At 45.5% G+C, this 67,883-nt stretch overlaps 3 protein-coding genes across 7 annotated transcripts; 1 reads left to right on the forward strand and 2 right to left on the reverse strand.

The window, feature by feature from the left end:
• Positions 1 to 8,583: 8,583 nt before the first annotated feature.
• Positions 8,584 to 21,684, reverse strand: CCDC25 (coiled-coil domain containing 25). 3 transcript variants are annotated; one of them, XM_074947341.1, is made up of 9 exons: positions 21,555 to 21,684; positions 20,309 to 20,356; positions 19,335 to 19,374; positions 16,407 to 16,458; positions 14,921 to 14,996; positions 14,190 to 14,293; positions 12,190 to 12,392; positions 10,853 to 10,898; positions 8,584 to 8,826 (listed from the first exon to the last, which is right to left on the reverse strand). In XM_074947341.1, exons 1-9 carry the CDS (start codon positions 21,577 to 21,579, stop codon positions 8,797 to 8,799), a joined length of 624 nt encoding a protein of 207 aa, XP_074803442.1. In that variant the 5' UTR covers positions 21,580 to 21,684; the 3' UTR covers positions 8,584 to 8,796. The 3 variants fall into 3 exon arrangements, with proteins under 3 accessions (XP_074803442.1, XP_074803445.1, XP_074803443.1); XM_074947342.1 differs by lacking the exon at positions 8,584 to 8,826 and adding an exon at positions 10,537 to 10,572; XM_074947344.1 differs by lacking the exons at positions 19,335 to 19,374; positions 20,309 to 20,356; positions 21,555 to 21,684 and adding an exon at positions 19,314 to 19,333 and having other exon boundaries at positions 8,586 to 8,826.
• A 2,186-nt stretch (positions 21,685 to 23,870) lies between these two features.
• Positions 23,871 to 47,207, forward strand: ESCO2 (establishment of sister chromatid cohesion N-acetyltransferase 2). Of its 2 annotated transcripts, none has more exons than XM_074947346.1 (11): positions 23,871 to 24,022; positions 26,904 to 26,969; positions 28,752 to 29,781; positions 35,474 to 35,564; positions 36,480 to 36,540; positions 40,300 to 40,432; positions 41,992 to 42,123; positions 42,441 to 42,530; positions 44,237 to 44,380; positions 44,805 to 44,986; positions 46,201 to 47,207. In XM_074947346.1, the coding sequence occupies exons 1-11, from the start codon at positions 23,892 to 23,894 to the stop codon at positions 46,331 to 46,333; spliced, it is 2,193 nt and encodes a 730-aa protein (XP_074803447.1). In that variant the 5' UTR covers positions 23,871 to 23,891; the 3' UTR covers positions 46,334 to 47,207. The 2 variants fall into 2 exon arrangements, with proteins under 2 accessions (XP_074803447.1, XP_074803446.1); XM_074947345.1 differs by having other exon boundaries at positions 23,971 to 24,104.
• A 3,348-nt stretch (positions 47,208 to 50,555) lies between these two features.
• Positions 50,556 to 66,532, reverse strand: PBK (PDZ binding kinase). Of its 2 annotated transcripts, XM_074946754.1 has the most exons (8): positions 66,434 to 66,532; positions 64,993 to 65,069; positions 64,316 to 64,418; positions 63,628 to 63,770; positions 60,999 to 61,168; positions 59,793 to 59,922; positions 54,855 to 55,037; positions 50,556 to 50,917 (listed from the first exon to the last, which is right to left on the reverse strand). In XM_074946754.1, exons 2-8 carry the CDS (start codon positions 65,048 to 65,050, stop codon positions 50,712 to 50,714), a joined length of 993 nt encoding a protein of 330 aa, XP_074802855.1. In that variant the 5' UTR covers positions 65,051 to 65,069; positions 66,434 to 66,532; the 3' UTR covers positions 50,556 to 50,711. The 2 variants fall into 2 exon arrangements, with proteins under 2 accessions (XP_074802855.1, XP_074802856.1); XM_074946755.1 differs by lacking the exon at positions 64,993 to 65,069 and having other exon boundaries at positions 50,558 to 50,917; positions 66,434 to 66,529.
• Between the last annotated feature and the right edge of the window lie 1,351 nt (positions 66,533 to 67,883).

Here is a 67,883-nt window from a genome sequence, read left to right on the forward strand (position 1 = left end):
ACGTTCAGTCCTGGGCTAGCTGTGGTTTGTGCAAAATTCAGTGACTGTGGAGTTTGGGATTCAGGAATAAAGGGACCGATTCTGACTGACTGATCAGCAGGTGGAATGGACAGCTACAACGGCACCAGCTGTCCATCAGTCGAATTATTTAGCTACCCACATGGCCCTCATCACGCTAGTATCTGAGCGTCTACTGGTGCCATGTATGTTTGTAATGGGTCTGAACCAAACACAGGGGCACCAGGTCTCCTGATCTATTGCAAGCCTCGTGCTAGCTGGTGCTTTTCCTGCAGGTCTCAGCTCCGGCCCCCCTCAGGCGACTATGGGAGGATTGCAGCTTTCATTTAAAAGTAAAAGTTTCTCGCCCTCGTGATTGCAGAGAAAAGCTTGAAAACACCACTCAAGGCTCAGGAAACAAGGCAAATAGAAAGATCCCAACATTTACGAGTCTTGCGATCTTGTGATTTTGGAGCCTTGACTCGTTCTTTGTGAACAAGTGAGGTTGGCCTTACCGCAAACTCCCTACATCCAAATGCAACCAACCACAGCTGCGGTAATACAGACACCCGGGTTGTCAAGATCCCAAGAACGGCTGCCCCAAAACCAGAGACTCTACCCCTAATCTGAGCGAATGTTAGGGCTCCTTTAACTGTGAGTACACAGCGGGCTGCAATAGTCAGTGGGGCCACTAGAGGGAGACAGGGTCCTGCCCACTCAGGGTGTGTCTACACTGCAATGGCCTTTGGTCTAGCTAGCTTAAAGCTAGCTCAGGTCCGTCTACACTAGCTCCAGTCACACGCCCCGATTGCAATGTAGACAGACACAAAGCAACTGTGTTGCACAAACACTTCCCAACAGAGGGAAGGTTCAGAGCCAGCTTTGAACATGCAGGTCAAGCCCTGCCTGTCTGGGCCAAGCCAAACCCTCGATCCAAGCACCTTTGATCTTTGGCTCCATCTCTGTTTTTAAACTTCCCCTCTCCGTTAAACATCAATAATGCTGGAATATTTCACCCCAGCTGGGTTACCAACGGTAACAGATATTTACCGTTTCAAATCAGATCCTTCCATGCCCGGGTGCAGCCCCCTCCTCAATCATCTTGTCATGTGACCTTTTATCCTGGTGGTGGAGCTCTGCTGGAAAGACCCAGGGGCATTAGGAGTTTGCGAGGCTCGTGGCTCGTCCGTAGACGAGGCTAAAAGGGGGCTATAGCTGCTTGCTAACAGATACGCTCTTTTAGTTCAAGCAGTAGCGAGTGGTTCATGCTGATGGTCCAGGCTTCAACTCCTGCTGCCAGCCCCAGGAGGGTCAGTTATACAGCCAGCCTACAATGTGTTTTTAAAGCCGGGGCAGAAGATCACACAGGTCTGGTGGGGAGCCGGAGGCCAAGAAGGATGCAGAACTCCCGCAAAGGGGATCCTGCTGGCCTGGGTAAGATATTCGGCACTAGGATGGAAGAACAGCCCTTCTTGTTCCAGGCAAGAGGTAGGTTCAGTCACCTTTTGGTCCCACCGCTGTGTGACCTTTGACCCCTCTCCACTACACGCTCTGTGGCTTGAGCCGTCTGATGTTTCAGGCTCACCTGGGCCGTCACGTGGGGTTTTCTTGAATCAAGAGGACTGGCCCCGCGCCAGTGCAATTCTCACCTTTCATGCTCAACCGGCAGAGGGACTCCGCGCCACAGGACTCCACCCGAAACACCCCGTGGAGGGGAGGGGACGGGGAGCTGTCCCAGGCACCAGGGACTTTCAGAGCCTGGGAGGCAGAAGTCTCTGCTGAGCAACCGTCGTTCTCTGCTTCCATCTAGCGGCCCCCACGTTAATCACACGTGGAGCGAGGGACAAAATCTAGGTGAGGGTGACCCGCATGTCCGACCTCAGACCCTCCATGGTCTGCAGCGCTGAGAGCGCCCCGTTACATGGGGACGTCATAAGGCAGGATGAAAACTAACTGCCCTGAACGTGATGGCAACAGATGAGCCGCGGGCACCTCCTGCCCCGCTGGCTCTGGGTTGTTTATTTCATCTCCTCCCCAAGCACAGGGTATGTCCACACTACAGCTGCCACAAAAGCACAGCTGTGGAGCGGCGCTGTTCCACGGTAGTGTAGTCGCTCCCCATCGCCGTAGTTAACCCCCCCCCCAGAGGTGGTAACTAGCTCAACAGAATTCTTCTGTGAACTTCGCCATGCGTACACAGGGGTTAGGTCATTCGAACGACAGCGCACAGGGGCTGAGCTACGTTAGCTAGGTTGATCGGATTGTTGCATGCAGAGCAGCCTACAGATTCATAGGCCAGAAGGGACCATGGTGATGTGGAGAAGGGACTATGCTACATTGAAATTGTACGGATCCAGCGGGCGTCACAGGGTAAGCGTTAAGCAAAACATGAGGGGCTACGTTGTGGGACGACGACCAAAAGAACACGGTGGGTGCACGCAGAGACGGAGGCTGGGATTTCGGGATGGAAGCTCGGCGGGAATGTTGGAGCGGGTGGGTTTGAATTGGAAGGAGCATCGGTTGGCGAAGGATCACAGAGAGGGTGGGGGGAACTAGACTGTGATGAGGAAAGGAAGAATCGCTGGGGTGATATAAGGTTTCCCGAGGGGAAGGGTTACTGAATGCTGTTGTCATGTTTCATCTGATTAAGTAAAAGTTCAGAAGTCAGGGACGTGTCGTCTGTCAGGGGTTGTTTAAGAGATCCGCAAGGCCCTCAAAAGAGAGTTAGGCTATTGACAAGCAAGGGCCTTGAGAGGAAGAATAATGGGGAACAAGGCTGCAGTAGTGCTCCAGAGAGAGTGGTGTCGAACAAGGCGTGTGGCATGGGGACGGTCAAGTCAGTGATCTAGTCTGATGTCCTGTATCTCACAGGCCATAGAATTCCACCCTCTTACACCACTTCGACATCATCTGCACATCTGATCGCATATAAAGCGGATCCCTGCCATGCCCCATCTCCAGAGGAGCAGCTGACAGAGGGAAGCAGGAAGATACCACAGGGTTAGGCTCCAGAGGTGCTGGGGCTTGATGAAGATGTGGGCTCTTTGTTTCTGCCCTGCATCAGGCATACACCCACCCCAGTTTGTTTCCTCTTGTTCCTTCACATTCCCTAGCCCCAGAGGTGGCAGCAGGGAGCTGAGAAAAGTTTACAGCTTAAATACGCTTGGTTTTAGCCATATTTAAAAAAAAAAAATCAAATCATCCCCTCTACCGGATGGAATCAGAACTGCCCCACTGAGTGTCAGCAGCCCTACACTGCTAACAGCTAATAGAGAGTCTCCTTGAGCTCCAGCAGTTCTGTGCAGTTGTGAGTGGTTGTGATCTGCAGTATAGTAACACCTGTGAATTCTTAGAAGGCTAAAGCTTGGACACAATGGTGTGTTGTAAATCCTATCCCCATTTTAAAACAAATACTATCATGTTTGGCCACAAACTAATCAGCAGCTTAAGGCCATTTCTTGCCCTTAGGCAGCTAATTGAAATGTGCTGTTTTTACTCAGAGTCTATTCAGGCTATAAAAGTGAGGCAAAACACCATGAGATTTCAGACCTTAAGTGCTTCCAGCATTGTGTTAGCTGGATTCAGGGCATCCCAGCACAGAGAGAGGGCAGCTCAGACAGGAAATCGTCTTAAACAGGAAAAGGACCCAGAGTTTAAAGGCTATAATATTTTTATTTCCCATTCCCTTTCGTTTTCTCTGCCATTTGTAATTTATAACCCTGTCTCTGAAGCCATCTGTCTGCAGGGGAGCCTTCCAAACACATCGCGCAGAGCTGCCTCATAATTCGCTGGATTCCTCTGCTTTGACAGCTTCAATTAATCCTATATTTCCCCTTCACAAGAGCACGTGAACTTTGGCTTCCCAGAGCTGTTAGAACTCAGAGGTGGAACCCAAAGTCCTGGGAGAGATGCCAGTTACTAGTCCTAGCCAAGGGTAGGCATATCTAATTTCCCAGATTCAGAGTTTACGGTTAATAGGGGCCATGATGATCACCTGCCGCTGACGTGCTGCAGAACACCGGCCATAGATTTCACCGTGTGATTCCTGCATCAAGGCCAGAACTTTTGGTTGGGCTATAGCACCTCTTCCAGAGCCACATCCAGCCTCGATCTAAAGCAAGGGCAGCGAACTCATGTCCTGCGATGGGCCTGACCTGATGCCCTCCCGCTTGAGCAGGCCACAGTCAGCAAGAGCTATTAAACCAGAACAGGCTGAAGAGAAACTCTGCTGGTCATTAATTACATTCATTCTGTTTGACGTTTCCTTGTCTTTGATTCGCCAGGTTGGAGTCTCTGTGTTCCCGCTGGTAGCTCAGCGCTCTTCAGTGCCATTCCCCCTCCCATGGACACATATTGCTTCTGCCAGACTCACGCCTCCCCAGCACCTCTTAAACACAACCAAGTGGGTCCACGCCGGTCCGTGAGGTTTGCTGACTTGCTGTGCTGGTGTCTGGACTACAGGGCATGTGATTTATAGAGCAAAGCCGCATGCTGTGCTCCAAGCGCCCCGTGTGGGCCCTGCTGGCGAGCACTCAGTGTTCCCTGGTGTCCAGAGATCTTGTCCTATCTGAAACAAGATGGACACTAGCAGGTTCCACACAGGGGGGTTAGAGCACCACGCAAGTGTGCTCTACAAATCACTGCCCCACAGTGCAGACTCCAGGGCTGGGCAGCCAAGCCCAAAGATTCATGGGAAATCTGCAAGCTAAGTGAAACTGTTCTGTATGATACACCTGATTTAAAGACTTCAGGTAATGGAGAATCCACCATATCCCCTGGGAAGCTGTTCCAATGGCTAGTTCCCTAAAATTGGGCAGGTCCAATGGCTAACTAATAAAAAATTGCATCTTTTCAGTTTCAATTTGTCCCGCTTCAACTCCCAGCCATTGGCTCATGTTGGGCCTTCGCCTGCTTAAGACGAGAGTCCTCTACCATCAGATAGCGGTTTCCCAACCCCATTTGAGGTGCACATGGTCCCCCCAGCAGTTGGGGGTCAAGTGAGGGAGCAGGGGTTGTGATGGGGCTTAATGAGAATTCTCTGAGATGCACCCCAACCCTGACACCTTTGAGAAGGACAGGGATCGTTTCCCCTCCCCTGCAGCAGAGGGGGAGCCCGGCTTGTGTAGAAATTGGTTCACGCCACAGCATGCTGGGGGCTTCCTTTTAGATGGAAGACAAGATTCTTCTCCAGGGAGCTCCCCCCGGCAGCCCCCGCTCACTGCGGGGGTTGGTAGAGCTCTTTTAGCTTGCCTCTGAAACACTAGATATTAGCCATGACTAGGGGCAGGTACACTAGGCTTTGGGCACTAGCTGTCTGTGGCAAACCCAATAATCTGAGCACAGCAGCGGGGTTGGATTAATAGACCCAGCTAGTCATTAGTAAGACAGTCATTATTGCTATTAGGACCAGCTCTATCTTAGCTTAGATCTTACATGGCCCCCATCACAGCCAAGCACTTACTAACCTCTTTATTGTGTTTGTAGGGCAGAACTACTATCCCCATTATACAGATGGGGAAACTGAGGAAGGGAGACTATGTGACTTGCCCAAGGTCACATCTGCAGTCTGCAGCAGAGCAGTGAACTGAACCTGGTTCACTTACATTCCTGGCTAGTGCCCTAGCCACCAGACCACCCTTCCAAGTGGGCCCCTAACGCTCGCTGTAGCCGCGAAAGCAAAGAGCGCGTACTCCCTATTTCATTGCAGCAGGCCCTCAGAGCAGCGAGGGCTTGCCCATAGCCCGAGCTGCAGTACCCGGGCACAGCTGAAGATGGGTGGCAGCCATAAGCCTGGATCTGACCCCCATCCCACATCAGAAGCCCCAGGGTTCTCTCATTCTTTCATTTCCTTCACGCTAGTTTTACAGTAATATTATTAAAGCCAGGCACTCAGGCAGTGGCAGGAACGTTCCTTATGGCCACAAGAGGTCAGATGGGCATGGCTATAAGATTCCAAATACCTCGTTTAAATGGATAGAGGGATACATCTACGCAGCAACTAGACACCAGCGGACTGAATGTCTACGCCGCAACGAAACAGCTCCGTGTCCCCAGCCGGGAGGTTTAGTTGCACATACCCGTAGCTTCATGTCCGCTGCTTGAATGGAGCCTGGCCTGGCAGTGACCAGAAGGCCGAGAGAGCCACTCCCTCTAACGGGTCAGTTAGTCTCAATCCATCCCCTAAGTAGGAGAAATTTGACATCGCTAAGCTATCATCCTAGTGGGAATTAGCCTCCCCTGCAGACAGCTCAGGGATTGGGGTAAGCAGTGAAGACCCACTTCTCATTCCTAGAATAGACCCCTCTGGCGCAGGGCTGAAGCGCATCAGCAGGGCTGCAAAGGAAGCCTGCTGCACTGCCCAAGCCGTGCCTGGTCTGTGGTTAGAGGGTTTCCGCAGGGCTGCTAGACCTAGCCCCTTTCCAGGAGCAATTCAAGCCCCCACACTGGAAATTCCTAGCTAAATCCACACCAGGAGCCAGAAAGCAGCGTTCCCGGCCCCAAGTCCAATAATGGCTAACCGCGTTTTCAGTAAAGGGAAGCGGAAGCTGTGCTTTACAGCAAGCATGTGACAGCTGCTAGCCCAAGCAGCAACCGAGTAAAATTCCCTCTGAATAACTGGCCTGCAGCTGGCTAGCAATCCTGCAATACACTCAGACACTAGCTCAGCCGCACTTGCGTGCTTCAGAGATTTTAAGGCCAAAAGGGACCATCAGGTTTGACCCCGGGAAGAAGACTGGCCAGCCTGAGGGGGGGCGGCCAGCCTGAGGGGGGGCGGCCAGCCAATACCGCTACCGAACCCAACCAACTCCATTTGGACAGACAGCTTGAAACCATCACGTGAGTTCCGGGACAGATGCTGGAGAGAAACAGAGACTAGCCTGGCTGATGCTGTGCAAACTGCTCCCACCCAGCCCCATCAGCATACCTGACCCCTGATCAGACAGGGTCACCTCGCAGGAGGAGAATGTAGTCCCGGGACCTACTCAACCACTGGCCCCTCTGCACAGGTGAAAAGCACCAAACACAACAGGGCCCAGCCTGATTGTGGGGTTCACAGTCACATCATCAACCCCTGGAGACAACACTGCAGGATTAATAGAATTGCTATCCTGGGGTCTCCAGGGAGAGCTCACTTTCTACTCCTCTAGATCACCTGCTTCCCTGGCAGAGGTGAAGGCTGCACTGGGGCATGACTAAGGGGGATAAAACAGCAGCAGTGGGGGCCAGGAGAGGATTCGGATCTTCAGAGGGGGGCAGACACTGGATCTCTTTGTGCGTTTAAACTGCTCTTCCCCCACTGTGGCAAGAAAAGATACTCACAGCACTTTTTCGGACCTGTACAACATTCAGCTGAGACACATAGATCCTGGTTAACATTGTTTCGTTGCTGATCAATCAGGGAACATGCTCGTTTAAAGTTGTGCAATGCTCCCTTATAACACTGTTTGGAAGCCGCCTGCTTTGTCCACTGCTTTCAGGAGGAGCAGCCGGTTGGCGCAAGCCCGGGGGGGGGGCTTAGAACCAGGGTGGAGCAGCAGCGCCCCCCCCCCCCCATCAGCTCCCCGCTCCCCTAAGTTCCCTGTGCAGCAGCCGCCCAGCAGGATATCAATTGCATGCAGTTCAGCTCTCCCTCCCACCCTGCCATGTGACGCTCCTTCCCTCTGCCTTGGAGCTGCTCCCAGGAGCCTCCTGCTTGCTGTGCTTGGCGGGGGGGGGGGGCTAATATCAGAGTGCCCCCCTCCCCCCGCTTACCCTATCTCCACAACACTCATACGCAAGCCCTCCCTCATGTTCCTCCCCCAGCTATAATCCCATGTTTTGAGTCCACACAACACTGTGAACAGAGGACCCCCAACAGCAACATGCTTTAACAGCTGTTATGATTTTAATTCTAACATATATATACACATGTTGCGATAGTTACCACCATCATTTTGAATGTACTATTATCCACATCACATCACGAGTTACTTAGTCAAGTGTTCCGAGTCGGCTTACGGGCTTTTCAAACGCCAACACTCTTTATTTGCAAAGTTAATCCTTTAGAAGAGCGGAGCCACGCGTGTAGCCCAGTCCAATTTAGGACTATCCTCATCTACAGGTGTGCAGCCTCTGACACCACACCCCCAGCATGCATTGCTCCACCTCACTCAGAATGGTCAGGCTGCTATGCAGGCCAGGACTCTTCTCCAGAGGCAGCAGCTCCATATTAAAACGAGGGCAACTACGCTTTGCTACATTTACAAGATAGGTGGAGCTCTCTGGATCCAGGCAGATTTTCAATCTGCCCATCAGCTGGGCCAAATACAGGCTCCCCTGGTTTATAGGGATCCCCTGGTTTTGATGAACACACACATCCCATCAACAAGAATCACTCAGCAAGAGGGGAGCAGAGTCCTCAGGCCAGCAATTCTGATTTCAGGTTTGAATTTATACCAGGGAGACATTACAGTAATGGAAACATTTTTTAAATAAGTCTATTGCCAATTCACTAAGGCAGCACAACACTCCTGTAGCTCACATTAAGAGCCCCTCCCTCAAAATAAATATATCAAGATCCTTGTAGAACCAGAATGTATGCTCCCCCTCCCCCCCTTCTCTCTCTCTCTCTCTCACACACACAGTGTTAAGATACTGTCTTTAGGAGATACATGGCACAGATCTGGTCAGATATTGCCAGTGAAGGTTCAAACAGGGTCTGAAACTGAAGTCAGAATTTGGTTTTTTGGCATCTTATTGAGGGTGAAAAATTAAGACATGGAGTCCATCTCATGATTCAGAAAGGAGAGAGTGCCCAATTCACATGAAGTCATCTGAATCATTGCCATCCTGTGGAGAAAGAAAGAAGGGAATTATTGAGATACCTTTTTAAAATGGAAGTTTAACACTGGCGAGATAAGTTGAAAGCCACTGGACTACACTTTCTTCATTTGCTGACCCCTAAAAAATTTCAAATGGAGGTGCAGACACCTTTAGAAATCTTAGGCAGTCTGCAGACACTCAGACAAAGCTGCTGGTGTAGTCAGCCGTCTCTCCCATTGTTTAAGGAAGTGGCGGAGTTTTTTCTGGTTTCCATACATAGGCCACAAAATCAGCCTCAGCTTACTCAACAGGCTCATGGTCAGAGTTCTGAAACTAACAAATCCCAAAGCTAGGTCCTTTGGATGTTGTTGCTAACATTTCACATGTTGAATACTAGTATTCTCCTATTCATTCAAGAAGTATGCCCCACTGAGATTTTCCCCTCTAACTCAAAGCCTGGGACCCAACCAGCCAACTGTACAACTACAGATGAAATATAAAATCTGCAGTGCTTGCTAGCCATCCAGTAAATGAGCCCCACACATTCCTAGTACAGCGGGTCATCCATCCACGTGTAACCCTGGGAGGCAGGGGCTGGTGATTAAGCTCGGATAACCCTTGACCTGCTTACTTCAGTAACCTTTACCTATATCATGCGACTCGGGCCATGAAGTGGAGCTCAGTCTCTTGCCAGCACTCCTGTGTATCAGCCCTTTGTGACCTTAACTTGATCTGACCCCAGCATAAAGGCACCAGTCTGATAACACACGTAGCTTAGACACAGAGGGCGGATGACCCCATACATGGGCATTTCCTTTACATTTCCTCATATGGCATGTCACTAACCAGACACAGCTTGCACACGCATAGCAGGAGGAGCCGCTGCTTAAACCGCATAGTTCTTTTTACTCTATCACGGTCATCTGTGATCTGGAAACCAGCGAGAAGAGTCACCCCTCCCCCCCAAAAAAAACAAACAAACAAAAAACCACCCCAGGAAAACCATAAACCTATCTCAAGCAGCTGCTGAGCCTCTGGGGATGTGATGGGTGAACAGATTTTAAATTAAAATTTGTGAGAGGCACTCTGAGCTCCTCGTTTGCCTGGAGATATCACCAATGCAACAGAACGCGAGGGTACTTGCTTTCAGAGGAAGGATACCAGGCACAAAGCAAAGGGATGCAAGAGCCCTAGTATGCACAAGGGAAACGATGCCTTCCTCACCCAGCTTAGCCCCTTATGTAACCCAGCTCCCATTCATCTCTCAGCACTCATTTTCCTTATGTTTGCCCATGGTCATCTCAGTCCTTGTCTTAATGCTCCGACGCCCAGCTCTGCGTCTCATAGCATGCGGCTCCTAACACAAGATGCTCCCTTCTCTCCTCCTTCAAATCCACCTCTTCAAGTAATCTCAGCTGCCTCTCTATAGTCTCCTGGCCCTTCCTCTCCTGGTCTGTTGTCCCATGTCTTGGCTTCAGTTGGCCTTTAGATTGCCTACTCCTCAGGACAAGTGAGACACCCTTGGTTTAAGGGCTATGTGCACCTTTAGTCACAGAGTAATACAAAGATAGGTGATTCCACCAGCCCCAAGACAAACCAGACACTGGACTAAACAGGCAAAAGGACAAACAGAATTTCACTTAAAATTCTTACTCTCCTTTTGGTGGCTGTCCCACCACAGCATAGTCATCCTTCCCACACAAAACGTCTCATCCCTACTGACAAGAGGCTCTGCACACAACCAAAGGGAATTCAGAGCAGCAGAGTGGGAGACTGGAGAGAAAAGAAAGGAGTGGATGCATCCTTGGCCCGTTTAACATCTCTGGAGGACGTTGCAGGAAGGAGACTCCCTTTCCCTGTAATCATGCACTTCCCCTCTCCTTGGATTTTGTTCTGTAACTCCAACAGTAAGAGGGGGATAACGCGTCGAACAATTCACCACATGCAGCTACTGGGCTGAAACTTGCTTTCGCATCTGTATCCTCATACCCTACTCTGATTCTTATTCAGGCCTCTGGAAGCAAGGTCTTCACAGGTGCCAGCCTGAACATACCTGGTTGGAAGACATGTTCTCAGACTTCATTAGTGAAGAGTAGCTCCTGTAAGGGAAGAGAAATTATGTAGCAAGATGCATTTTTAAATGTACATTATGAAACAGGGCAGAGTGCCGACAAGATTAGCCCTCCCATTCTTCAGAGGGAATTCAAACACATCAGATCTCAACATTAGCTTGTCTTCTGAAGAACATACTCCATCCCTAACTGAAGAATCAGTGTACTGCGGGGAGCAAAGACACCTTGGCACAAAAAACACTTAAGTCAGAGATAGAAGAGATCACCATAGTCCATCGACTAGGAGCCAATGCATGGGTTTTCTACAACATTCATTCTTCACAGCTTTGTCCAGATACACTACCAGCGAGATAACTAATAAGGGGTTATAAAACCCTCTTTGCTTGAGGATTACTATAAAAGTGGCTTGTGGATGGCCAAAGCAGCTCATAGGCGAGAGAGATGGTGTGAGCTGTAATCCAATGTCCCTACCAGCACTCCCTCTTGCCTTCAGAAATTGAACTGGGACTAAGATGCCTCTGTGTTGGGGCTGTAAGTTATTGCTCCTTTGAATTACTGAGTGCACCAACAGGAGCTGTGGGATCTAGGCTCCCTGAATTCCAGCCTCATGACCATCTAAATTACTTACTATTTATTGTAACATTTTATATGTACAAAGCAGTCATAGGGTCAGACACACTCATGTGCGTCCAGGTTTGTTTGGTAGTCAAGGGGTTAACAGATCTACCTTATCTACTCTTCTCTCAAGGACCAACATGGTCACAAATGTTTTCTGCCTGTCTGCTGTCAGATTGGAAGATCAACACGTGCAGCTGTTCATCACAGTGCATTTACAGGCGTACATAATGCCTTTCATGTACACTAGGATTAATTTGTGTTTTTAAAATCACTATTTGTGAAGTGCTTTGAAGCTTGACAAGCACTACACAGACTTTGATTTTCACTAGAGCAATTCAGTGCTTTACAGATATAGCAGGCAATTCTACCCATTTCACAGAGTTCAGTGACTTGTCCAAGTTCATACAGCAAGTTGGTGGCACAGGTGGGAAAAGAACCCAGGAGTCCTGACTCCCAGCTCTGCGAACTATTCCTCATTCCAGTTTCTAGTAAGTGAATTGGGTGAATACATCTAATTCTCAAGACAAAGGCAAAGAAAGGGTTGCCAGGTACAGCAAATACTATTTCTTAAGACTGTACCAGTCTAAGACAGAACAGAGTACGACATTAACCAGGAACCACGACATGCCCTGATCAAAGTCTCGCTCTCACCACTGATAGGAAATACTCACAGTTACAGTTAGTCACAGCCATTACTCACCTGAGATCTTCCATTTCTTTCTTTTTCTTCATTTCCTCCTTCTCTTTCCGTTTCATCTCTTGGATCTGGGCTTTTTTCTCATTCCTCTCCTCTCTGTCCCGGGCTTCCTTCTCAGCAGCTAGGTCAGGGAACCGCTCCACTTTGGTCTTCTCTAGCCTGTTCAGTATCTCATTCACCTTCTTCTCCACTGTCACTGTTCTCACCTTTGGGATGGAAAGAACTATAATCCTTACGAAAAAATGCTTCCACCTTGCATTTCACTGAGAAAGACTTTCCACACAGTGAGGTAAATACAAGAAAAGGAGCATTTTCTCCTCTATATTTGGCTCCTGAATCTCATTTAAACAGATGGAAAGTCATGGCCATCTGGTGCTGTTCAGTGGCCTGTGTGAAAAGAGCTGGGAACACAGTACAATCGCCGACGGGCACAAGAACACAAACCACCATCACAACTATCACTAATGGGTTTTCTTGGCTGCAGTCTCAGCAGAGGGGCCCAGGATTGACTGAATCATGCAGAATGGTCATCCACCCAATCCTGAAGTGAGTTTCAGTGGACATGGGCTGAGCATGCTGGCAAGGGAAGCTCATGCTGCTGAGTGTGTTGTGCCCATTCTGTGGACCACTGTCTTCAACCCAGGGTTCCCCAGTACTGATGTGTGTTTTAACAAGCACTTTGCACTTCTACAGAACCTGCCACCCAAGGATCTCAAACTAGTTTACAGTCAAAAGTCTTAACACACCCAGAAAGGTACAATCCCAATTCTCAAGACTGGAAAATCAAGCACCAACAGCCTGAGTCAAAATCTGTTGAAGTCCATGCGAGTCCATTGACTTCAAAGGGCTTTGGATCAGGGCCCCAAGAGATTAAATGGCTTCCCCAAAGTCACAGAGGAAATCTGTGGAAGGGTGAGAGGCGGACTCAGATCCAAGACCTGGGCCTTTACCGCAGGACGATCTTTCCTTCTCTCCCCTGACAACCTAGCTCTTTTGCACACATCGTTCTTATGCTCTGGAAGTCAGTCTTCACGATTTCCTGGCAGGATGCTCACCTGGGTGCTAAGAGAGAACTCTTCTCTGAACGCAAGTCTGACTGTTAGCAATTTTGAAAGTGACAACTAGATTCATGCTTTAAGTCTGGAAGTTCCTTCAACATTGAAAATTATGAAAATACCCAGATTTTACAGGGAAGAGGATCTGATGAAGCCTGATTTTCAAGACTTCCCACTTCCAGAAGACAGGGGTCACCTATTACAAATGTTACCAGTCAGAAGCAAACCAGCTGCGATTATCGTGTTACCAGGCCAGAGGGGCTTCAATCTTACTGAAGACGATAATCCAAGCGTAGGTGGAAATTCAAGCAGAAAGTGTATCTGACACTTGGATGCTGTCTATTGGCAACGTTTTATACTGACCATAACGAGTTACTCAGCTCTGTATCCCTGTTGTAACTTGTGCCTTCCATTTGTTGTAGTGGTTTTACTTTACTACAGGGTTTCTCAAACTTCATTACACCACGACTCCTTTCGGACAACAAAAATTACTACATGACCCCAGGATGGGGGACCGAAGCCTGAGCCCATCCTAGCCCCAGATGGCTAAAGTCAAAGCCCAATGGCTTCAGCTCCAAGCAGGGGGCCTCTAACCTGAGCCCTGCTGCCCAGGACTGAAGCCCTCGAACTTCGGGTGGTGGGCTCAGGCTTTGGCGCCGGGCCCCAGCAAGTCAAAGCCAGCCCTGACAACCCCATTAAAATGGGGTCCCGACCCACAGTTTGAGAACCGCTGCTTTACTATATTCCGATACCCAAGTGGAAACTTAGTTTAGCTCATCAAAAAACAGCTGGGATTTTTCCCATGCCCCTGGACCACAGTAGTTTCCCCTGATTTAGAGCCCCTGCGTGAGACTCAGTATGCTCACTCTCAGTATGGCAGCATGACGGAGAAGGAAGGTACTGCAGTTAGCTGGTGCGTTTCTTTGCAGCTGCATAGCAACCACTTACATCCTTTTGTCTGTGAAACCCTATCTGTCCCACATCCATGTCAGCTGTTTTCTTCAGGTTGGTCCACGGCGTATACACCACGTTGATGTTGTTCATTTTGCAGCCTACAGAGCAGTAAGGGGGGAAAGAAGAGTTCTTGTATCAACGGCTCAGAAGTGGGAAATATTTCTATTCTCCGTCCCCACCCCAAACCTTCCGACGAGCAGTCTCCACAATCAGCCAGAGTCATGCTGTGTTACATAGCTTCTAGTCAGTAACATTTGTAAGGATCTGTCCTCTCCCTCCTATCTGAAGGAGCAGCATTGCAATGGAACAGAAGGACTTTGCTATATCGCGTTCTGTGGCAGCAAGGGCCAAAAAAGTGTTAAACTCCAGATGGAGTCTGGCTTTGCCAGAAGGCTGCCTGCTACAAAGAGGGCCTCAAGTGGGTATTAGAGGGAAAATGGCAAGACCCCTTTTGGCTTAGAGGCACCATCAGGAACCAGGAGATTAAAGTTTCAGTATGAAAATAGCAGCAGCAGCACCAGCTGCTGCAAGTGACATCTGTTTCCCATGAAAACAGCAATCTATGAAGTGTACTTAAACTTAACATTATTCTGATGTCAAAAACAAGAAATTTCAGGAATTTGGGATGGAATAGACACCCCCACACACACACACTCCCCCCTGCACCCCGTACACAGTCCCTTAACCTCCATAGGAGACTTGCCAATTTCAATACTAAATGTTACCTTGAATGCTATTGGCCTTCACTAGATGGGCGCAGTCTATCAAAACTTCTTTGGGAATATCATCCACTGTTTGCCCCTAAAACAGACCAATGAAACATGAGTGGTTTACTGTGCCATTTGAGGGAGCAATATGGGACTTATGAACACAGAATAAACACCACATCAACAGTGCACTTGGACCATGCTATGCAAACAGAGGTATGAGCCCCTGCATTACACACACAGCTTATAATACTTTACACTTCTATAGCACCTCCCAGCCAAGGATTTCAAACCACTTTACAGTTTTGCCTCTATACCCCTCAGAGTTATTAGCCCCATTTTACTGAAAGGGGAATGAGGTAGAGATAGGACTAATCATTCTAGGTCTCACAAATCCATGGCAGAGCCAGGAGCTGTGTTCCCTCAAAGCTGCACGGTCACCCAGGAGTGAATCAGGTACCGTGCACATCTGGGGGTGTGTGTTCAGGCGCCCTCCCCCTGCTGCTCTGCAGTCACATTGCTCCTGCCCTCTGCCTTGGAGCACCTGGCGAGCTGCTCCTGGGACCCTCCTGCTTGCTGTGCAGAGCACGGCAAGGGCGGGAGAGAGAAGGGGGTACTGATGCACACGCACGCACACACACACCCACCTCCCAACACATACTTGTGTTATTGTTGTTACTTCTTGGTACTTCCTGCAATGCACATATATTCTTGGTAATTTTATTCTTTCAAAGTGCTGTTATTTGTAGTTTTATTTCTCTTTTATGCTTAAATTTAATTCTTTGAGTAGTGAGTTCTAAAATGCTTAACCTGTCCTGACTGGAGTAATTATCCCTATGGTAACTTTTTAAAAATATATATTATAACGAGGTTTTTTGTTTCTACTGGTGGCGCACATCACCTCGATATTAGTGCACATAACAAAATTCATTCTGCACATGGATGGAAAAAATTAGAGGGAACATTGATCAGGCACTGTACTCAGATGAGGAGACTTCCAGCTTTGTCCTAGATTTTGGTTGCACCGTTTCCCCTGCCCTTCCTAGGTTGCATACTAACAGATGCCCAAGTTCTGCTACACACCTGCGCCCTTGCAGACCGCCATTAACATCAGAGGCGCCATGTGTGAGCAGGTGGGTCTATGCATTCAGAGCTCATAGTGGAATGGGAGCCTCAGATTGTAAGATCTTCAGGGCAGGTATCGTGACTTCCTATGTGTGTGAATAATGCCTAGCATATTATGCGCATCATCAGAACACAAATTCCCCCACATTTAGGTGTATAATCTCAATAAATATTGGAGGCAACAAACCCTCCTTAACCAGGGAGAACGAGACTTAACATTTCTGAAAGTTCTAGGGTTCAAAATAAGCAGAGAAAGCCAACTCCTGAAAAAATATTTTCTGGAAATGAGAGGATACAAACCCAATTTTTAAGCAATCCTTTGCAGGTCACTGTTATATCAGTACATATTTGTTTATCACAGCATCCCGGTGCAGTTTACCTTGTGTAATCGGAGGTACACGTGTGCAGAGGAGAGCTTATCCACATGAAACCTACAGAATAAAAAGGCACATTTAGCAGAGGGTCGCTTGCCCTGAAATAAATGCTACAATACAGCTTGCCATAACAGACTAGGAGTCCCATGGATAAAAGCATTAAAATAAATTCTGAACATGCATATTTGACAGCATGCAATGGATTTGTTACACCTTATCAGGTGTTTCAATCTTTGAGCAAATATTCACCCACCTGTAAGAGGAGGAAATTGAAAAGCTAAATATTTTCTCTGAAACATAATATACTTAGACATTAACAGAAAGATCTTATGAATAAGATATTGCTATTTGCTCCCTCTAGTGATTCCTATGGAAATGACAGACGTCTACCTTTTCTAAAAAAAAGAAAAGGAGTACTTGTGGCACCTTAGAGACTAACAAATTTATTAGAGCATAAGCTTTCGTGAGCTACAGCTCACTTCATCGGATGCATAGAATGGCTTTCTAACTAACTAATGATGTGAGAGAAACAAATTAGTATATCACTATAGCAAAGCATGTTATTAAAAGCGACGGTTACTCTAACAAGACCCAAGGATCTTCCATAATAGGGTATGTATATATTGCAATAAAACACTCACAGCTGGCCCATGTCAGCTGACTTGGGCTCATGGAACTTGGGTGCCCGGGTTATAAAATTTCAGTGTAGATGTCCAGGCTCGGGCGGGAGCCTAGGCTCTGGAGCCCAGCGATATCTACACTGCAATTTTATAACCCTGCAGTCCAAGCCCCGCAAGCCCAAGACAGCTGACACAGGCCATCCGCAGGTGTTTTACGGCAGGGTATACATACTCCCAGAGTCTTACATCCTCAATTTGCAGAGCTGGTGCAAGAAAAGCAGAGGCAAGGCACACTTCTTACACACTAGCTCCACCAATATGCCTCAGTCCACCCCCAAAAAGACCATCTCTAGGAATGAGAAGGGAGGACAGTCTATATGGCCCACTCAGTCGTTAGCCTCTCAGCTGAAATGGCTAACAAGGAAGCAAGTATCAATTAAGATGATGGGGTTTGTATGTGGAAGCCTGTCTACTGAAACAACTGGCCCATTCCATTTATTATCTAACAGCTTTACAAGGCCCCAAGCAAATTTGGCCACTGCCAACATAGAAAATCTGGCAAGGATTAACACAAACAGCAATCGATAGCATATCTGCAGCTAACAGTGAGTTGTCCTAACTGCCCTCTCTGATTATTTCCTTTTCCATGTAGGGGGACCAAACCTACGTCAACATGTGTGGTAGAGAGCAGTACCCACAGCCAGCCCTGTGCATGCGACCAGTTAGGTCTGTTTAGGTCAAGCACAGCTTTTGCCTCTCATGATTCTGAGAGTCGTTCAAGCTCAACTCATGGAGCCAGAACAAAGGCAAGAGCTGAGACAAGAAGACAGGGAATACTTCACTCTGCCTGGCAGCATGTGAATACAGTAGACATGATGGTGACATTGTGTATATACATGAACAAGAAGAAATCAGACAAAGGGATTGGGTTGGAGACCCAGCATGCTCCTGCAGAGAGGATACTGATCTGGGGGTCAGGAGACCTCAGTTCTATTCCCATCACTGTTGCTGATCTGCCATGTGACTTGGGACATGTTATTTCACCTCTGTGCCCGTCTCCCCTATCACTAAGGCCCTACCAAAGTCTTGGCCATGAAAAACACATCACGAACCATGAAATCTGGTCTCCGCCCACGAAATCTGGTATTTTATGTGCTTGTATCCTACATTATATAGATTTCATGGGGGAAACCAGTGTTTCTCAAATTGGGGGTCCTAACCCAAAAGGGAGTTTAGGGGGCTCGCAAGGTTATTTTAGGCAGGTCATGGTATTGCCACCCTTACTTCTGTGCTGACTTCAGAGCTGGGCAGCCGGAGAGCAGCAGCTGTTGGCCGGGCCCCCAGCTTTGAAGGCAACGCCCCTCCAGCAGCAGCAGCGCTGAAGTAAGGGTGGTAATACCATACCATGCCACCCTTCCCTGCTGCTGCCTTCAGAGCTGGGCGGCCGGAGAGTGGCGGCTGCTGACGGAGGGCCCAGCTCTGCAGCAGCAGCGCAGAAGTAAGGGTAGCAAGACCACACCAGGCCATCCTTACTTCTGCGCTGCTGTTGGCAGAGGTTCTGCCTTCAGAGCTCAGATCCCGGCCAGGAGCTGCCGCTCTCTGGCTGCCCAGCTCGGAAGGCAGCGCCGCTGCCAGCAGCGCAGAAGTAAGAATAGCAGAACTGCAACCTCCCCGACAATAACCTTGTGACCCCCCCCACACACACACACACAATTCCTTTTTGAGTCAGGACCTCTACAATTACAACACTGTGAAATTTCAGATTTAAATAGCTGAAATCATGAAATTTACAATTTTTTAAATCCTATGACTGTGAAATTGACCAAAATGGACCTATTCCCGAATAACTCCATGTGTGGGCACACCTATTCCATGTGCACACAAGCCATGTGGATAGCTCAGTGGTTTGAGCTTTGGCCTGCTAAACCCAGGGTTGTGAGTTCAATCCTTGAGGGGGCCATTTAGGGATATGGGGCAAAAATTGGGGATTGGTCCTGCTTTGAGCAGGGGGTGGACTAGATGACCTCCTGAGGTCCCTTCCAACCCTGATATTCTATGATTCTATGACAAACACTTGGGGGGGCAGGGACCAGCTCTTACTATGTGTGTGAGAAAGTACCTAACAGTGTGTCCCCAGCCTCGGTTGGGACCTCTAGGTGCTACTCTATAACAGCCCTCCGTGATTGTGTTTAAACTAGTTAATATTCTGAATAGCACCTATAGTAGCTAGAAGAGCCTCCCACTGAAGTTCACTATGAAGGGCATTTCATTTCACAAGCATAAAGGACTTACATGGCTCTTTTCAGTACCTACCAAATATCTTCAGGCCAGCCATATTTTATCAGGTCTTCATCTGCAGGCATTAAAAAAAGAATACTGAGCAAAGACGGATACCTCCCCCAGCAGCCAGCCAAACGGCCCATTGAGAGACCGGCAATGAGGGGAAATGATTGCTTGAGTTAGGGTCCTGAACTCATTTTGACACACCACTAGTTACTTTTTAAAAGCTAAAGGGCCTTAATATCAAGAGTGGTTGCACTACAATATGGCACCTGGAGAGTGAGTGTGATGGATCCCCAAATAAGGCCTGAAACACACAGTGCTCTCGGGCACAAAGGTGCGAAGGCCAAAACTCTAAACAGTTCTAAGTTCTCCCCCTTTTCCTCCACTCCACTCTCAGGGTTTTTTTTATTGGGAGACACTGATCTTTGCATAACTATCCTATGTAGGAGATTTTCAAGACAGCAATTCCCAAGATAAAAGCACCAACTCTCTTCAATTGAAGTGCTAATTTTGGTTTTGCCTTAAGTACTGAATGGCAAGCAGTGACATGAAATAAAGCAGGACTGTACCCTGGTTTGTTGGAAGAGGACACAGCAACAGAAAACATAATTTGAAGAACACTAACTCAAGATGGGAAAAAACTGACCATTTATGCAGGGAACAATTAAACTAAACAAATAAAGTGCTGTCAAACCATGCTAGGCTTCTACCATTGTTTCCTTGACCATGTTATAGCCTGACAAAAAGTCCAGAGTGCCCACTGACTTCAGATCAAGCCCACAGACAGCTTCCCCTCTCACCAGTCCCAGACAATGGTATAAAGTAATGCTATAGACTGCATAAGAAGTTACTGTATAGCATGATTTGCAAAGCAGCTATCATGAAAAATCTGCCTTCTAACAACGCAGTAAAATCAAACAGAAAAATTAAAAAACAAGGTTAAAAAGGCAAAAAAAAGCAAACCCCAACCTATCAAGCCTTGCCAAGTATTTTCATGTACTTACTTTCATATTTATCTTTTCCCATGTAAATTGTGTAAATGGAGGGAACAACTGAGGGATAGAAAGAGGACACATCAAAAGGCGTTTCAGACAAAACTGTGCACAGAGGTACTGACAAATACACCATCTATGTCAGTGGCTCTCAAACTTTTTTTTACACTGGTGACCCCTTTCACACAGCAAGACTCTGAGCGCGACCCCCCCTTATAAATTAAAAACACTTTTTATATATTTAACACCATTATAAATGCTAGAGGCAAAGCAGAGTTTGGGGTGGAGGTTGACAGCTCATGACCCCCCCATGTAATAACCTCGTGACCCCCTGAAGGGTCCTGGCCCCTGGTTTGAGAACCCCTGATCTATGTCTCTGAACATCTAATCCATCCCATTCCCTTCCCAGGGGCCAGAGCAAGACTGAGTCACTTTAAAAAGTCATAGAGAACAAACAACTAAGTTTCCACCAATTCCCTTGGAAGGCTAGTGAGCAGTATGACAGTCCTCGGGGCAAGACACTTCATGAGGTTTGGGCTCACTTTAGCTTTATATAAAAAAAGTAGGGTGCAATCCTATCATCTCAGCATAGGACTGGGAGTCAGAAATTCACAGCTCTGATGCTGACTCCCTTTGTGGCCTTGGACAAGTCACCTAAGTTCTTGAAAAAAGAAAAGGAGTACTAGTGGCACCTTAGAGACTAACCAATTTATTTATCTCTAAGGTGCCACTAGTACTCCTTTTCTTTTTGCGAATACAGACTAACACGGCTGCTACTCTGAAACCTAAGTTCTCGAAGCACCCTACCTAATTCCTCTCTCTCCTTGGGTGTCCACACCCACCACTCTGCCTAGACATCTGTATCATGCCATTCTGGGAAAAACTGGGCAGCTCTCCCATAACTCCCTCAGCAAGGGACAGCGCACTTGAAGACAGGCAGGGGAACAAGAGGGGCAGGGGGGTTGGGGGGCCCCGAGGCGGGGGGATGGGGGCCGGAGGGACACAAGAGAAGGGGTTCGGGGGGGCCCAGCGTGGGGATTGGGGGGGCCGGAGGGACACAGGAGAAGGAGTTCGGGGGGGCCCGAGGCGGGGGGTTCGGGGGGGCCCGAGGGAAACAGGAGAAGGGATTCGGGGGGGCCCGAGGCGGGGGGATGTGGGCCCGGCGGGGGGACACAGGAGAAGGGGTTCGGGGGGTGGGGCCCGAGGCGGGGGGATGGGGGGGCCGGAGGGGGAGGGGCTGGCGGCGCCGCGGACTCACCGCTGGAGGTGAAGTAGAACACCATGGCGGCGGCGGCTGAGTCCCGACTCCTCGGCCGGCCCGCCCGGGCTGCTCCCGGCGCAAGGACACTCGTCACGCCCCGACTTCCGGCAGGATTCCGGGACCGCGCACCGGAACCGGAAAAGCTCGCGCAACCCGCCGGCCGTACGCATGCGCCGGCGTCAGAACGGCGGCTTGAGCGCAATTAGAGGTCGGGGAGAGTGGGCAAGCCGCGCGCATGCGCAGATTTGGACTCTGGGCAGGTTGCTGCAGTAGGTTGTGCGCATGTGCATTGCAGCCTTCTGTTGCAAGCATGGCTATTGGTTGGTGGGTTCCCGAGCTACCTAGTGTAGTGCCCAGTGTCCCCAACATGGTGCTGTGGTTAGCACGCAGACCTGGTGGGTCTGCAGCTCTGGTCCTGTGTCACCTTGGCCACTTTTGGGGGGCGTGTAATGTTGCATTGGTGCAAATTTCTCTAATGTAGACGGGGGCTTAGTGCCTCTCTCTGGAGCACTTAGTCCCTGATGATGTGGGCCAATAGAAATGGTGATAGACATTTTGGATTATAACTTCCTTTCGGCAGGGACTGTTGTTTTTGGTATGTGCATGTACAGTGACCAGAACAGTGAGGCCATAACCCGTTAGAGAGAGGCTTGTAGGCACTAATATTGGTTATGGTAATCATAGAATCATAGGACTGGAAGGGACCTTGACAGGTCAGCTAGTCTAGTCCCCTGCACTCGTGGCAGGACTAAGTATTGTCTAGACCATTTCTGACAGGTGTTTGTCTAACCTGCTCTTAAAAATCTCCAATGATGGAGATTCCACAACCGTCTTAAGCAGTTTATTCCAGTGCTTAACCACCCTGACAGTTGCACCCTTGCTGCAATTTAAGCTCATTGCTTCTTGTGCTATCGTCAGCCCCACACAAATTTCAGTCTGACACAATCTATGCCTCAGATTCAAGGTAACTGAGGTAATATCTTTTATTGGATCATTGTCTTTTGCTGAAAGAGACAAGCTTTTTGGCTAGACAGAGCTCTTCAGGTCTGGGAAATGGTGTTACAGATAAATACATGATGGAACAAATTGATTAGTATAAGTAATTAATACATACTCTAAGGGACAAGGTCGGTGGGGTAACATCTTTTATTGGAGCAACTTCTGTTGGTGAGACAGACAAGCTTTCAAGCTTTCTGTTGGTCCAATAAGAGATATTATCTCACCTACCTTGGCTCTCTCATATCCTGGGCTACAAAAACACTACAAACAACAATCTTTTCCTGTCTCTTCTTCTCGACAATGCAGCAACATTCTTGCCCCATGTAGCAACATTATTTTCCAATTTTGTTTTGGATTGATGGATTTTGTTTTTTATTTTGGAAATTACCACCATTCACCTCCCATTTTTTAAATTTCTGAGCAAGAGTGGGACCACTTAAATGCTCAAACACTAATAAGCACAGCAATCAAATGAACAAAAGCTTAGTAATAGTTAAGGACATCTTTTAAAGGCAAAAAGAAAAGGAGGACTTGTGGCACCTTAGAGACCAACCAATTTATTTGAGCATAAGCTTTCGTGAGCTACAGCCCACTTGTGAGCTCACAAAAGCTTATGCTCAAATAAATTTGTTAGTCTCTAAGGGGCCACAAGTCCTCCTTTTCTTTTTGCGGATACAGACTAACAGAAACCTTTTAAAGGCAACAGTCTGCAAAGTTTTTGAAGAAAGAAATTTGTAAATGCTAACAGATTTTGGAGCTCCTGGGGCTGGATGGCTCAGGACACTGGAATTTCATCTGTAGATTGATAGTCTGAATTACAGCACCAAAGCCACAATCGATAGGAAGTCAATAAGCATTCAGTAAGACTGAGGCCTGATCTGCAGTGGATTAAAGAGGTTGTCTGCCACAGAACAATTAACATGTGGGAGGGATCATGTTATAACACACCATGGCTTTCCATGGGACTGGACTGTGGTTACTAGGGCCGCACCGGTCCCAGCATGCAATACTCTATTCTGCTCACAATGCCACTCCCAGCGTGCAATGCTCCGCTTCGCTCCGGCTGTGACGCAAGAGGACTACAGCTTCCGGCAAGCATTGCGACAGGACTTCATCGTAGAAGGCCGCCTTTTTTTCCCTGCAGTGCATGGTGGGAATTGCAGTCTCCGAGACTGAGTGAGGGGTGGGGGCCAATGTTGACAATGGAAGCTGAGCGCGCCGCGTGCGTTCCAGAGCTCTGATTGGCTGGCGGGCGGTAGTGGGGGTGGTGCTCCTCACGCCGCCGGGGCGTGCCTGCAAGCAAAGAGCTTGGCCAATGGACGTGAGGGACGGCGAATGACGACAGGTGCGTCCAATGGGAGCCGGGCTGGCCGGCGAGGGGCGCGTGGCAGAGGGGCGGGACTGGGGTGCGCGCGCGCCGGAGCCCGCGCGGATTCGAAGGAGAGGCGGTTGGCAGCGGCGCTGAGGTGATTTTTGCCTGGACCTCTCGGCTGGAGCTGCAGACCCCGGCCCTCTCTCGCATCAAGAGCGGCGGTCTCGGGGATTGAGGTCAGCGGCTCCCGCCTGAGGCGGGGGGCTGCGTGCGCCCTACGGGTCCCAGATAAATAGCGTCCCGGGGGGGATGGGGCCTTACCCGTGTGGCTCCTTAGGGCACGGGAAACGACCCACCCATACAGCCACACTCCACAGCAGCGTCGGGCGAGGCTCCCAATGCTCCGTGGGGGAGGGGCAGCCCCCACCGCAGGGCTCCTGGCCCCTGATGTCAGAGCTCGGCTTAGGCCCTGGAGCCCCGCCCAGTGGCCCCCCAGGACTGTGCAGGGGCGACCCTTCCTCTCTGAGCTGACGGGGGGCCGGCTGGCACCTGCTCCCCCCTTCCCCCCCCCACGCGGGGGCCTTGAGAAAACGCTGCAGGAGGAGCCAGCCAGAGACTCCCCTAGAAGCAGCCAGAACAGGGAGCCTCCGGGAGTGTTGTGTCATTTGGAGGGGCCTTTGGTCTCTGCTGATTGGCTGTCTGTTCCAGCCCCCTCCCCCCGTCTCTTCCCCTCCGCTTAGTTCCACCCCTGCCTCCCTCATCCTCTTCTCTCCTGCTTTGATCCCATTGCCCTCCCCACCTGCCCATTTTCTTTCTACTGATCCCCCTCTTTCTTACTAATTCTCCCCCCCCTCCAAACCCCCCCACCCAATCCTGGCACTGAAGTGCTGTTTGCTGCCATCACATTAGTGATGCCTACACAGCCTGCAAGGTATAGGCACTTCATGCTCAGCTAGCCTGGCAAAAAATAGCAGTGTAGATGGGGAGAGGTGGCTTAGTAGAATAGCATGTGCTACATGCCTGATGCTCCAGGTTGTATAACCTACGTGGGATTTCTATATGTCCAAAAAATGCCCCCCCATCTATGCTGCTATTTTCAGCAGTGTAGTGTCCTACTGCCTCTCTTCACGCCCCCCCTCCCCCCAGAGCCTTTCCCTATGGTGGGTAGCTACCACGTGTCGTGCCAGTAGTCTACCCCTGCTATCAGTGTAGATGTAGCCATTGTTCATTCTGCTGGTGTGTTCTAATCTACCCCCCCCATGTATATGTCTGGTCTATTTAGACTGTAAATTCTTCAAGTCAGGGACTGTCTGCCACTGTGTTAATACAATGCCTAGCACATTGGGGCTCTGTTCTTGGTTGATCCTTAGCTGCTACTGTGATTAATAATAACAACAAATCACTCATGCATACCTTTCCTCTCTCATGTTTTGCTATCGCCATTATGGACCTGACCTGGGTTACCATGTAAAGAAGGAAAAAAAGGTATTTTCTTCTGTTTGTGCCCAAAGAAAGTGGAAGGTTGTGGTCATCTTTAGCTATTTTGCACATAATTTTCTGGCCCTTATGTGTGTTCAGGAAGGAAAGTTTCAAAAAATGAAAAAAATAGACTTGTAAGCAGTGGTCTTGGTGGCTCTGTAGCATTGTAAAGCACTGATTGCTTGCAAAGTAACTCACAACTTCAGATCAAATAGTGGAGCAGGGAAGAGCAAGTGATAAATGCAGAATGCTGCCATCCCTCTCTGGGGTAAGAATCTCATCTGGTAGTTTTTCACTCTCTAGATGCCTGGCCAGCTTTCATAGGGAAATAGTAAGGCTTTTTTAGTTTAGAGAGAAGACAAACTGGGATATGCAAAATTAATGGTGTAGAAAAAGTAAATTGGACACTTTTATTTACCTTACCCATAAGGCAAGAGCAAATCGACATAAATTAAATTGAAAAGCAATAAATTTCAAACTGATAAAAGGAAATTCTTATTTACCCAATGCATAACTAACCTTTGGCCACAAGATATGTTTGAAGCCAATATCTTAATAGGATTCAAAAAAAGGATTGGATATTTATATGAATAGTGAGCATATCCAGAGTCCTATTAGTTAGGATAGCAATTTTTTTATTACATAGATTATAAACCCTCATGCGTCCAGGCAGAAGTGAACTGCTAACTGACATGGGTCAGGAGGAAACTCCTCTTATTGGCAGATTAGTCAACAATTATACCTTATCCAGGTTTCTTGCACCTTCCTCTGAAGCATCTGGTACAGCACTGAAGATAGGATGCTTGACTACAGGGACCACTGTCTGAGCTGGGATTTCAGTTCTTTTGTTCCATGAGGGTCAGCTAATGTAAAGAGACTTCTCCACCTTCATTGTAACTCCATCTACATTATGGCTTAAACCAAATTTGGGAACTGCCGTTTAAACATTGCCGTAAAATGGTTTGGCCCTATTTATGTTGTCTCCCCAAATTCCTATTATAGCCATGTAATACCAAAATCAATGAACTATGTAAAAGACTTTTAGGCACACTGGCATTATGCAATAAACATATATTGCGGTACACTAATGTATTTGTAGATGGCACATGAGAAATGGCCTTTAATACTTTAATTTAGCTTCAGTACTGTTGGGGCCTTTTGTTTTCCTTGTCTCCTCAAAAGGGTTTCTTCATAAATCCTTTCTGCCTAAAGTTTCTCATGTGTGGTCCCCTGCCAAGAGAAGGCTTTTTTCGGGAAAGTTTGAGATTAATGGGCCATGATATTTCGGAGATGGAAGATCTTTGGAAATTAGGTTTAGGAATAGTCATTTTCCTTTAAATGTTCTTTCTTTAAAAATATGAAAATGTTTGCTCTAGAAACCAATGGAAAGTGGCCCTTTTAGGTTGGTATGCGTGTGCTTGTTAACTTTTTTACTTAGTATTACAGATATTTTAAGGCTATTTTAAAGAGTGAATGTTATATCATTTATAATACGGTTATATTTCTGTGTAATATAACTTCATAAATTATATCTTGAAATGTCTTCTAACTTTCAGGCACTTTATTGAGATGGCAGCTGTTACTCCAAGAAAAAGGAATCGTAGTTCTACTAGCTCTGATAGGTGTGTTTATCTGTTCATAATCTTGTCTTTGCAATTTATTACACTGAAAACAAATTATTTAATGGTTCACTTCATGTACTGAGAACAGAAGAAATGTTTTAATTCCCTCAATGCTTTTACTATAAAATGGGGGGGAAAGTTATGAGATGCAATAACTTAAGTGGCTTTTTCATTCTTCAGTAATGCATAATACTTTATAAATGTATTGTACTGAGCAGCTTGACAGCTTTATTTAAGGTAGAAAGAAACCCTAAGCTGTAAAAGATTCTACATCTAATAGAATATATAGACTTAAAAATTATCATAAAAAGATTAAACTGTCTGCTGTAAGTCTGGGTTAATGGGGCAACAACACACTGGTTTGTACTGGGGTGGTTTTATCTTACTTGGAAATCACTTGTATCTAGTACTGTACATTTACATAACTTTTACAAACTGCAAAACTCACTCCCAGCCCTAATGAGGTCACAAGATGGTTCCATTATTTAATTTTGAAATGTAAATGTATAAGATACTTTAAAAGGAGAGAGATTAGTGAATTAGTAGTTTTACATTGGATCAAGTGACTTGGAAACTGTTTTACAGTTCTCCTAAAGGAATATAAATGGTGTAGTTTTTGTTTGTTTTTAAATTTTGACACTTAAGCTCCCAGTCCTGCACTGTGTTCTGCAGGGCTAGGCTTTTGTGCCTGCATGAAGCCAGACTGACTTCATGTTTAAAGGGACATTAGCTACTGGAATTTTAGTGACATTAAAAAAACAAGTTTAAAAGTAGTTTCAGGTAGTAAACTTGCTCTGACATATTCATGTTTTTCTCATTGCTGTGTGAAAGACTTGCAAAAACAGGGAAAATTGTACACAGTATGATCTGCCAAATGCATAAAGGATACAAAAATAAAAGAAAATGTAACTTTTCCTCTGTTCTTTTAGTTGTAGTAATCATAGGTGTTACTCAAAACAAGTTGAAGAAAAAACATTTTTGGAAGTGTGATTTAAGTTGAGTGTTGCTCTAAAATGAGCCAAGTGGGGAAGATTTACAATATTTTTTTCTCTGCTTAAGGGAATATAAGACGTCAAATATTATTCTTGGAGCTCTAGTGGCAGAATTGATGCTGCTTATGATTAATAAAGAAGTAAAATGGCAGTTGTGCTCTCAGGGCTTGTCTGCACTACAGATGCTACAGCAGCATAGCTACGCCACTAGCAATGCTGGCATAGTCCTGTACCATAGAGGTAGCTGACCGAAGGGGTTTTTCCTTAGGTCTAGCAATACCCCCTTCCCAAATGACGGTAGCTACATTGACAGAAGCATCCTTCAATCAACACAGCGGCATCTACGCTGCGGGTTAGGTCAGCATATCTGTCGCTCAGGGATGTGATTTATTTTACTCACACTCCTGACCGAGGTGGCTGTCAGCCTAACTTTTAAGTGTAGACCAAGCCTTTAATACAGGCAGGAAAAGAGATCTATTTGTCACTACTGTTATGGGAAAAATCGTAGACCCTGTGCTGCCCTCTGTCCATATTTTCAGGTCCCAGTGACATTTATAGAAACTGTAGATGGAAGGTAGTATACAGCTCTTTATTAAGGTGCTTGAATACTACAGTTAGTGTGGTTTAAAAAAACAGAACACCCTAGATAGGTTCTGTGATTATTTACCAATAGAGGAAACTGTTTTAAGAAAAACTTTAGTGTGACTTAAACAGAGCCTTGACTATGCCTGAAGGATTCTCCAATCTGTAGAAGAGGGAAAATATTTGTTTTATTTTTTTATTTTTGTAGCATGTTCTTAGCACTTGGGACTCCAGCAAAAAAATTGATGATGGACATCACCGTGGATCTGTCTGCAGTCAAGACATCTACAAGTCGGACCTTTGCTTCTCGAACAAAATGGCCACCTAGATTTAGTGATGAGGATAAAGAAAACCAGGCTTCCCCTCTGAAATCCTCCATGTCAAGGAAGCTTGATAATTCCCCACTTCAGATAGCCAGCATCCCAATGACAGCATGTAGGGAGTTCCTGAGTAAAGTGTCTCCAAAATCTGGTTCCCCATACAAGCCCATTGTGCCTGCTGCATCCTTCTACAGCAAAGAAAAGCAGTACCTTACCCCACTGGAGAGGAAACTGGTAAATGAAAGCCGCCCTCTTAGTTGGAGGGACAACGATGGAGACCTCCCCACTGCCAATAGGACGGAGGAAGTACAGGGAAATATGAACCTCATCAGGAATGCAAGCTCAAAAACATCCAAACGTCAGACTGATTCTAGGCACACCAAGATTTTACCAAGAAACTCTAAGAAAGCCAAGGTAGATATAGCCCCTGTCAAACCTGTTGTGGAAAAGGAGAACATTATTCGCCCAATTGAAAAGAAAATGGAGGGTCCTTTCCGAGTCCTAAGCATGAAAATGAAACCCCTGCTGAAGCTCCAGATGGGAGCAGCATTCTTTTCCACTGGGAAGAAATCCCATTCTGGTCCTAAAAAGCTGCCTTCAGGCCTTAAATCCTCCCAGCTTCTCTCTAGTTCTGCAGCAGAGGGTGACCAGCTGAGACTATCAGGAGATACAGAGTTTCACTCAGATGATAAAAACGAAGTTGCCAAGGCCAGTGAGGTATCAAAATGTGCAAGTGTGCCCCAGAAGAAAGGGAATGAAGATAGAGAGGAGGATAGGGAGAAATTGGCCAATAACATAAGTCAAAAGAAGGTCATTCACAAATTGAAGGTCTCAATGCAGAAAGTTGAATTGATCCCATTCAGCCGCTCTGATTCCTCAAAGCCTTTGACTCCAGAGGAGACTGATACAAGGAACCTGGTAAGTAGCATGGAGAGTGTCACTTAAGATTTGTGTGTATATTAAAAGTGTGTACTTGCTTTGTTCAGCAAGGATGAAGTTGCATTGCTAGTTCTAATCATTCTGAGGCACAGGGAAAGTGTATGGTACTTTAAGTAAGGCATGTTTGAGAGCTGTATCAAAGAAAGATATTCCTTAAAGATTTTCTTCTGATTCATGTGACCTCAGGCAGTAATTAGAAAGCTCTTTGTCAGTGCGGGTTTGAATTCCTGAGCATGTGGATGCAGGATGCTGTGGAGTAGGGCAGCACTGAAACTAATAACTTAAATCCATACCTCAGGTGACATATGTAAATGTACACAGAAGTCTTGAGAATTGAACTCTCATCTCTTCACTGCTGCTTTGTTCCATCTACTGGTCACTATTGCTATTTAGGTTTAGGTTAGCTGAGAGGAAAGCTTACCCAAAAGGAGTTTTTGTAAAATTGGATTCATACCCTTTTTTGCTTTCTTTAATGCAGCATAAAAGTCAATTAAAAATCTGCTTTTTTAAAAACCTTATAAATATCAGGAATATGAAGTGTGGAACTTCCTTCTTTGGCTGGAGGACTCGTTGAGGCTCAGATTTATAGTCCGAGCATTCTCCTTGTCTGTGTCATACTTTAACAGAAGGGCCAGTGTTGAATCTTCAACAAAGCCAACCTTTCTCCCAAGTGTACTTGGTGCAAGAGTTGCATAGTTATTAGTAAAAATGCAGGCTTAAACTGTTAGATTAAAAATCTCTTACCCTTTTAATTGTTCAGCTTTGTCGCTTAAGTCTTGTGTTGTCATTTAACTTGACCATTGGTTGCCATAGAGCCTTCAGGGTAGACAAGACCTGAAATTGTAATGCCTTTAAAAAAAAAAAAGGGGGGGGGGGAGAGGAATATGACTTGGTAGTTGGGGAACTTTCAGGTTGCCTTCATAAATCTTAACCATAAGGGCAAAACACAATATATTTGTTCTTTGTACTCTACCTTTAATGCACTCTGTCTATACTTATATCCCCTTTATGTCCTAATTAGGCTGGTAATTAAGTCTACCAGTAAGTATTGCATTTCCAAAATATTGACTTCACTTTTAAAAAAGCACTCTGTTGAGAGGCATAATATAAAATGGAAGGGACATCGAATAATCACAACTGTTTGTTTTTACTATACCAAGAGGTGTGCGAAGCCATGGGTTCCCTGCAGTTCCAAGGAATTGATAAGTAGCAAACCCTACCTGATCCTAAAAGATCAGGCTCAAGTCTCCAGAGGAAGCCAGAATTCCCAAGGTCCCTGCCAAGGTACTCTCTTTGAGATGTTTCCTTGTTAGCCTCAGTGTCAAAGTGAAACAAACAATTGAGCAAAGAAACAAATCTGTTTCCAGATTTGTTTTGAGACTTCTTCTGGGTCCTGAGGATTCTGTTTGTACCCTTGCTGGTAGCCAGTGAGGCCTGAGTGGTGACTTGGGAATGCTACAAATGAACTCCAATCTTGAATGCAAAGATTGCCCTAGCGTAATTCCTTTCCTTGTAGAGTCTGTGTGCTGGTTCTACAGATTCCCCAGCCCAGGGGGTGAGATTAAACCCAATCTTATTATGCTTAAGTGAAGCAGTAACAATAGATTTACTGAGCTGGTCTCTATCCAAAATATTTTAACCTTTTAGCTTCTGAGGATGGTGGCTCTTCAGTATAAGATAAAGGGGCGGGGGGGATTTTGCACCATTGTTCCCCACAAATTTCTTCTCTGCAGAAAATACATTCTGCTGGAGAGGTGCTGCAGTTGCACCTCTGGCCCACCAGAGGCTGTTGTGGCACCAGAACAGAGAGCAGGTGGTCTCACTGGCAGTAGTAGCCGGCTGCGTTCCTCACAGCAGCCTACTCATGGAGCCTGGTTAGGAGGCACAGGATATGGAGAGGGAGAGATGGAGCGGAGCACACGGGGCTGCTGCGGGGGGTCACATATACTGGGGTTCAGAAGGGCTAGTGGGAGGGACAGACTGGGGCAGGGGCTGAATGGGAATAGGGGTGTGGGGGGATGGAGGAAGGGGCTGAGGGGGTTGCTGGGACATATGGGGATGGGGGAAGTGGGGTGCAGGGCCACATGGGGATGGGGCAGATGTGCCTGACTGGGAGCTAGGGGTCAGCCAGTGTCTGCATAGGGAAGGCTCCCCAACTCCCTAACAATCACTCCCCTGGCCCCCCCCCCCCCCCGTAAAAAAACAAACCTGTTCTGTACTTCTCCCACCCATACCCAACAACCCTCCAGGCTCACTCCCAGGCTCCTTCCCAGCAATTACTTCCCTCTCCCTCAGCTCCTCCATTACCCCTAACTTCCCCAAGCCGTTGCAACACTTCTGAGGGATCCGGGAAATACAGTTTTGGATTGTAGTTTAAATGAATTATCACTCAAAGTTCTGTATTAATATGCCTAGTAAGGAATCTAGTTGTCAAAAAACATTTTTTGAATTTTTTTTGCTGTCTGTATTGTTACAAACATACTTGCTGACAGATATTTTGAAAAAAATTACCAAAATAATTTGAAATTGTATGATTATATTGTGTTTATTTTGACAAATATGTAGAATTTTTCAGAATTTTAAAATATTGCATGCAGAATTTTTAATTTTTGGCACAGAATTCCCCCAGGAATAACTTATTAGGCACTGGCACTCTGTTCAGTGCTATACAAGAAAGGAGATGTTCTGAGAGGATCTAAGTCCAAACAGATGGAAAAGTGAATGCACAATGAGATTTGGCGGAAACTATTAGCTTAGAGCATCTTTCTTTTGGTAATAGATGGCTTGGTGTATGTAGACTTGGAGACAGGGTGGGAATTCGGACATAGGAGGTAGTATCAGAGAAGATGTGAAGCTGAGAGTGGGAAGGATAGAAAGTGCAGTACAATTCAGAACCAAGTTGAAGAAGGGTGGTGTAGGCTTGGGTTCAAAGAGATGTGGTGACATGTTTATCAAGTAGAGTGCCCCAAGGGTCAGTCCTGGGGCCAGTTTTGTTCAATATCTTCATTAATGATCTGGAGGATGGCGTGGATTGTACCCTCAGCAAGTTTGCAGATGACACTAAACTGGGAGGAGTGGTAGATATGGTGGAGGGTAGGGATAGGGTACAGAGGGACCTAGACAAATTAGAGGATTGGGCCAAAAGAAATCTGATGAGGTTCAACAAGGACAAGTGCAGAGTCCTGCACTTAGGAGGGAAGAATCCCATGCACTTTTACAGACTAGGGACCGAGTGGCTAGGAAGCAGTTCTGCAGAAAAGGACCTAGGGGTTACAGTGGACGAGAAACTGGATATGAGTCAACAGTGTGCCCTTGTTGCCAAGAAGGCTAATGGCATTTTGGGCTGTATATGTAGGAGCATTGCCAGCAGATCGAGGGGACGTGATAATTCCCGTCTATTTGGCATTGCTGAGGCCTCAGCTGGAGTACTGTGTCCAGTTTTGGGCCCCACACTACAAGAAGGATGTGAAAAAATTGGAAAGAGTCCAGCGGAAGACAACAAATGACCAGGGGGCTGGAGCTCATGACTTATGAGGAAAGGCTGAGGGAACTCGGATTGTTTAATCTGCAGAAGAGAAGAATGAGGGGGGATTTGATAGCTGCTTTCAACTACCTGAAAGGGGGTTCCAAGAGGATGGCTCTAGACTGTTCTCAGTGGTAGAAGAGGACAGGACAAGGAGTAATGGTCTCAAGTTGCCGTGGGGGAGGTTTAGGTTGGATATTAGGAAAAGCTTTTTCACTAGGAGGGTGGTGAAACACTGGAATGGGTTACCTAGGGAGGTGGTGGAATCTCCTTCCTTAGAAGTTTTTAAGGCCCAGCTTGACAAAGCCCTGGCTGGGATGATTTAGTTGGGGATTAGGTCCTGCTTTGAGCAGGGGGTTGGACTTGATGACTTCCTGAGGTCCCTTCCAACCCTGATATTCTATGATTCTATGTTCTGTGGCGGGCAAAGAAAAGGATTTTAGGTGCTGTCTGCAGAATAGACTAGTGGAGTAAGGTGGGTATTAGGGAGACCAGCGAGGAGGTGGTTGCATAATAAAGAAGGGTGAAATTCAAAATGGCCAAATGTTTTGACCCAAACTTTCAAAAGTGCCTAGTGATTTTGGGTGTATCAGTGTTATGGTGTACAATCTGAGACAATTTATAGGGGCCTAATTTTTAGATAGGTCTGAGCACTTCCAGCCAGGCTTCTTTAGGATGTCTCAGACAATGAGGCACCTAAAATCACTAGGCCTTTGAAAAGTGGGGCCTCTAGTTCTAGGGACAGAGTAAGGGTATGACTCTTAAAAACATACCTTGTATGACAATCAAATGCATGTTCAGCACTCAAATGGTTTAAATTTAAAAATGGCTCTCAAAAATCAACACTGACGAATTAGCTCCCGCTAAGTCTTACTTTTGTGGGTTGCTAGAGAATTGTTTCGTTTTGGAGATAGGTTCTGGTTTCTAACTCAGGGTATAGATGCAACAGGTAAGATTGACAGTGGAAGAGTGGAGCAATAAAATACCTAATGCAAACCAGGTTTGGGGCCTATTTCATTATACTTAATCTCACATTTTACTTCTATTTTCTGGCACCTAAAAGGTGTTTGGAGGAGAGGATAAGTGGTATTGGAATGCTTTTTCATAGCTGTACTCGTCCTTGAAGGGAAACAATAGACAAGGTGAGTATTAGCTTTTATTGGACTAATGTGTTTTATGCTCCTGTGTTGGTTTAATAAAGAGCTATTTATTGCCTTCTGTGTTCATTTGTACTGTATTAATGTATCCATCACATTCCTTACTTGATTGCCAGCGTGTATTTACAATACAACATTAATAAAATACAAATGTTGGGTAGGTCAACAATCTTGCATATAAAATAAAAAATATAACTTCAAAGCAGCTGGGCCTGCTGTGGTTGCAGGCTCTTAAGATAATAAACTGCATTTTCAGAAGCCTTGGGTGTATGGAAATGAATTTGTATCACTGGATTTGCTATCACAAAATTATAGGCCAACTTTGTGCCTTGATCTAGTCTCAAACAGGTCCTGTTTGACTTGATGGTTTTAATTGGTGGCTGTCCATGGGATTATGGTTTTCGTAACGGGGAGGGGAGGATTAATATGTTCTAATTGTCATAGAAACTAGAAGTTGGGCAGAAGTTTAAGGTAAAAATCAATCTAACATGGTCATTCGTTGAATCTTTGCAGGAAGTTCCCAAAGGCTTTGCAGTTTCAGAATTATAGACACCTGTGTAGGACCAGGATACCAAAAATATTGAAATGAAGAAATAATCCTACAGAACTGCAGCTAGAAGCAGTAGAAAGCCACGTGAGGGACATTGACAACTTGCCGTAAACCTGACCATAAATAACTTGCCCCCCCAAAAAAGCAGCTTCTTCAATACCGAGGTGCGGCCCATGAGACTGCAGATTTCAGCATACAGTATTATCCAGTAATGTTCAGCTCAAGGTGGAGCATTACATGGTGGAACCTCTAGCCTCTGCCAACCACGTCTCTGTATTGAAGAGGATAAAGGCTGTTAGTTGCATTTCAGAATATCCTTGGCCACATTTGGCCTATGCCCTGAGCACTTGAGCTACGTGAGATTGTGTAACTAGCAAACTGGAAACTAAGTCAAGCTGACAGTTTTTCTTTGGTCTTTGAGAATGTTTATCTGTATTACAGAACTCGGATGAAGCTGGATCTTCCATAAACCGTGAGTTCGACGATCAAGAGAATATTCCTTTCAGTCAGTCTCCAACAGAGAATAATAAAGGTAAATAATGCTGCAGCTGTATTGGTCTAGGCACCTGTCATGATGTTTATGTCCCAAGTTCACTAAGTAAGGAATCATGTAGTTCAACTTCATAGAGAGTATTTTTCTTAAAGGGATTGATTATAAAATTACTGTTTAGGCCTCTCTTCTGGCTTGCCTCTGTATTGCTATCTGTTTTCTGTGTCTGATGTGGAATCTGATGGGAGGGAAAAATGCTGCTCTTTGGCTATTGGCAAATATAGTCAAAATGCTATGGAAATTAAAGGCAGTCCAACAACTGAACTATGAAGAAGGTCTTCCACCCTTGTGGGACAATATTTACCTTTTTTTACTTTGTTTTCCTCATCAATTTTGCTAAAAAGGGACTGAAATTTCTTCTGTTGCAGTGAAGTCTAGTGCTGAATTTGTGACATCACACTTTCTCTAAGATTGTGAAACCATGAATACAGAGTATGCTTTAGCTATGAGATCACAAGTTGGGAAAGTCTGGGTTACGAGAAATGGTGTTAGACATAATTTTATTAATAGCAGAAGACTATTAAGCTACTGATGCAACAATTTGCTCTAATAAGAATTTTCACATGTTCCCTGGTGAAGGTTCTACTGGAGATTTGGTTTGCCCTGACCCTTGGCTTGCAACAGTTTTTTTCAAAGCATAAAGCACAGGATATTCTGTCAATAGTTAATTGGATCAAAAATAGCAAGTTCCATATAAAAATATTGAGTGGGTTTTATTTGTTGCAGTACCAAAAATTTTCTAATGCTAATGTAAACTCTTGAGTATTGGGAGTTCAGAGTTTTTCATGCTTGTGTATCAGTTGAAACTACTGGTTCACCTAGGCCCCTTTTCTAGATACCCACATGTTTTGTATCGTCATTGTGTCTAATACTAACAAATTGTGTGACTCTTTCCAGTGTCCCCTTCAGCAGATGTTGTCTATCCCATATTCAGTACACCCTCAGTCAACAAAGCAAGGTATGTCTGTTTTACTTGAACACTCTCCAAGAATGAGACAGAAGTTTGAGCAATACCTCCAAAAATCAGATTTTAAAAAATAAGAGATCATAAATTCCAAAAATAACAAACAATTTCTCTTTACCAGTGAGATGTGGTGAGGGCTGAGAAATAGCCATCATTAAGATATGAAAGTGTTGGATTTTATTTTTGAGAGGGAAGATGAAACACTATTCTTTCTTTGGGCTAAGCTGCAGACTTGGAATTTAGAGATGTGGGTTCAGTTCCTGGCTCTACCACACTTTACTTGTGTGATGTTGGGCAAATTACTTAATCTCTGTCTGCCTTATTTTCCCCATCTGTAAAGTGAGGATAATATTACTTTTCCCATCTTTTGTCTGACTTGTCATTTTAGTTCATAAATTCTTCTGAGCAGGAATTGTCTCCTATGTGAATCTGTCTAGCCTAGCACAGTGGAGCCTTGATCTCAGTTGGGTCCTGTATGTACTGCTGGAATATAAATAATAAAAATTGTCTAGTGAAATGGAGGAAGACAATATCAGGCCTTAGCAGAGGGACTTGATAACCTAGTAATATTTTCCATCTCTGACTATTATTATCTTATATTAAGTTTCAAACTAGTGAAATAGTTCCTGTTTCTGAAGTAAAGTCATGTTTACTGAGATGATTTGAACTACAGTTCCCAGAATGCTTGTGTAACTTGCCCATGTGAATGTTCTAAAATACTACTAGGAGTCCTTGTGGCACCTTGGAGACTAACAAATTTATTTGGGCATAAGCTTTTGTGGGCTAGAACCCACTTCATCAGATGCATGGAGTGGAAAATACAGGATCAGGTATAAATACATGAAAAGATGGGAGTTGCCTTACCAAGTGTGAGGAGAACACTTCAGTCTCCCTGGTCAGTCAATAACAGACCTAAAAGTGGCAATTCTTCAACAAAAAAAACTTCAAAAACAGACTCCAACGTGAAACTGCAGAACTGGAATTAATTTGCAAACTGGACACCAACACATTAGGCCTGAGTGAAAACTGGGAGTGGTTGGGTCGTTATAAAACCTAAACCTAATTTCCCCCTACTGTTACTCACACCTTCTTGTCAACTGTTTGAAATGGGCCACTCTCATTACGACTACAAAAGTTAGTTTTCCTCCCTTGGTATCCTACTGTTAATTGAATTGTCTCGTTAGACTGACTTCTCACTTGGTAAGGCAACTCCCATCTTTTTATGTGCTGTGTATTTATGCCTGCTCCTGTGTTTTCCACTCCATGCATCTGATGAAGTGGGTTCTAGCCCATGAAAGCTTATGCCCAAGTAAATTTGTTAGTCTCTAAGGTGCCACAAGGATTCCTCATTGTTTTTGCTGATACAGACTAACAAGGCTACCATTCTAAAATACTGTCACTTCTTAAACTTCATGTCAGTTTGGTAGACTATCTTTCTGCTGCTCTTCTTTAGTAGTGTGGCTTTCTATATATTGTAGTGATTAATGCTAGCAATATGACTGTTCCAGAAATGTGAGGGTATCTGGTACACTGGGAAGTACTATATGGAAGACCCCGTGAACTTTCAACCATCTGAGAAGTTCATATATCTAATATAATTGCACTGGGTTCAAGTGTTGTCTCTTGTTAAATCTTTGCGTAAGGAGTATGATGTGGTTATACCAGATATGGTACAGTCAACGTTTCTCAGCTGATAAGCCTTTCCATAATACCCAATGCCACTGGTGTTCAGACCATCTTTTTTGTGTAAAAAGGGGATTGCAAGATAGAGAAGATAAAAGTTGCCACGCAGATGTGAAAAGAATTGAAGCTTCTATTTTCTATTCGTGCTCTTCCCTTTGTTCTAACCCAACCTTTATCTAGCTGAGCATGTGTTTCAAAGGTCTGTTGGGCACTGGCCTTTAGCATTGCCCTTCATTATATTGCATAACTTTATAAGATTGATCTGTGTGATTATCTGTAACAATATGAACACCTTGTGCTGTTAAATAGATTAGTACAGCCCTGCAAATAATCTTCCTTGTAGAATATGCTCATGCTAATGTGTCCATGACTCTGATGACTTATTTGTTTGACAAATCCATTGCCATATTATGTTTCCAGTGGAAATGTTCTGTTTTCCCATGCAGAACAAAAACCACTAATCCCTCTGTCTTATTTAATCATCTTTCTTTGGAGCAGATTGCTAGTAATCAAAACATTCTGATAGAATTTGTTGTGAACATAAAATCACTTAAAAATTGTTTTAGTTCTGAAAGAGCCAAAAAAAAAAACCCCAAAAAACCCAAATAACTTGTCAAACTTATAATTCTCTGCCACTTAAGAGAGTGTGAGAGAGAGATCTGATTACATATTTACATTGCTCCCTTGTGGGGGCTTTTCACATACCTTCCATATTGATGCAAATGGAATTCTGGAATATGCCGAAATCCTGGTGTTTGTGATTAACTAAAATATGGCCTTGGATTTGCTGTTACCTCCTACACTGTCTCTTGGGAATAGATGAGTAGAAACTTTTTCTACTAGAACTATACTTTAGCTTTCTGCCTTGGGAACTCTCCTTAGCATCCAAACCTAGAAAACTGTTCAGTGCTTATCTCTGTTAATCCCATGTTAAGGCTGTTGTACAACAGTTAGCAAATTTAAAGTGGTAGTTCCTAAAGTAACCCTGCCAGCTTGTGTGTAGCTGAAGTACTAAAGGTAATTCTATAAAGCACCACTTATTTATTAACAATTTTAATATGTGCTTTTCCAAAGAGCAAGTCTCTCACATAAATGTTTTTAAAAATTCATATAAAGACTCCATCTGGATCAATAGTCTCATGAACAATCCTTTCAAGATCTTCTCTCAGTCTACCCATGCCCTCTGTTAGCCTTACTATTTATTTTGAAAGTTTGCAAAACTTTGTCTCCATTGGACCAGAATGGAGAATTGAGTCCCAGAATTGAGGGACTTTCCCTGAAAATGCCTCCAATTCTTTTATCTAAATCTGGTACCTATTATTTCAGAATCTCAGATAATCTCCACTGCTGGAGCAGAACTCGGGGAGAGGTGGTCTGAGGTACTATAGGGCATGTGAAGGATGTGCTTGAGAGATCAAGTTACTGTTGGGGCATTCAAAGATATCGTCCCAACTTTTTGTATGATTAATGCCCCAGCCTTAAACATTTTCATAGTTCATGTTCCTTTTGTTAAAGGGGGATGAGAGAGGGAGTGATGCTCCCTTGTTTGTGTGTATGGAGTAGCAAGGGCTTCCACCCATTGTCTCTTTCCCTCTGAGCACAGGAACACTTAGATCAGTGGTCATCAACCTTGTTAGAGCCACCATCCTCAGTGAATGTAAGGAGTAGGAATCCTGGCAGCTTAGCTCCGTTGACTCATATCTGAAGTATGGAGTGTCCTTGAGATCAGATTTAACACTTCAGATGTAGGCTCTTGTATTCTTCCTCTAGAACAGTTCTAGAGCTATAGGTTTGGGGTTAGAGTCTAGATGCAATGTTGTTCCTCAAAGCCCTGACTTTGTTTTTTGGTGCAGCCCTTAGAACCTTGGTTGTTTGCATCTCAATACTGCCATCAGTCCAGCTTCCTACTATCAGTTTTAGCATGGGGTCTCTTGAAACAGGAAGAACTAACCTGCACACATCTCGTGAGTTCCTTTGCTGGTCTGTTCTGGGGAGCTAGTCACGTCAGTGTTCAATCTGACTGAGAGTGTGAAATGACTAATTCAGATGCAACTCTGAAACTACTTTCAGACCACAGCCTTTCCCAGATGATCTGGCTTCTCCCCTGGGATTCAGCCCACCTACAAAAATGGTTCATACCTTCCAGAAAACCAGCAAGAAAACAAAAGACCTAAGCAAAGACTTTAAAGACCAGATGATCATTGTGAGTATCCCTCTATGGGCTGTTACTCATTCTTAGGGGAGCTTGCGCTATCATGTGATAGTAGTGAAATGAGCTTTCAGGCTAACCAATACTAGATTCCCTTACATATAAATCTCAAAACACTGTATATGTACAGCTCTAATGAATTGTATAAATCTGTCTCCAAAACTTCAAATGTAAAGATTGTGTCACTATTTGTGAAACTCTTTTCTAAGGTTTACTTGGGGTTAAAGCTTTACTATATCTGTGAATAAATAGGAAACGTAGAATTTGCTATTAAAAATGCCTGTATGGATACCATAGGAGTGAATTTGCTTGACACAGAAATCCTTTGTTTCCCACTGCTGCATGATTTGTTGCCTGAGCAGAGCCAGCATAATGCTGCAGCCACATTAGTGGACAACTGGGGTCATGAAGGACAGTACCACAGTAGGGATGTTGTCTAAAACGTTCTGTACCTGGGAGTTTATCTGTGACTGAAATGCAACCCCATTTAACCAATGGAGGGTTTCATATAACAGATATGAGGGATGAAATCCTCACCTAGTGCTGTCCTGTGTATATAGTTCATTCCCTTTGAAGTCCTGGCCTTACAATGGTATGCGACTGAATGGCATCATTAAGCCCCATGTGTCAGTTGCAATAAGCTAAGTCACCTGAATGCACATAGGCCTGGCTTGACATGAGTAATTGGACATAGGTGAGGCCTCATTTCTTGGGAGACAGGATTAGGGCGGTAAATGGATCAGCAGGCTGGGAACAGAATGTCTGTACTAGTTAAGATAAGGGTGAACAACAGGAAACCATTTACAGTGGGCAAGATAACAATGGATAAGATCTTTACATTTCTGACTTATGAGGTAAAAAATAAGTCTTACATGGGCAGTGCGTGGACAGATCGTGCTGTACAGGGATTGGTTCCTACAGAGTAAGTAACCAAGGCAATCCCAAAATGTGATGCAATGTACCATGTAAAGGAAGAGGCCAATTCCCTGTGTTTGAGTCTCATCAATTCAGTGTACCTTTGCTATATGTCATATAGAGGAACCTGAGTGATGAGCCTGGAATTGAACTGAGGTCTTGGGGAACTCCAACAATGGATTCCCATTGTGCCTTACATTTAGAGCTGCATTTTTTATTACAGTTTGTTCTTTATTAATTTTATCTGCTTTTAAAAAATTCTTGGAATTTAATTCCTTGTTTCCGCATTGCCTTCCCAAAAAAACACAACAAATACAGAATGACTTAGTGAATTCTTGATATAAAAACAGGAGGCACTGTGGTCTGGAGGAATGACCATGGAATTGGCTAAATAATCCCAGCCCTGCCACTTGCTCACCTGCTCAGTCTGTGGCCTTATGCCATTCCCTCAGTCTCTGTGCTTTAGTGTTTCTATCCATACAATGGCACCTATCTCATGAAGGGCATACTGTAGAGATTATGTTCATTATATGCCTTGAATATGTGAAGTGCTATGTACAGTTCTGAATAGTCTATAAATAAACAAAAGCTTATCCTCTGTCATCTCTGACACTTCTGACTTTCCTTTGTAATGACAGGATGCTGGACAGAAGCATTTTGGTGCCATCATATGCAAATCATGTGGCATGATCTATACAGCTGCCAGCCCAGAGGATGAAGCCCAACACATCCAGCATCACCAGAGGTTCCTTGAGGGAATTAAATATGTGGTAAGGCAATGGCTGATGCTTTTGCCAAAGAACCCTTGAAGTAGTACTTATTGTTGGGTATAGAGTTAAAGCTATACTAGGCAAAGGTTTTGTATCCAAATAACATGATCAAATTAAATTACTTATCTGTTATTCCAGCAATTGCCTTTTATTGACATATGTGAGCTAACAGGTTAACGTACGTGATTTGATTTCCTGCCTGCAAACTGTGAGGGTTCACATTACAACTATGGAGTCTGTTTTATTAAAGAAGCCTTAGCTGAATCCTTTTGTTTTTTTCTTCCTGGCAAATAACTTTCTTTTTTTCTCTGTGGTAGGGTTGGAAGAAAGAGCGTGTGGTAGCAGAGTTCTGGGATGGGAAAATGGTTTTGGTCCTTCCAGATGATCCAAAATATGCCATCAAAAAGGTGCAATATTTCTTTCTAGCTTTGTCTGTTCAGTGCCTAGCATGATAGGGCCGGGTCTGTAGGTGCGACTACAATATTAATTCTAAATAATAATCACTTGTGTCCCACTTGTCAGGAGAAATCCTATTTAGTGATCAACCTCTCACTCAGTGATCACTCTGCAAGGAATTAACATGGCTGGTTTCTACAATACTTAGAGGAGGGATGAACTTGTGGCCGATTCATAGATCCAGGAGGCGGGAGATATGGGTTCTAGTCTCATCTTTGCCGCAGAATTCCTCTGTGATCTTGGGCAAGTCACTCACCTCACTGCAGATAGGGCTGATACCTACTTTTGTTTAAACACTTTTCTTCTTTACAAATCTTGGAGCTAAGTAATCTTATGGCAGCCATGTTAGTCTTCCAGTTTCTCTTATTCACAATCATGAGCAGTTAATTCACAGGAGTAGTCTCACTGGAGTTAATGGGACTACTTGTGTGAGTGACTGCTCATCAGTGTAAGTAGTTCACAATCTGGCCCTAAGATACTTGAGGTAAGAACAGACTTTTGGGTTACTGTCATTTGTAGAACATTGCTCTTGCTACCCTCTTGTAGAAACACTTGCTAAGAGCTTGTCCTCCATGCTCCAGATTATGTTTGTAAAATCCAGCCTGAAACACAGAACTTTCACACTAAGTGGAAAATCTTTAGCTAAATTGATTATTAAAAGAAATGTTCATACAGTTGTGTATGTTGTTTTTCTAGATTCTGTTGAAGTAAAACTACCTGAGGTGCTGGAAGTACCCAGTGGGTTTCTTTTGGTGCTGTTGAAAAGTAACACTGTTTAGAAGCCCAGTGGCTCTGAGAGAGGGTGTTTATGTGCATGGATAGTATGGTGATTAGCAGTATAAGACCCAGGAGAGAGATTTGCGGAGTGAGCAGGAATACATTAGACCAGAGTATCCTAAAATAGAGAGGGAAGTCCCCAGTCCTGGAGTCTGCCTAGTATAAGGCACTAGTGCTGCTTAGAGTTGCTGGCTTTCTGTGTGGCTTAGTTATTACTGTGCTTTGTTAAAAAGCAATGAAAACCTGTCTCAGCTGATTTGGAATCAGTCCACATAGGAGCTAGTGAGAAGCAGCTGCTGCTATGTTAACAAAACTCCTGTGATTCAAGTCACAGGCTAAGTTTTGGCTGGCCCTTCCCCTCACATCTCGTCAGTCATGGAGCGGGGAATACCAATCTGCTGCCTTTACCATGTGAGCCATGTGTCAGTGTGCAATGACTCCCTCACCCATGACTTTAGGCTGAGCTCCCATCTTCCACAAAGACAACGGTCTGCATGTTGCATAGATATTAAAGGATGAGGAGAGTCTCTTAGAGACTATCTTTCTGCCTGTGGAAGAATGTCCACAATAGCATAAAGGCTTGTCTACTCAAATGTATCAAGCAATGAACCTTCTACCATTCCGTAGGAGACTATTCCAGTTGCATAAATCTCACAGTAGTGCACACCTACCAAACTATGTATTTGGCACAAGCTGCTAGTGCTTTTAATGAGTTGCTAGATGCTCTGCAGTTGGACAGTGAACTTCCATTGTGGTGATCACTGAGTTCCATTTAGGTGCACAAGCCCTCTGTTTGAAATCGATTACTTCTCTGAACTCAAACTATGTCTATCCTAGACTCTTACGTGCATCTCTGAACCTCTTGTCCTAACATCTATAGGCAGAAGATGTGCGAGAACTTGTAGATAATGAACTGGGATTTAAACAAATTGTGTTAAGCTGCCCATCCAAGATTAAAACCTACTTTTTTGTGTCCAATGAAAGGAAGATAGTTGGTTGTTTAATTGCTGAACAAATCAAACAGGTATGTGTTCTAAATAGTATCTTAATTGTATAAGATGAAAGCAAATTTGCATTCAGACTCTTGGGGTTGTTAGCATTGATCTAAGCCTATATGTCACAGGTACTCCTGGCCTTGTAAAGGGGGGCAGGGAAATGGGGTTGGCTGGATGGTTTTAGAGCTCTACACTCTCACCATCATGAAAATGCAAGTGACGAGAATTAACCAAGTTGTTAGTGATGGGTGCAAAAATCTTCCATTCAGTGTACCTTCAACTGAATTCAGATGTTGGGTAAAGGTGGTTTATGTAACCATTTACCTTTCTTTAGAGGACTGGCGTAATAAATAGTTGATTGCCTTTGGTGTTACAGCAGCAAACTCACCTGCATGAGTTTCTGTATTTCCCTCAGGATAGAGACTCATTTGACTTAGTGTTTGTCCTTGATAGGCATTCCGAGTGCTGTCTGAGCCTAATGTTCCGCAGTCCCCTAATCAGGATGTCCTGCAGCACCATCGTGCCTGGCGTTGTTCCATAAAGCCGGAAGCTGCCATTTGTGGGATCAGTAGAATCTGGGTGTTCAGCCTGATGCGGAGAAGAGGCATTGCACGTCGTATGGTGGATGTAGTCAGGTAAAGAAAAGGGATGCCTCTCCCAAAATGAAACTAAGTAAGCCATTAATATGGGTGCACACAGGATGGGAAGAAGACTTCAGCTTGATTTATTTTCAGGGGGAAGAAAGTGCTCACAGCAAAAAAAAAAAAAAAAAAAAGTAATGTTTTTAGGAAAGGTGTAAGCTAATGTCATTCAGCAAGTCTGAGAGGTTCATGTCACTGTGCAAAGAACTGATTGAAATATGCACTTAGTCCGACATCAGTCTGTGCCCTGGTGGTATTGTAGTGGGTGGAATAGAAATGCATAGAACCATGTAAGTATTGTGGCTTGGATTTTTGACAGTGCTGTCCTTTGGCCAGACTTTGCTTCCACTGAAGTCACCATGAGAGCAGAGTTTAGCCAAGGCTGAGCACTTTTCAAAACATCACCCTGTATGCTCAGGGTTGGGGTTATTTCACGTTTAACCAAATAGAATATAGGCTCTGAACCATTTAATAGGTATGGGCTTTGTTTGCTTGTTAACCCTAAGTTAACAGTTGATGTTGGCCCAGTACTCTGAGAATTTGTAAGACTTCAAAATGAATAAATACTTAGTCTGCCATTGCAGTCTGTATTTTACATGTCTATTGTAATGCAGCTGCTTAAAACACCAGTTTATTCCTGGTAAGTAGCTTCTGTGGTTGGGAACCTTCACGTTTCTAGGGAGTATGAAATGAATGGATTTTCTCTTTCATTGAGAACTGTTACCATCTTAGTTGGTTAGCTGATGCTGACTGTTTTAAAATGCATCCTTCTGGTCACTGACCTGCAGATGCCTCCAAGCAACTGTTCTCCAGTATGCATTTAATGTGCGAATGCACAGAGCAAGTTTAACAGATTACTATGGTGAACTTCACTTATCAAATCCTGACTGTGATATTGGTAATCTGAAACCACCAAACTTCTGAATAAAATTGCTCTAGTACTGTACCTGCTATATTCTCCTGTTTCAAATATGGTAATCACTCCGGTGCTGCTGCTTTTTATGTCAAATTACATGGAATAAATTCTCTACCCAAAAATGGCTTCCCCCAGTTTGGAAAAAAGTGTGTATAATGAAAATGCTGTCAAAGTATAGAAGAGGTCAGGGAACAAAACACAGGCATTTATATTACAGTAATAAGAGCCATATAATTACTGAGGCAGAACCAAACTCTTGTACTGCACTGATAACTGTCCTTATCTGTTTCAGAAACACATTCATGTATGGTTGTTACCTAAGCACTGATGAAATCGCCTTCTCTGACCCGACACCAGATGGCAAGCTGTTTGCAACCAAATACTGCCAAACCCCTAACTTCCTTGTTTACAATTTTATTAGTTAAGACCAATTCCAAACAATCACAGTTAAACTGAACTGGAGCTGTTTAGTTTGCTAAATGTAAAGAAATTTTCATGTTTAATTGTCTTATTCAGCCATGTTCCATTTTAGATTCCTACTGAGTGCTAACTCTTGCTGCTTGATCAAGTTAAAAGGCATGAAGTTAAAAGAATGTCACTTTCTGTACATAATTGTGTTCTGTATTTTAATGTTTGTTCTTTATGAAACTAAACCCAAGTTTGATTCTAAATGTTTGTTCTGAAAGCTAAAGTTTTTATTGCAATAACTTGTAAATTTCAAAAATAATTATATTAATATAAAGATTTCTCTGAGTTAGATTTGGCTTGGATAAATGTCTGGCTACTTCATACCACAGGATATGAGGGAGACTCCAGCTAATCTTGAAACTTTATATGTATGCTACTTGCTTTGGTACAGCTGGAGACCAGTGTTCTGCTCTCTGTGCTGCTGAGGGAGATACCAGTGGTCCAGGGATGTTGCAGATATAGATTATACCTGGTGCTAGAAGTTGCATGCTGGGAGTCAAGTGACTGGGTGAGGACTCTAGACCTATATGGTATCTTTCCAGAGTGGGAGTTGCAGTGAACAGAAGATAAAGCAAAACATACCTGCTGGTTGCTGTTACTGACACAGCTCTAAAACTTACCTGAGACAGGATGTAAAGCACTTGTAGCTGTGGCCTGGACCCCTTATGCCCAAAAGTCAATGGGACTATTAATGTGAATAAAGGGTGTATTTTTCAGTAACTTAGTCTAGATATGCTCAGATAGAATCTCCACCTGCTGCTCAGGGATTAAAGTTAAGATTGATCCTAAATCTTGCTGTAGACAGACTCAGTAGTATTCTTGCACTGGTGGTGGTGGTGATATGGATAGTTTGTTCAATAAAAGTCCTCTGAAATTTAATTGGGTGCCTCATTTCTGAAGGTTACAAGTACGAGCAGTTGGATGAACACTTGCATCTTGGGTTCAGAAGAAGTTTTTTTTTAAATGAATTCCTTTATCCTATTTTAAGGCTCCAGTGGCCCCTTTGAATTCACAATCCCATATAAATTTTCCTAGTCACTCAATTAGTCATTCTCTGGCTTGCAGGATTGGTCTCCACCTTTCCACTGACAAATCAAGCAGCAGCAGTGCTAACTTCTTGCAACAGTTTTCTGCATTAGAGGACTCATGTAAAGGAGCCAGAGGGAAACTCTTTTATGGGCTCCATTTAATCCCTAGTTTCACTGCCATGCTATTCTCCAGGAAACAGGTGTGGTCTGGTCTTTACCTCCCCTAGTATCACATCTCCCCTTAACTATAAATATATTTGAGTGCAGTCCGACTATTCTTCCTGGCCCCTGCGAATTGAAATTGGCATGTATTTATTTCCCTCCAGATATAATCTTTCACTAGTTTTGAGGCATGGCTTGTTCTCTAAACTGATAATGCTATTACCAATATCTGTATTTTACTAAGGATGGTATGTCAACCACTTCTCTCTGCTGCTGAGTCAGGTTTCTAAATGCAGTGGATTACTACTTTAGTTTCCTAGGATGTTAGCTAGGTGGACTGATTTGCTTAAGTGTCTTCAACTATTTTAACCTTTGTAAGCATACTGGGTTTTTTTGCCCTGGCACAACCTGCTCATCAACTCTGATAAAACTCACCTGACTCATGGCCTTACAAGAGTACAAAATCTTTCTCCTTATGCTCTGGCTTTAATTTCTGTTTTGCTATCTGTTTTCCTTGTGTCCACTTCTCTTTCATTTTTGTTATGGCTACTAGCATATAATTAGCCTGGACTGAAGTAATTGGCCTACACTTGAAATGCTTGTCATTCTAGGTTCTTCACAGCCTGTTCTATACAGTTCTGTTAGAATGTACATGTGTATTTTGAAGTTGTATAACCAGGGAGTCCTCACCTTGTTACAAAGCTGTAGTCAAAAATCTACACAATTTGTTTCTAGCTCTTCTGACTAAAGATCCTTGAAAACAGTAACCACTGATGGGTCTGCAACTGTAGACAGCCCAATGAAGTATGAACTAACCTTCATTTAGTTGATTCTGAAACTTTTTTCTTTGAGGCCCCCCCAACATGCTATAAAAACTCAAAGGCCCACCTGTGCCACAACTGTTTTTCTTCCAATAAAACCTAAGGCTGGCATTAGGGAGTAGCAAGCAGGGCACTTGCCCTTAGCCCCAGGCTATGTGGCTCAGATTGTGGCTTTCTTTCCTGGGCCCCAGTGAGCTTAATCATTGCCCTGCTTCTGAGACCCCCTAAAACCTGCTCACAGCCCCCACCCCATTAAGAACTATTGGCAGATAGAGCACTTTATGGTAAGTGATGTCTTACTGCTCATGGAGGTTTAAGTATGATTGCCTCTTAGTTAAAGATTGGAGGGGGGCTGCTCATGTTTTCCAGCTATCAGTAGCCTCCAAATGAGGCTTCTATGTCTCTTGCAGCCCATCAGTCCTATCTTGTCTGACTACCCTTTGCCTGGTTCCAGTAACACGAGGGGACTCTGCAGGCAAAGGCCAGAACTAGCTCCACCTCATTACCTCTACTAATTCCAACCATCCATAACAGTCTAAGGCAGGGGTCGGCAACCTTTCAGAAGTGGTGTGCCGAGTCTTCATTTATGCACTTTAAGGTTTCGCATGCCAGTAATACATTTTAATGTGCTTTTTTTAGAAGGTCTCGCTCTAAAAGTCTATATATTATATAACTAAACTATTGTTAGATGTAAAGTAAACAAGGTTTTCAAAATGTTTAAGAAGTTTCATTTAAAATTAAAATGCTGATCTTATGCCGCCGGCCCGCTGCCAGACTGGGGTTCCGTTCACCTAGGCCGGCAGCAGGCTGAGCGGGGCCTGCGGCCAGGACCTCGGCTGGCAAGGGGCCGGTGGCCGGGACCCCAGACTGGCAGTGGGCTGAGAGGGGCCGGTGGCCAGGACCCCAGACTGGCAGCAGGCTGAGCTGCTCAGCCTGCTGCCGGTCTGGGGTTCAATCCGCCAGCTCCTGCCAGCTAGGGTCCTGGCTGCCAGCTCCACTCAGCCCACTGACAGTCTGGGATCCCAGCCCTGCCCACATAAAGTGGGTACCTACTGTCTCCCTTGTTCTAGCCCATTCTCTTCCTCTCTCTTCACTGAGCTTAGGGGGGGAGTGCACTGAGCACAGGGCTGGGGTAGGAGGCTTGGGTATGGAGCGCTTACCTAGGCAGCTCCCATTTGGTGTGAGGGGTGCAGGTGGGAATGTGGGTGGGGTGGGGTGCAGGAGCTCCCATTTGGTGTGAGGGGTGGGAATGTGGGGGGTGCAGGAGTCAGGGCAGGGGGTGTGTGAGGAGGGTGCTGGGGTGGCTGGGTATGTGTGGGGGGTGCTGTAGTCAGGGCTGGGGTTGTGGGGAGGTGCAGGGGTCAGGGCTGGGGGCATGTGAGGGGGGTGCAGGAGTTAGGGCTGGGGTCACTCCCTGCCCTGAGTCCCTCACAGGAGGGGCCTGGAGGGAATATGCCCTGATTCCCCCTCTGCCCTCTCCCCCTCCTCCCTGGAGCTTCTCCGGCCATCAGCTGATGGGAGCAGTGAAGGAGAGGAGGAGGGGCAGGAACCCAGCACACTGGGGGGAGGGGGGAGCTTGCCTGCTCTGCAGTAGCAGCCAGCCAGCAGGACCAAGCTTCTTCACCCTGCAGGGGGTAGGGGGGCAGAAAAGAGCAGGTCGGGGCAGGCAGGATTTTTAATGGCACACTGCTGCCTGCCGGGGTCCCGGCCTGGGTTTGGCAGCGGGCTGAGCATGCCATAGGTTACTGACCCCTGCTCTAAGGCAGTTAACACCTGAGCACTAAATCATGGGTTCTTAAAGCACTTTACAAAGTAGTACTCCATCTTGTCCTCGGTTTACAAATGGGAAACTCAAGGCATACGTAATTAAGATCTCTCAGCACGTACTTGACAAAGTTGGAAATAAGTCAGAGCTCCCACTCAGCGTACCTGATAGCAACAATACTTAAAATGTGGTTCATAAAAAGTTTACTGACTTGGACACAACTAGCCGCCAGATGAATGGACAGTGTGGAACTCTCAGCATTGCAGGAAGTCATGTACTTAAGTTACCTTACTGTTTATAAAAATGTTTGAAGTGTAATCGAGACAAGCACATGATATTTAAAAAGATTAAAGTTCTTACGTCAAACACAGCTATCTTGTTACAAACCAATATTTTATTAATTCAAATTCACATCAGCACTATCTGTTTTAAGGAAGTGCTAGTTTTTTCTCAAATGCTTAATATTTGTTTAAAGCTACAGAATGCTATAAACTCATCCAGTGCAAAGATTACTACTTAAAGAATTCCCCATCAGAACGCAGAGATATGAAGTCATCAGTTACTGGTGATGCATGTCTTCCTCCAAGACTGCAACAATGTGTGCAGCAGCGGGGCGCTGCTTTGGGTCCTCACACGTGCAGATGGAAAACATTTCAATCACTTTCTGGTATGACTGGTCCAGCTCCTCCATGTTCAGTGGTGGCCTGGTGCCCAGAGCTGCGTAATACGCCTCATCATCAAAGTCCTCTTCATCAAATGTTGTTTCTGGCAAAGAACATTTAAAACAAGTCAGCAGCAGTAATTGGCAGTCTCAATTGGAAAGTGAATGCCACCTTCTCAAGGGCCTTCTATCCATTTAACCCATGCAGTCTTTTCCTCCTCTAAATGGGGGTTTGAAGGGTAGGGAGCAGGAGAACCATGGAACTGGTCCTTTGAAGAGTTGCTTGCCATTCTAGAGCCAGAGTTCAGCACATGCTACCTTAGATCTTGTTTGTTTTGCTTAGAAGCCCATGGATCATCTCACATGCAGCAACGCTTCAGAAGCAGCTGGGCCTCTGCCACTTTGGTTTGCTGATTCAGTCTCTTTGCATTTACAATCTACCACTTCAAACTATAATCAATCATTTGGTTTTCTAGACCCCTCAGAAAAAGCGCCAACTGCGGACCGTTGGGACAAATGCAAAAACCTCCCTGCAGTTACCACATCTAGATACTTGCCAGCAAGCCATGTTTCCTGTTGGAATCTCATTAAAACAGGAACCCCCCCCCAAGTGATTACACAGCTGCATGGTTTATAGCCATGGAGATTCTGAAGTATTTCCAGAGATTTTTAAATACCAATTTGTAATTTCCTTGTTTAATTTACATGTTTACTCTTATCCCACTGAAGTCAGTTTCAGTACCGCTATCAGCTTCATTAGGATCAGATTCTACCTGAATGAAATTTTCTGTTAGCTAAGGTGAAAGTTTAGTGATTTTTTTAAAAATCTTTTTTTAGTTGTCCAACTGTTAACTTTAAAGTCATATACTTCACTACTTCCAATAGGGTGTAACGCAGTCTTGGTCACACACCTGGCGTAGGCAAACCCTACTCCATCTTAAAAGAGGTGTGTTGAAAGTCAGGATTAGGAAGCTCAGCGAGATGGACTGGCCAGCTTGTTTGAAGGCCAGAGCAAAGGGAGTCATAGAATCATAGACTTTAAGGTCAGAAGGGACCATTATGATAGTCTAGTCTGACCTCCTGCACAATGCAGGCCACAGAATCTCACCCGCCTACTCCTGTAACAAACCTCTAACCTATGTCTGAGCTATTGAAGTCCTCAAATCGTGGTTTAAAGACTTCGAGGTAGAGAGAATCATCCAGCAAGTGACCGGTGCCCCACGCTGCAGAGGAAGGCGAAAACCCCCCAGGACCTCTGCCAATCTGCCTTGGAGGAAAATTCTTTCCTGACCCCAAATATGGCCATCAGCTAAACCCTGAGCATGTGGGCAAGACTCACCAGCCAGACACCCAGGAAAGAATTCTCTGTAGTAACTCAGATCCCACCCCATCTAACATCCCATCACAGGCCATTGGATATATCTACCGCTAATAGTTGAAGCTCAATTAATTGCCAAAATTGCCATCATATCATCCCTTCCATAAAAACTTATCAAGCTTAGTCTTGAAGCCACATGTCTTTTGCCCCCACTGCTTCCCTTAGAAGGTTGTTCCAGAACTTCAGTCCTCTGATGGTTAGAAACTTCTCTATCAGACTTATTTTGGGAGGAGTTTCTACCTAGAATGATAGTTTTAGGATTCAAATTACATTGGTTGTATTTATATTGATTTTTTGGATAAAGTTACCACTCTCCTTAAAAAAATAGTGAATTCAGTGCTGGCTTGACAGCCCTAGAGACTGAAACCTCCACAGATCCAGTACAGACACAGCATAGGAGTCAACAGCATATGCTTCTTCCACTCTGCCAACGTGCCTCAGAAGTAACCTGGCAGGACCACGTCTAAAGGTAAGAGAAGGAGGGTGTCTCCAGAACCTACTCCCTCTTTGGTCTGTCTAGTCAGCCAACAAGTTTCAGTGTCAGTACAGGTGGTGGGGTTTTGGCAACATGCATATATATGCTCATAGATTGGCCTGATACCACCCAACCCTCTTCGCACAACTCACCAAAAGAGCCAGATAGTTAAGGGCCAGCTTTTGATCACTTCTGGCCTTGGCTGGAACTAAGGTGACAATCTAGGGATCCCAGGTTATCCCATTATAACCCTACAGATTTCATCCCCAGTCACCCGTACCATCTAGTGCCCCCTTTCAAAGTGCAGTTTTGTTCTGTTTGAGGACCACTTTTTGGTGGAAGGAGGAAAGTACTGGCACTTGGGCCAGCCAGCATCTAAAACAGCGGTCATGGATTAGTGAGGCTGTCCTGCTTTTGTACAGCAGAGACAAGGTGACTGAATGGGAGCAGCACTGGCCTTTTAACAAGGAAATGGAAATATCACTGAGCTATTACAATATAAGCCCTAACCCAAAAATGTAAAGCCAGGAGCTATTTAAATGCTACTATAATAATGCACTGGCTGGGCCATCTGCAAGACTAAGTCTAGGAGCTGGACGACTGTCAGTTCAAGCAGTGGAGGCGGATGTTTTCAGATCTAGAGATCCTGGGGACACATTCACACTGTTCAACTAGGTTATGCATCTACTTTGGCTTCCGAGTCTGAGTAGTCCAATTGCCTCTGACGATTTGTTGAGCTCAGTTTGCTGGGCTGGAGAAGAATGTTGTTATCCTTTGACTGTCATGCTGACCACATCACTTTGGTCCTAGTTAAACTGCAGCTACCCCCACGGTAGATCCCTTCCCCAACACAATTAAAACATGACTCAGTCTTGCAGTATAGATGGACCAGAACCATGGTCTAAGCAACTTCACTTAGCTTTTAGCAGGGCCGTAGCATGATTCAGAAACGTGCTTTGGTCCTATCTACACTTCACAACGGGAACCATGTTGAGGGACTATCCAGTTGTAACTTGGTTCTCGTGCCAAGTTTAGTGTGGAGAGGAATTTGATAAGCAGCAGAATTTCAAGGGAGAATTCTCCTGCAGCTGTTTAACAAGCAGCTGGACTTCTTATGGGGCACGTCAGTACTTAAAATGATTAATTAGGCACATTTAACAACTCATTTGGATTTAAAAAGCCAAACAAACTTTAAAGCAGTCAGCCACCTGCAGAACAATTGTGCACAGCAGCCAGGCACATGTTTTGCAGTAAGCCCCCCCCCCCCGAGTAGCTTTGAGTGCCTCTTCTGTGCTGGTTTCAGAGTAACAGCCGTGTTAGTCTGTATTCGCAAAAAGAAAAGGAGTACTAGTGGCACCTTAGAGACTAACCAATTTATTTGAGCATGAGCTTTCGTGAGCTACAGCTCACTTCATCCGATGAAGTGAGCTGTAGCTCACGAAAGCTCATGCTCAAATAAATTGGTTAGTCTCTAAGGTGCCACAAGTACTCCTTTTCTTCTGTGCTGCAACACGCTCCCGGCAAGGTGAGACACAACTGGGAACTTACCAGCCAGGCAGTTCTCAGAAGCAAAAGAAAGGGTTAAAAAAAAACAATCAGTGAGCAGAGAAAGGTCTTGGCTAACCTTTCCCCTCACTATTTCCTTATGTCCTCTTTCACTAGGCTATTTAAGTAGATGAACACAAGACAGTTTAATTATTTTTCTAGTTGTATTGATAGCAAGTCATGATTCACACGTGTCTTCGCTAGTGGATGTGTGTTAAAGAAACACCAAAGGCTTTTCTACCCTACCACTTTTGTCAGTATAAATTATGTCGCTCTGGGTGTGGAAAAAACAAAACAAAAAAACCACCCCTAGGTAATGTAAGTTACACCGACAGAAGCACCGGTATGGGCAGCCCTATGTTGGCAGGAGAGCTTCTCCTGACAACACAGCTATTGCCGCTTGTGGGAGTGGTTTTATTCTGTCGATGGGAGAACTCTCCCGTCAGCACAGAGGAGTTACAGGAGCAATCCTACAGCGGTGCAAGTGTAGGCTCGGCAGTGTAGACAAGCCCTAAGGCATCCCCTGCACGTACAAATGTTCGACACAGTCAGTTCCACTATTGGGTAAATCCATCTTTAAGGGCAGCTTCCTGCAAGAGGTGCTTGATTTTAAAAGTTGGGACTGTAAGAAATAAAAGCTGACCTTCATCGTCTTCATCATCATCATCAGGCAGGTTCAGATGAGGTATGGAAAGGGTCATCATCTCCCACAGAGTCAGTCCAAAAGCAAAGATGTCCGCCTTATCAGTGATAACACCACCATCCTCCAGAGCTTCCTTAGGTTTCCATGGCTCCGTGCCAATGTAAAGTGCCTCCGGGTCACTCACTGAAGAGAAACAACACGTGACTCAAGCCATGTCCACACTAGGAAAAACGGTGTACTTAACATGTTAAACCATAACTGCCTCAACTACACTAGGATTTGAAGAGGCGTTAGCTGGGCGAAGCAAACTCTAGGAGGAAGTGAGGGGTCACCATGCCCTGCTAGTGTGTTAAAACTACGGCTTGACTTGTCCACATTAGGATTTTAACACAGTGTGTTAACTGTTAAAAACACTTTCTCCCCCTACTTTAAAAGAGGTCTTAAAATGAACAGAAAGAATCAAGTTTGGGGTGTGTCCCAACACCCAGTGATTAGATTCACACCTAAAGAGCGCAGGGGGACTAAGCTACATATGTAGAAAGGTAACATTTTGCACCAGCGCAGGGCCTGTACTCCATCATGCAGATACCCAGTTCTGTGCTGCAGATTTAAGTCAAGGATAATAAGCACCGAATACAGACTTCTACTAAAATCATGCACGTTTTAGGAACGGCACAGGACACCACAAATAGATTCCACTGCAAAGTCTGCCTGCTTGGTGCTATGAGGCATGGGTCTTAAGATCAACAGAATACTAGAAGCTCCAGTTCAGGATTTAATACACTGAGGAGTTAGGATCATTTAGCATTTGGTCTGCTTGAACAGCATGACTAACAAACATGTTCTGAATGTGAGTGATAATTGGGGATCATTTAAGAACACTTTACAAGATGCCCAAAAAGCAACAGTCAAAGAAGAAAGTTGTACTGTAAAATATAAATAAATATATATATAACAAATGGAAGAAAATGGAAGTTGACAGTAATGACTATAAATCAGGAGGCAGGAATTGGAGAAAACTGATAAGGGAAGCAAAGGGACGCAAGGCGAAACCTATGACCACCACAGTTAAAAACAATAAGGAATTTTTAAATATATTTAGGAACAAAAAGAAACCTAACAATGGTATCCTAACAAAAGATGGAAATGGTAGAATCATCAGTAATAATGTAGAAAAGCAGAAGTGTTCAATAAACATTTCTGTTCTGTATTTGGGGGAGGCGGGGGGGGCGGAAACAGATAATGTAGTCTCATCATATGGTGATAATACTCTTTTCATTCCATCAGTATCTCTAGAGGATGTTAAACAGCAGCTACTAAAGTTAGACATTTTAAAATAATCAGATTCAGTTAACAAACCCAAGAGTTTTAAGAGAGCTGGCTGAGGAGCTTGTTGGAGCGTTATTGTGGACTTTCAATAAATTCTGGGGGACTGGGGAAGTTCCAGAAGAAAGCTAATATTGTGCCTGTTCTTTAAAAAGGGTAAGGGGGAGGACCCAGGTAATTATAGACCCGTCAGCCTGACATCAATCCTGGGCAAGATAATGGAGCAGCTGATACAGGACTCCATTAGTTCTTTAATAAAGGAGAGTAATGTAATTAATGCCAATCAACATGGATTTATGGAAAAACTGTAGTTATCAAACTAACTTCATCTCTTTCTTTGATGAGTTTGGTTGATAAAGGTAATAGTGCTGACGTAATATACTTAGGCTTCTATAAGGCGCTTGATTTGGTACTGCATAAAATTTTGATTAAAACACTAGAATATAAAATGAACATGGCACATATTAAATGGATTAAAAAACTGGCTAACTGATAGGTCTTAAAATGCAATTGTGAACAGGGAATCATCACTGAATGGGTGTGTTTCTAGTGGAGTGGCTCAGGGATCGGTTCTTGCTATTGCTATGCTATTTGACATTTTTATTAATGACCTGGAAGAAAACAAAATCACTGATAAAGTTTGCAGGTGACACAACCAAAGTCAGGGAAGTGGTAAATGAGCACAGGTCATCAATAATGAACGTGAGCAAACAATGTGTATTTTAATACGGCTAAATGTAAATGTGTACCCCACAGAACAAAGACTGCAGGCCATACTTACAGGATGGGGGACTCTATCCTGGGAAGCAGTGACTCTGACAAAGATTTGGGGGTCCTGGTGGATAATCAGCTGAATACAAGCTCCCACTGTGACATTGTGGCCAAAAGAGCTAATGTAATCCTGAGATGCATAAAACAGGAGAATCTCTAGCAGGAGCAGAGAGGTTATTTGACCTCTGTATTTGGCACTGGTGCAACCGCTGCTGGAATCCTGTGTCCAGTGCTGGTGCCCACAATTCAAGAAGGATGTTGATAAACTGGAGAGGGGTCAGAGAAGAGCCACAAGAAGGATTAAAGGATTAGAAACCTGCCTTGTAGTGACAGACTCAGAGAGCCCTATCGTAACAAAAGAGAAGTTTAAGGGGTGACTTGATTATAGTCTGTAAGTATCTACATGGGGAACAAATATTTAATCATGGATGGGCTCTTCAATCTAGCAGAGAAAGGTCTAGAATCTCACCTTTGTGATTCGTGGGAACCTTATGCTGGCAGAGAGGCCTGGATTGGAATATGATCCTGAGGTGCAGCACCTGCGATCTATTATACTGATGAATCAACTCTACCTCTCCCAGTCAATCAACAAGAGTTCTATTAAAGCCAGAGGACAACGCCTCTGACAGAGTCCATTTCCCAGCTGTTGTCTGAAGGTGGCTGGGATGGAGGGATGAATTTACATCATGCTAGGTGACCCGCTGCTAGCAAGACAACCATTTACCTTTCTTTAATCCAGCAAAGGTTTATTACTGGTCAGTATGTTTTTAAAGTCTCCAAGAGCTCCTAGTTAATCTTATAAAGAGTCGAAAAAATGTCAGTATCTGACTGAATAAGGAGACCCAGTCACTGACTTGATGCCCGCTCACTCCTGCAGAAGAGATTTTGGTGCAGCACGTTGCTTTTTAGTGAAGCCAGCATGCTGAGCTGTACGCTGGCGCTCCAGCAAGCAGTGGCTTCGGCACACTTTCCCCATTGCCTAATAATTCACTGAGCTATCAGAAGGCTCACAGCTGCTCGAGAAACATTACACTTGTGCTGCAAGGCTGATCTTCAGAAGTATCTGGCACTAATGAGAAATTAATGTTATAATCCTTATCACTTTGTAGACCATCATTCTTTAATTCTTGGATACCCCATGGCGAAGGCTACAGGTATTTTTAATAAAAAGTCATGGACAGGTCACGGGCAGTAAACAAAAATTCACGGCCCATAATCAGTCCATGACTTGTATTATATACCCCGACTAAATCTTGGGCGGTGGGGGAGCTGCGTGGCCTGGGTGCTCTGGGGGGGAATGGCCCGGGGGGTGCCGCGGGTGCTCTGGGGGGAGCAGCCCAGGACCCCTGCTGGTGCTGGGGGAGCAGGCAGCAGCACGCGGCCTGGCACCCCTGCTGGTGCTGGGGGGGGGGAGGAGGTTTGGCAGGCTCCTTATGGCTCCCCCCTAGGCAGAGGTGTGGCCAGATGGCTCCATACGCTGCCTCCACCCCAAGCGCTAGCTCTGCAGCTCCCATTGGCCAGGAACCGTGGCCAATGGGAGCTGTGGGGTCAGTGCCTGCGGGCAGAGGCAGCCAGCGGAGAGACGTTTGCTAGGAGCGGAGAGAGGGACAGGTGGCTGCTTCTGGGGAGCCCCCCGAGGTAAGCACTGCCCAGAGCCTTCACCCCCAGCCCTGAGCCTCCTCCCACACCCAAACTCCTGCTGCTGCTGTGGGGGGTTGAGGTGGCCCAAGACTGCCCCAGTAGCAGCTGGCCCAGGGGCTGCCTGAGCTGGCAGCCCCTGGGCCAGCTGCACCGGCCGCTGCAGAAGTCACAGAGGTCCTGGAATCCATGATTTCTGTGACAAACTTGCAGCTTTACCTATGGATAAGGACTCAGTGTCCTTTTTTGGCCAGTTGGATATTGTCTCCATGTGACACACCACAAGACTTCACTCAGAGCTGGGCTGAAGGTTCTTCTAATCTAGAGGACTTGTTCTTTGCAGTCACCCCATGATTTAATGTGTTTAACTACCCTCCGCATTGGGAGATCATTCCTGTGGCCCTATCCCCCCCAGCTCCAAAGCCCATTTTGTCATGGCAACATTCCCTTCTCTTCCCTTATAAAATGAAAGAGTTACTAATAAAAATCTAATAGTGCAGCTTCATACATTAGTCAGCTGGTGCAAACCCAAGCACTGGGGAAAGAAACAGAGGGGGAAGTGATTTTGTAATTAACCCAAACACATTCCTGCTTTTGACAGCTATACCAACAGGCCATTAGACATCTGCTTCTTGTTGTAGTTAAGTAAAACATTTATAATTTTCACAATTGGCTCAGGCTGGTCTCCAGAACTATGAAATAGAAGGTTAATTTACTTAACTCTCAAGCAGGAGTTAAGGTTTCCCCACAGCCAGATGCCAGTTCAAAATCTGTTAGGCCTAATCCAGTGTTCCTTGTACACTGGAACTCCTATGCATGTTAAGGTGAGTTCAGGGGTCCAAGAAATGCAATATGGGGCCCTTTGGGGTAACATGGAAGTTTCTTGCAATTATGCAGCACCATTCACCTGGAAGGCACTTAAACTATAAGAAGCACCTCCACTGAAATGCAGCCATCTCTGGGGCAAAGAGTAGCAACCACATTGCATAGAGCCAGGGACGGAAACTGCATCCTTGCACAGCAAACTCCTATTATGAAAACACAATGGGATCTTTAATGTCTACACAGAGCAGACACCACCTCAGTTTAGACCAGTAGGTCATCCTTGCCCCTTCCAGGTCAAAAGCTAGCTTTAGTTTTCTGGTCCCGGACACCCATAGTGTCCAGATGACTGGAGCAGTCCAAGCTGACAGCCCCACATACCAGACATGTTTTCATCCAGTGGCAGCGACACTCCCACATCGCAGATTTTTATCGACTCAAAGTCACCTTTAATGACAACGTTAGAAGACTTGATGTCTCCGTGGAGCAGTTTCTTATCGTTATGCAGATACTGCAAGGCAGAAAAAGGAACAAATAGCATCCCACTCACAGATGAGAAGCAACAAACAGAGAAAGAGGCTATTTTAAAACAGGTTTGGGCAGTGAAGCATCATCATATTATTATTTAACATTCATACTGCAGAGTCATCTTACGGCTTCAGTTGTGCTAGGTCCAACAGTCCCTGCCCCAAAGAATCTACTAATCTAGAAGACATGACATATCAGATGAATGAGACAAAGCAGCAGACTTCAATGGAGCGATGTGGATTTACAGGAGCTGAGAATCTAGCCCAAGGTTTTTACATTGCTACTGTGACACTAACAACAATGCGAGAACTATCACTGAAAAGGCTGTTCCATGCAACCTTCCATTTTCATGGCTTATAACTAAGGCTACGTTTTAGTCCTGGGTATTTTTAGTAAAAGTCACAGACAGGTCACGGGCTGTAAACAAAAATTCACAGCCTTTTACTAAAAATATCAGTGAATAAAACTGCCCAGGGGCCCTGCAGGTGGTAGGGGAGAGCGATACGGCTGCTTTTTTCTTTCTTTCTTGTGCCTCTCTCTGTGTACCCCTCCAGTATCTTCAGGACCAAACCCCTCAGCCTCCCGGTCAGATTATCTGCCCATCCCACCTACCCACAACGTCTGCTGGTGCCAGAGCTCCTTTATTGGCTGCCAGCATGAGGCTGAGGGTGGACTCTAGCAGCTAGCAAGAAGGAAAAGTGGGTGATTCCCAAAGGAACGGAAAGGTGTGAGTAAGCCAGTGGGGGCCAGTATTAACAAAAACAAAGTTGTATCACTTATTGGGTTACTTTCATTGTAAGCTGTTTGGGGCAGGGACTATTGTTTTGTTCCGTGTTTGTACAGCACCTCGCTCAATGGGATTGTGGTCTCTTTGGTCTCAATATCACGTTCCATGAAACCAGAATGGCACCTTAACAAGGACTTGTGGCATCTGCAAACCATGCGCCAAGACTAGTGCAGCATCCTTTGGATTCTCTCAGGTTGAGTTACTGGGAAAATAAAGTATCACCCCTGTATACAGCTCTGCCATGAAACAGCTAATATCACTAGAAAACGTACCTTCAACCCTCTTGCCATGTTCAAGGCAACTTTGAGAATTGTAGCAGCAGGAAAAGGGCCCTGATGTTTTGTATTTCTCTCTTCAATTAAGTCATTGAGAGATTTTTCTCCTCCGTATTCCATAGCAAGGCACATGCTTCCATCGTTGGCCTGAGTAAATGCACGGTATCCTTAAAACAATTAGAGATGTAATCTGTTTTTAGGGGACCAGAAGAGGCAATATCTGCAGAAGAGGCATTTTACGCGTATGCTTAGTAGCATAATTTGACAGCAGAGTCTCACTAATTCACAATGATATTTAGGCCACCCATCATTATGGAATTTTGTGAATAAGTAAACAAACAATATCAAAGTGTTCACAGTTACGGCTGTATAACTGTAATGACCACAACTTCTGTGACACCTTTAGCCTGATCAGCGCTAGGGTTTCTCCCCAAAAATTCTAACTGGTTTTAACAACAGTTTCAACAAAACCAATTTTAAAACCATTTGGAGCCATAATATAGGCCAGGTTTCAGGCAGCCTGGACCATTTGAAACTGGTTTAGGCCACCTGGAGCCTGCTCTACATTACAACTCCAACCCATTTAAAATTCAAATTAGCTGACCTGGGAAAACCAGTTAAGAGTTTTTGGGAAAATTTTCACAGCACATACCGGCCTTCAGGTTTTTTCTATATAAAGCCACAGGCCAAATTTTCCAGAAATGGGTGCCCAACTTGAGACATTTTAGGGAGAGGTGTCTAATTTTCAGAAAGTGCTGAGTGCCTCTGCACTGAAATCAGACTCATTTACAGTGTCTCAAACTGGACACCTAAAACTTGAGGCACGCAAAAATCACTAGCCCCTTTTGACAGTCTTGGCCATGGCATTTGACTATGTTCAATAGAATGGTGCATGGGGTTTTAAAATGGTTTCAGCATTTAATAAATGGTTTAGGACTATTTTATTGTAAGTTAAAGGATAATTAGTTGACTTCACATAATTTCCCAGGATAAACTCCCTGATATTAACATATTATGTTATGACTTTTCAAATTTCTCCCCAACTAAAAAGATGACACTTGCGTTTTTGCATGATTTTTCCCATTGTATAACGGACAAATCATGTAGGTGTTCTGTAGTACATTTTGCAAAAGCAATGAAATCTTTGCAATATGAAACCTCAATACAATGTTCTTGGCCATTGAATTCTTGCTGAGAAGGGAGAACACTCATCATTTGGGGGGATATAAATTGATAAAATTCTCCTGGAGCACTTATGGTATTTCTAGCAAAAATGAAAACTTCTTGATTTTTTTTTAAATGCACAGTAAAGAAAAAAGCTAAATCAATTGCTGATTTCAGTGACAAAGGTAATAATCCCAGGGATTAATGATATATTACGGTATTAACCAAAACTTCACTGAATATACCATGGTTTCACAAACTATTACTAACACTGAAAGTCAAGAATTTTTATAGAAGCTGTTTTCAAGAGGTTCTAGACTTTCCATAACTCAGGAACTGGCTTATTTTGCATACATTAATTCATTTTATTATTATTAATGAGCGCACAGCATCAAAGATCCAGTAAAGAGCTGGACTGAACAAGCTACCAGAATGCCTGTGTCTGCTTACAAAGTATTTGGAGCGCAATCTTTGGCAGTAACCACTTTTTGTACTTGATGCTGTGCTTATTTCTGTTTGTCTGCTTTTTGAAAGGTCAAGTTTGGCATTTTATTCAGTGTGTGTTAATGACACCACCCCAGATATCAATAAAAGATTTCTAGCACCCTACACTGGACACATTCTAATATGTTGTCACTATTCCCTCAGGTCCTGAACCTATAAATACTGGCACATACTTAATTTTGTGCATGTGAGAAGTCTAATTGTAGTCATTGCGAAAAATCATATAAGTGTAGGGCTGGAAGGGATGTTGACAGGTCACCTAGTCCAGTCCCTTGTGCTGAGGCAGGACCAAGTATACCCATATAGTAAAGTTAAACTTGTGTAAGTGTTTGCAGGATCTGGGCACTGAAGGGAGTCTACAGGATGCCAGCAGGCAATCTAAAGCTTTGCAAGGCTGCTCTGAGATAAGCCTAGCATGCCTGCGAATAAGATCTCTGGTTCATTCCTCTCCTGTGGGGACAGAAAGAGAGCGACTCTACAATGCTTTGATAACCCACATGCTAGAAGTGGGATATTGAGGTATTTCTGAATTCTCCTTCATGGCAGCACCAGTACGCTGGCCAGAATTAGATCTTTTAAGGTTACGCTTAATGTTACACAGAGAGTTACGTGACCTGTTAAGCCAAATCAATAGATTTGTAACTCTATACACGGCCAAGGTAGTACCTGATGGAGGAAGAAACTAGTTGCAGTGTGACCATGCCAGCTAGTGGATAGAGAGGAATGAAGGGAGAGTTGGAGGGGCCAGTACATTTGTACTCTCTATGGAATGTAGGGGTCAGGGGATATGCACATGCACCCTCTGCTGCTCAAACAAGGTCCAGGGCCATTTGTGCCCTCCCCCCCTGGCTCTGGGAAGGTAACATCAGGAAGGAGACACCTACCTTACTAAGCCTCAGAGATGGCTCCAATAGTTACATTTGCAAATTAAGCATCTTAAGTTGTGTCTGAAACTTACCTACAATGTTTGGGTGCTGAAGGTTTTTCAGAATCTTGGCTTCTTCATTCAGTCTCTGTTGATATATATTTTGCTGCTTATTGTCACATTTTGGATTAATTTTCTTCACAGCCCATGGGGAACGAGACAAGCCTTTAGGAGATCTGTATGGAAAAAATTCGCTCTGTTAGAAAATGAAGCATTGTCCCATCCATATTTGACATCAGTGATGAAAGATCTATCACAGGCATCTATTCAGTGTTGGCCAAGAGTATCATTAACATAATGATGGATGTACAATTAATTTGTGGAATTAAACAGTAAACTAAAACTATGAAACTAATTTTGCCAACTTAATAAATCGTACACTGCACAGCACAGAGTTTGAATTTCTACTACAGTCATATATTATAGTCAACCTCAGAGGAACTCCAGCAGTGTGGGGTAATCCCAGCAAAGTCTCCAAGAATTAATGAGCCATGAAGACTGAGCTAGTAGTGATGACTCCAGTTTAGGTTTAAGGCATACTGAAAGGCTGTATGGGGCATCTTGCACTGCCAGTGTTGTACACAAACTGTGGATAGATTTCAGTTTCCAAGACAGCATCTTTCATCAGCACAGAAGTCTCTTTAAAAAATCTATCCTAGTAGTATATGATCTAAAGTCCCAGGTAATGGCCACCCTATCCTGTTTATGTTCTTACACTTACCTTTTCATAAGGTAAACATTTACGCCAGTTCCATAACCAAGCTTCTGCATGAAAGGAGAGGCTGGAATTACTACAGAAGCTGAAGGTCCGCATGGCCCATTGTCTAAAAACAAAAAACAAGAAAAAAATCATTCCATTTCTTTAGCACCTTCCATCTGAAGATCTCAAAGCTCTTGCTACAAGAATTTTTACTACAGCTGTACTTGGAGCTTTGTATGGAAGAGAGGTAGATGAGATTTAGTTTTTAAAAAAAAAAGCACTTAACAAACCTCTTCTTCTTTGATTAGGCTTCAGGAAACCATCCAAATATGTATGTGTCATACCATCCTTGGTGTACATCTCAATGGAAATCTTTAACAAAACTTCACATGGAGTTTTATTTTCCCAGTAATTTAAAGTCTGATCTCAAAACAAACTTATTTTTCTCTCACTTTCAAATCCACATTGTAACGATTATGTTTATAAATAGTCATTCTAACAGGACATGATCAGCACTATCTTGTTTATTAGGCAACTACCACACCACCACTAGCTTTGTGTTGTGAAACACTGGGCCCAGACATAATCTGACTAAAAAAACTTCAGTATTGATTATACTTCAATGGAAGTGTTTTAGGGGATAAAATTAACCCTATTCTACAATAGTTAACCAGAGGCCATATTTGAATACAACTTACCAGATTTCTTTCTATTAATTATTTTGTTAGGAGTCTTGAAGGCAGTTGCTGTTTCCATTGTGGATAATTGTCCTGAGCTTTATGACACAAGAGAGTTGCAATTTACATTAGATCTGCCTGCAATGTATTTCTCCAATGCAGAACATCATCTATCTATCTCCTACCATACCTTTAAGCACAGTCTATAATTCATACTAATTAGCACATTCTATAAATATGTGTTATAGATTTTGTCCTGAACTTAATGGAAACCTGAACCGACACTGCAACCCAGGTCAGAGCTTTCTAGCTGCCATAGCAAGTTGTTTGCAGTGTTGTTTTAGCCATGCGGGCCCCAGGATATTAGAGAGACAAGGTGGGGGAGGTAATAGCTTTTATCAGACCAGCTGCTGTTGGTGAGAGAGACAAGCTTGAGAGCGTACATAGATAGAGCTATCCCAGCCTCAGGTGGATCAGAGGGGACACAGGACTCCTGGGTCCCCTCTCCCGCTCGAGTGGATGGGGGGAGTGGGGGGAAAGCACACAGGACTCCTGGGTTCCCTCCCAGGCTCAGGGGGATGCGGGGGGGGGGGCAGCACAGGACTCCTGGGTCCCCTCCCCGGCTCAGAGGGATGCGGGGGGGGGGGGAAACACAGGACTCCTGGGTCCCCTCCCCGGCTCAGGGGGATGCGGGGGGGGGGGGGAACACAGGACTCCTGGGTCCCCTCCCCGGCTCAGGGGGATGCGGGGGGGGGGGCAGCACAGGACTCCTGGGTCCCCTCCCCGGCTCAGGGGGATGCGGGGGGGAAAGCAACACAGGACTCCTGGGTTCCCTCCCAGGCTCAGGGGGATGCGGGGGGGGGGGGGGGCAGCACAGGACTCCTGGGTCCCCTCCCCGGCTCAGGGGGATGCGGGGGGAACACAGGACTCCTGGGTCCCCTCCCCGGCTCAGGGGGATGCGGGGGGGGGGGAACACAGGACTCCTGGGTCCCCTCCCCGGCTCAGGGGGATGCGGGGGGGGGGGAACACAGGACTCCTGGGTCCCCTCCCCGGCTCAGGGGGATGCGGGGGGGAAAGCAACACAGGACTCCTGGGTCCCCTCCCCGGCTCAGGGGGATGCGGGGGGGAAAGCAACACAGGACTCCTGGGTCCCCTCCCCGGCTCAGGGGGATGCGGGGGGGGGGGGCAGCACAGGACTCCTGGGTCCCCTCCCCGGCTCAGAGGGATGCGGGGGGGGGGGGAACACAGGACTCCTGGGTCCCCTCCCCGGCTCAGGGGGATGCGGGGGGGGGGGGAACACAGGACTCCTGGGTCCCCTCCCCGGCTCAGGGGGATGCGGGGGGGGGGGGGCAGCACAGGACTCCTGGGTCCCCTCCCCGGCTCAGGGGGATGCGGGGGGGGGGCGCACAGGACTCCTGGGTCCCCTCCCCGACTGGGGGAGGGGCGAATCCCGGCCCGTTACCTGCCGCGGCTCCGTTCACTGCTCAACCGCTGCCATTTGAATCCGCGCGCGCTGCTCCCAGAGCCGCCCCCCCCAAGCGGCTACGGCGGCCGCGCGGCCCACACAGGGTCGGCCGGGAGCGAGCGACAGGAGGGGCGGGGCGCGGAGCGCGAGGGGGCGGGCCCATTGGGGTGGGCGGAGCCACGGGACACGGGGGAGAGGGGCGTGTGTCAGCCGTCACGGGGCTACTGGAAGGGTCGGGGACCCATCGCTCTCCTGGGGGGGGGGCTGGGAGAGCAGGGGCCCAATCCCCGGGGGGGGGGAGTTGGGAGAGCAGGTGCCCAATCCCTGGGGGGGGCGGTTGGGAGAGCAGGGGCCCAATCCCCGGGGGGGGAGCTGGGAGAGCAGGGGCCCAATCCCGGGGGGGCTGGGAGAGCAGGGGCCCAATCCCGGGGGGGGGAGCTGGGAGAGCAGGGGTCCATCCTTCCCCTTGGAGATGAGCAGGGGCCCAGCACCCTGGGGGGCTGGAGGGAGCTGGGGTCCAGTCCCCTGTGGGGCTTGGGGGGAGCAGGGGGCCCATCCCCAGGTGGGGAGCAGGGGCCAACCCCCTGGTGGCGCCTGGGGGGAGCAGGGGACAACCCCCTCCTCCCTGGGCTGCGACCTTTTTCTCCTTGGATGGCCCTCAGTTTATGGGTGGTGTTTATGGCGGGCTATCCCCTGATCTGAGTGACGCCTCCCTGCTGGGCACAGCCCTGGCTGGGGCCAGGGGTGCGATCCCCGCTGCCTGGGTGTGCGGTGTCTGGCACGGGTGCCGGCAGCAACTGCTGGAGTTCAGGCTGCAGAGCAGTTTCTGCGAGGACCCTTGTTCTCGCTTGGTCTCACCTTCCCCAGCCACTTCCTTGCGGGGGATGAGAGGCGGCCGGTTTTGTCCCAGCCCAGAAGGGACTTTTGGAGCTAGAGCGGCAGAGCGGTTTTTAAGCGATACGCCAAGACCACAGGGAACTCACCCTCTGGAGCAGCTGCTTCAGAGTCCTCTTGGATTGCGAAAAGGCAGATTTTCTGGCAATTCCTCTGCTGGATGCCAGTGAGGCAGTGTGACCTAGTGGATAGGGAACGGGGCTGGCACCCATGAGAGCTCAGATCAGTTTCCAGCTCTGCGACTGGCTGTTAGGTGATCTGGAGCAAGTCTCTTCCTTCCTCCTGCCTCAGTTTCCCCACTGTTAAATTGGGATAATGATACTGACCTCGTTTGTAAAGCACTTTGGGATCTATGGAAGAAAAGATGCTATTTGACAGCTAGGGATTATTGTTTATCCTGTTTTAGCTCCCAGCTGAAGCCTGCTCAGTGGAGAAATTCTCTCTGCCCGCCTCTTGCTCCCCATCACAAGGGAGAGCTTTAGCTGCATTGAGTGTGCTCCAGCTAGACACTCAGCCTGCTCCTGGAGGAGAAAATATTGTCCAGCCAGGCATC

The sequence above is a fragment of the Natator depressus genome, chromosome 3, assembly GCF_965152275.1.
Source record: "Natator depressus isolate rNatDep1 chromosome 3, rNatDep2.hap1, whole genome shotgun sequence".
NCBI lineage: Eukaryota > Metazoa > Chordata > Testudines > Cheloniidae > Natator > Natator depressus.

Excerpts from the sequence above, each read along its gene's own strand:
- CCDC25 (XM_074947341.1), bottom strand. The coding sequence starts at position 21,579 with ATGGTGTTCTACTTCACCTCCAGCG. Across the intron at positions 16,459-19,334 it reads GGCTGGCCTGAAGATATTTG|GTTTCATGTGGATAAGCTCT; the intron begins GTAGGTACTGAA and ends TTTATTCTGTAG. Across the intron at positions 12,393-14,189 it reads GGTTTCACAGACAAAAGGAT|GTGAGAACAGTGACAGTGGA; the intron begins GTAAGTGGTTGC and ends TCCATCCCAAAG.
- ESCO2 (XM_074947346.1), top strand. The coding sequence starts at position 23,892 with ATGACGACAGGTGCGTCCAATGGGAGCCGGGCTGGCCGGCGAGGGGCG. Across the intron at positions 26,970-28,751 it reads AGTTCTACTAGCTCTGATAG|CATGTTCTTAGCACTTGGGA; the intron begins GTGTGTTTATCT and ends TTATTTTTGTAG. Across the intron at positions 35,565-36,479 it reads TCCAACAGAGAATAATAAAG|TGTCCCCTTCAGCAGATGTT; the intron begins GTAAATAATGCT and ends GACTCTTTCCAG.
- PBK (XM_074946754.1), bottom strand. The coding sequence starts at position 65,050 with ATGGAAACAGCAACTGCCTTCAAGACTCCTAACAAAATAATTAATAGA. Across the intron at positions 59,923-60,998 it reads ACATGGCAAGAGGGTTGAAG|TATCTGCATAACGATAAGAA; the intron begins GTACGTTTTCTA and ends TCTGCCTTGCAG. Across the intron at positions 50,918-54,854 it reads TGATGATGAAGACGATGAAG|AAACAACATTTGATGAAGAG; the intron begins GTCAGCTTTTAT and ends GTTCTTTGCCAG.